This window comes from Haliotis rubra, unplaced genomic scaffold, assembly GCF_003918875.1.
Source record: "Haliotis rubra isolate DU_JTF1 unplaced genomic scaffold, ASM391887v1 Scf60, whole genome shotgun sequence".
NCBI lineage: Eukaryota > Metazoa > Mollusca > Gastropoda > Lepetellida > Haliotidae > Haliotis > Haliotis rubra.
The window spans coordinates 1,397,526-1,469,614 of record NW_025767302.1 but is presented as its reverse complement, the minus strand read 5'-3'; the positions used below and the strand labels follow the sequence as shown (position 1 = coordinate 1,469,614).

The 72,089-nt window shown below is 38.6% G+C and overlaps 1 protein-coding gene and 1 long non-coding RNA gene across 2 annotated transcripts; one reads left to right on the top strand and one right to left on the bottom strand.

Annotated features, from left to right (window-relative positions):
• Positions 1-12,044: 12,044 nt before the first annotated feature.
• Positions 12,045-13,269, bottom strand: LOC124255448 (THAP domain-containing protein 1-like). The gene is made up of 3 exons (XM_046689365.1): positions 13,123-13,269; positions 12,531-12,721; positions 12,045-12,279 (listed from the first exon to the last, which is right to left on the bottom strand). Exons 1-3 carry the CDS (start codon positions 13,267-13,269, stop codon positions 12,045-12,047), a joined length of 573 nt encoding a protein of 190 aa, XP_046545321.1.
• A 20,956-nt stretch (positions 13,270-34,225) lies between these two features.
• LOC124255402 lies at positions 34,226-44,464 on the top strand. Its single transcript, XR_006892680.1, has 3 exons — positions 34,226-34,347; positions 34,521-34,522; positions 44,455-44,464. It is a non-coding gene; the product is annotated as an uncharacterized LOC124255402 (long non-coding RNA).
• Positions 44,465-72,089: the final 27,625 nt, after the last annotated feature.

The window sequence follows — 72,089 nt, the reverse complement described above, 5'->3', positions numbered from 1 at the left end:
ATTGGGGTATCTATTTCCGATACTAATCTAATAGCTAATGGCGCCTGATTGATTGCTTGTTCCCCAGGACACAGATGATAAGGTTACGAAGGTCGTGAAGCAAGGTTGTCTGCACCCTGCTGTTAGCAATTGTTTTAACACAATCAGCAGTTAGTGCTACTATCGATAATTGACTGTAACGACTCAGTGTTAGCATTTTAAATTGCTTTTAACAAGTAAGCATACGTTTGAAAATTGGATTTGATAAAACATTTTTATAACAAACGTTATCAAAAAGTTGAGAGACACCCGTGAAGAGCCACCTCCTCGTGCTGGGTAAAGCTAAGCGCTCTTCAACCCTCCGTTGTGGACCCGGGGTATATTTGGTCCACCAGCCCGTTTCCTGTGGGCTGCGCCCCTGTGTCGGTGGGCTGCGCCCCTGTGTCGGTGGAGGACGGGAGTCTGGTGGTTGAGGGCACTGGTTCCAGGTACAGCGTTCCTTTGCCCAACACACCACTTCGCCCCTTACTTCACCCCGGTTCTATCAATCGGCTGGTCATGCTAAGCCCTGTACATTAGAAATTATTTAAAAATTTTGTCAGTTGTCTTGGTTTCATGAAAATATATTTGAATCTTGATTGTACAACTCCAATTTTGTAATTTGCCTAGAGTCCTATGTCCAGAAGGCGGTGGCTCATGGGCCAATCTGGTGGAATAATTACTTGTTGATTATTCTGATATCATCCGGGTATCCTTGGTGCTGCAGGCTGAAAACCCGCCTGTTTTTAGCATTGTCCTAGTGATACTCCGTGGGGGTGGGGAGCCCGGATGACGAATCAATACAACTCACCATGTAATACCAAACCCCAAACAAAAAAAGCGAAACGTCCACTCGACAATGATGACGACGAATAGCGACCCTCTAAATCCGTTGATTACTGGCCTCGTTTTCTGATTCTTGAGACTCTTGATCAGACTCCCTTAAAGCTGGATCCGTTTGCGATATCAAAGGGTGTCCACGGAATAGCAGGAGAAATCAAAGGCGTGAAACGCTTGCGTTCAGGATCTCTATTGCTCGAATGTAATAGAAAACAGCAAGCAACCAACCTGCTGTCCACCGAAATGTTTGTTGGAGTTCTCTGCACATAGAGCTCTGAACACCACTAAAGGTATTGTAAGAGATCGAGATCGTCTATTTGCAGATATGACTGAAATTGACATTGTATCAGAAATGAAGGATCAAGGAGTGATATATGAAAAAGATTTCAACACGGAAAAATAATGAGACTGTTCCAACTAACACCTATCTTTTTTCGTTTTCTGCACCGAATCCGCCAAAATCAATCAGGGCAGGTTACTGCAATTTTAACGTTGATTTGTACATCCCCAAACCTTTGCGGTGTTTTAAATGCCAAAAGTATGGAAATGGTGTGGACACTTGCAAATTGTCTGTTACATGTGCTCACTGTGCTGTGAATACACATGTGACAGAAGATTGTGGCAGTAGTTAAAAAAATGTGCAAACTGCCGCGGTAATAATTCAGCCTTTTCTAAGGATTGTCCCATTTGGAAGAAACAGATGGAGATCAACAGGATTAAATTCACAAATAATATCAGTTTTGCTGAAGCCGAAAAGTTGACACAGTCAACTGATACTACTGAAACCTATGCAGCCATTGCCAGGAAACCATCAGAAACAACCCCAAAAGAAAACACTTCACCAGTAATTACTTTGTCTCATGCCAGTCAAACAGACTTGATATGGTTAAACGCGGACACTCCTGAACTCATTTCCCCTGAACAATCAACACGGACAGCAAAATCACTTTCTGATCAGCAGAACCTCTCTCAGCAACAATTTCCTATTTCATTCACTCGATCTCAACCTGAGAAAAATTAAAAACAAACAGGAAAAACAAAAGTCAAACCAAGATCAGAAACTTCAAGAACAAATCCAACCCCTAAAGGGTCAGACAAGATCAAACTATCTAGTAAGTTTGAGTCATTGGAAGATATGGATGTGTCTGATAACATCCATCCTCGGGCACATAGCTCGTCGCCCTCCAAGAAAGTGCGGGGTAGATCCCCAATCAACCCACCAAAATGATAAAATAGTACAGTGGAATTGTAGAGGATTAAGGACTAATTTTTGATGAGTTACATCTATTAGTTCAAGATCTGGCACCATCATCAGTCTGTCTGCAGGAAACCCACCTGAAACAGACAGATATTGTTAATCTACGTCAGTACGTTGCATATCATTCCTTCTCACCTCCGGGTGATAGAACCACTGGTGGACCATCAAGCTCTGGTTCATCAAGCAGAATGTTATTCACATCCCTGTCCCACTTACAACTAATCTTCAAGCCGTTGCAGTGAGACTTACACTTCATGTTGCCTTTACATTATGCTCACTGTATATTCCGCCTTCTTCAACACTTCACCTGACTGATCTTCAAGCTCTCTATGATCAACTTCCGAAACCCTGCTTTATAATGGGTGATCTTAATGGCCATAATCCACTCTGGGGTGGTACAAATACTAACACTAAAGGTAAAATACTGGAAGATTTTATCTCAAATAATGACATGTGCATATTCAATGATGATTCAAGCACGTATCTGCATCCTACAACAGGCAACTACTCTTCCCTGGATTTGTCTCTTGCAGACTCAAAATCAGAAACTTATCCAACTGATTCTCCATCTTATACAAGAAGGAATTTTTCGAAGGCAGACTGGCCCTTATTTCAAACGTTATGCACATCTAAACTAAGACACGAATGCTTCAGTGATATTGCTGATCCTATTCAGGTATTTTCTGGCGTTTTAAATGTAATGTCCAAGGTATGGAACATGGTTCAAAGAATTAAAGGCAAAGGTTCAAAATCTGCTGTTCACCATCTTAAAGATGTTGATAATTTAATTACTGACAAATCTCAAATTGCAGATACAATTGGCGAAACTCTTGCCAAAAATTCTTCATGGGCAAATTATGTCCCTGAGTTTCAGAGATATCAGAAACAACAGGAAAAGATTACAGGTTAATTTTGAATCAAATAATGGTGAAGACTATAATGAACTGTTTTCATTACATGAGCTATATACAGCTCTTAAGCAAGCTCATGACACTGCAGCGGGTGATGACAACATTCATTATCAGCTACTGATACACTTGCCTGAGCCTTGTCTGGTCACACTTTAAGATATATTTAACAAAATATGGACGTCCGGAAATTGTCCTCCCCTGTGGCGTAATGCCATTGTAGTCCCAATTCCAAAACCTGGCAAGTATCATACAGATCCGTCGAATTACAGACCAATATCTCTAACTAGCTGTGTCTGTAAAACCATGGAACGTGTGGTGAATAATAGATTAAGTTGGTATCTTGAAACCAATAACCTTATAACAAATATTCAATGTGGTTTCAGGAAAAATCGTAGTACCATTGATCATTTGGTACGCTTAGAATCCTTTGTTAAGAATGCTATAGTAAATAAACAACTTGCTGTATCAAATTTCTTTGATCTTGAGAAAGCTTATGATACGACCTGGAAGCATGGCATTTTGAAGGATTTACATGATTTTGGTTTGAGAGGCCGTTTGCCCCTTTATATATACCAGTTTTTAAAAGACAGGCAATTTCAAGTCCGAGTGGGTTCAACCCTGTCTGGTCATTACAATCAGGATCAGGGTGTCCCTCAAGGCAGAATTTTGTCTGTCACTTTATTTAGCATCAAGATCAACAGTTTATCCAAGGTTTGAAATGATTCAATCGATGGATCACTTTCTGTGGATGATTTTAATATTTCTTGTCGTGGTAAAAATATGCATACTATTGAACGGCAATTGCAGTTGTGTTTAAATGAAATAAATAAATAAATGGTGTCTTGAAAACGGCTTTAAATTTTCAATGTCTAAAACTAATTGTCTACACTTTTGTAGAAAATATAAGCCGCATAAAGATCCAGAATTATCTTTAAATGGCACTCCGATCAAAGTTGTCAATAAGGCCAAGTTCGTGGGTCTAATTTTCGACTCTCATTTAACTGTTTTGCCGCATATTATATCCCTTAAAGCTAAATGCCTGAAGGCCCTTGATTTGTTGAAAGGTGTTTCCAGCTCAAAGTGGGGAGGGGATCAAGCTACCCTCCTCCACCTATATCGATCATTGGTCCGTTCCAAACTTGATTATGGCTCCATCGTATATGGTGGAGCCTGCAAAAGCAACATAAAACTACTTGATTCTGTCCACCACCAAGGCCTGAGACTTTGTCTTGGGTCTCTTAGTACCTCTCCTATTGATAGTCTCTATGTTGAGGCTGATTAGCCATCCCTTAACCAACGTCGTATCATATTATCTTTACAGTATATAACAAAACTCTATTCTAACGAGTCTAATCCTGCATTTAACTGCGTTTTCAATCCTCTTTATGGTGATTTATACAACAAAAAGCCTTCTCTTGTTCCGACTCTTGGGCTAAGAATTAAACTATTGATTTCTGCTGCCGGCATTGAGCTGGAAAATATATCTCCTTCCCGTTCGCTTTCTTCTCCTCCTTGGCAACTGGTGAGGCCCGAAGTTGACCTAACTCTGACAAAGATTAAGAAATCAGAAACTAATGAATTACAATATAAACAAGAAAATAATCAATTAAAAAATAAATATAATACATACAAATCCTTATTTACAGATGGGTCCAAGTATGGTGGCGCGGTGGCATGTGCCACTGTCACTGGATCCAGAACAATTTCTTCTCGACTACCAAATAACAGCTCTATTTTCACAGCAGAAGCAAACGCCATATTAACAGCTCCTAAATATATTAATAAACACCGTAAATATAAAAAATACACAATCTTTTCCAATTCTCTTTCTTGCCTTCAGCAAATCTTTCTTGCAAACATCCACTTGTAATAGAAGTTATTGAATTATATAATGATCTTGCTACTGGCCAATGCGACATCGTCTTTTGTTGGTTACCCAGCCATATGCATGTTGGTATTTCTGGGAACACAATGGCCGATCTTGCTGCCAAGGCGGCACTCAACAAATTTGTGATACCACTTCTTATCCCATACTCCGATTACAAAGCTAACATTAGAACCTACATCCGTGATCTGATGCAGAAGAAGTGGGACACCCAAGTAGGTATAAATAAATAACATGAAATAAAACTCTATATCGGTTACACTTTCTTGGGTTGTCTGTCTAGATCATACGACGATGTCGTACTGGCCACACAAGATACACTCATGCATACCTATTGAAAGGTGAGGATCCTCTGTTTTGTATCCCTTGTGATGAGAGAACCACGGTCAAGCATGTCCTGCTTGACTGTGTTGAATTCTCCATCATAAGGGATAAATATTTCAATGTGAAAACAGTTAAGGATCTTTTTACCACTCTTAGTTTTCATATAATTATTGTGTTTTTAAAAGAAATTGATTTAATTGATGAACTTTGATTAAGAGTTTGTGTAAATAGATGTCTTTTATGATTGCTAGTTTAGATTGGTAACTTAGATCGTTAGTGGCTGTACCCTCGAAGGGGTTGAAGTATTGTAAAATTATTGTCCTCCTGAGAGGGTGCGTAAGTCCCAAAACCTTCAAAGTTAAATATAGACTTATCAGATTTTTAAAACGTAGTAATTTTGTTATTTTAATCCAACTAGGGTCCATGCAGGTAGCAAAAGCACTGTAAGTCCCCATGGTCCCTAGTGTGGTGATATACCTTCAGTTGGTGGCGATCACTAGCTCATTTTTACATTGTATTGTCTAAAATAGTTTCCTACTTTTAAAAATAATACTAGCTAGTTTTAACTCTTTTTTGTGATACTGTAGTTATTTTACAGTCCGTTCTTATTTGCTAAAAATGTCTCCATCATTAAACATGTTCGTACACAGCCTTAGTCCCGTCTACAATAGAATAAAGACCAAGTGTGAAACGTCATCCTTCCACATTTCGAACATTACTCTCAATTCATGTAGAGGAATTTGACATTGACTTTATATCTCCTGTTGACCTTCATGCAATATGTTATACGCGACACTTTATTTATCTTGACGAAAAGGGTCCTCACAAATATGCTCGTTTTGAATGAATTCTTCCCAATTATATCGAATATTGAGGAATTTGGTACAGATAAAACATAGTTTTGAAGGCGACAATCGCTTGCGATTCCTTGCGACACCTCGTGTCATCACTGGTTTTCACTGATCCGTTGAGATAACCTTCGCCGGTGTTTGTCTTCTACGCCCCATGGAATCTGTTTGGAAAGATATTCAAGACTGAGTATCTTCAGGTGGATTCGTTTTAAATCTGATTTGCAAGAAAATTGAAAGCTGTATTTGAAGTCACTTCACACTTCATCGTTATAAGTATTCAGTTCGAAAATGATTGTGCCGTCACCATCTTATTGATTCCTGGACAGGAAAGGAAATATACAGGAGTTGTGAAAGTAAATTCTTATACAGCATTATATGACCCAGGGATATAACTGTGGAACCTAAGAAAACGAAATGTATTGAAATGTTGCAGAGTCAGCATTGTAGCTGGCTTAAAGGCTGATATTATTATATGTCAATCTGTTAGCTTCATCTCCAGGCAGCCATCTATTGCAATGCCAGCCAATCTCAAGATGGTATCTCAGGGCATGAACAAGACCAGTAATGTCATCTGTATCATAAGCAACAATAAGAGAATTTACTTCACCCTGCAACTCTCGACGGTGCCGGAAGAGGAAGGAAGCTAGCTGTGATCATGTGTAATTTACCTTATTGGTCTGAGGGAAGCTTTCTCTTGAACAACCGCTGTAGGGCAAGGATTGCTATCCTGAATGACCTTTTAGTTGGACCATGATGCTCTTTATATCTTTATCAGGAAGAATTAACAAATTGGGCCGGATTCATACTGATAAATCGATTCAGTAATGAGGCCTGATACAAAATAGGAATCCAGTAAATACACGTTATCGACTTTTTTCATTCCTGTTTCAGATTTATTTACTCAAACGTAAAATGGTATTATCTCGTGAAATGAAAGTTGTTTTCGAAATAGACAGCCATCAGAGCAGAAAACATAGATGGAATAACCATTGTCGTCATGTTGTGCAGGACACTATCAATCAATGAGTGTGTGAGTGAGTTAAAAGTTAACATCACCATGGCAATATTTCTGCCATATAGTGACGAGAAACGTTCATAAAAGAATGCATGATAAATACAAGTTGTTACAAATCCAGTCATCAAGCCACTGTAAAATAACTACAGTGTCACAAATGGTGTTTAAAACTAGCATGTAAATATGAAAGACAATATAATATAAAAACGACCTGTTGGTCGCCAGCAACTGAAGGTAGATCACCATACTAGTGACTTCCAGTCCGTTGAATACCTGCAAGGACCCTAGCTGGATTTACATCGTCCCTTCAGATGTTAGCGAGTATTACACATTTAGCGAACACATATTCTAAAACTATCAATCCCTAGGCATGTTAAAAGAAATCCAATTCACGCTTAACAAAAAATGCATAAACTATTGCATTCATTTGGCGAATCGAACGCTGACATTCAGAGCCACCTTTGTTTGTTTGACAGAGCAATATTCCAGACGAAATGACAACATATTAGTGTTTGATAATGGGCAATCAGGACGACGTCGAGATGAAATGCACTACCCACAATCTTGCCTCATCTCCTCAGTCTCTAAAATGCATTATCAGCAAAGCACTATCGTTTTGATTTTCTGGTATTTTCTGATTTTAAGCAAATCTATGACTAAGTAAACAGTATCCAGCCTGTGCCTCGTTGGAGGTATGGTCTCTTTCATCAATAAATACACATTCCATCATCCAGTGTTAAACATGCTATTCTGATATTGAATACCTTAGAATCATTGTACAGGAATATCTTTGTTTCAAGCTGGATTCAAATAAAATGACACTTAATATATCTGACTAATAAAATTGCAGTAAATTCTGTGCAACGTGTAAGTACGTAATAGAGAGACTGAATATTTCTTGAAGTAGATCGAAGCCTCAACAGTTGGCGATGGAATATAGGATGGTTTTCTTGATGTCATTGTGACATCCCGTCTCATCTCACATAGTAACTAAATTATTACCGTTGGTACAAAATCGATGACTGTCATGATATGTCTGTCTGGTGCTTCGAAATCGAACTCTCGTATTGTTATTTGATCTGGAGATGCCCCATGTTTGACCAGGGGGGCTCGCAGTAGGATTAAGTAATGTATCGATCTATCTCACGCTGCTATTATACTTAGTTTACAGAAGGATCTGTATAGATGACAGGCGTTTAAACAAATGTAGGAGATGGCAGCACGTTTAAATACATCGACGTTAACTAGAAACGTCTCGCGCAGTGGAGCTGTAAAATTTTGGGATAAGTTCAGGCGTCATATGATCAAGCCAGATCGAAGTAAAGTTTTCATCAGAAGCCAAAGACGCTCTAAGCCTGCGTCATAAAGAAAGTATTTTCGAAACAGTGTTTATCGAACGAAGGCAATATGCTACATCTGGTGTATGTTTCTCATTTATTGAAAAGCAGTAAAACTGCTCATTAGTTCCAGCGGAATTATGGCGCCAAATGTCAGATGTTATAATTGAGTGTGATCAAGAAAAGTTATTTCATTACTCTTTTCCTAGAGCCATGCGCCGTGATAAATATTCATTAAATTCATCGGAAAAGAAAACTTTCAACATTTCATGAAAGTTCTTTTCGATTTTGCTGAAAACAGACGAACAGATTACTAATCTGGCTAGAAATAAACTGATCGACACTCTTTCTTAAACAATGAAATACCTGATCCCTAAAGGAAGAAACGCTCACTCTATCATTTACGGAAGTTTAAAAATATTTTGAGGGCTGCTTCGGTACTTAACCTCTTTTCTAAACGATGGGATATTAAACATCAAACCTTGGCTGAGAAGTTTGTTTGATTCTTTTTGTTGGGTTGCTGTTTAACGCCGTATGATGGCAGTCTGCAAATAATTACATCTAAGTGACCAAACTGTCAAGTGATTCATTAATGCGGATCCAGGCAACTGGGATACAATTACCTGCGTCAACCAGTTCAGCGGGCCCGACCACCCGATACCGTCTGTCGTCTACAACATGCATGGGTCCCTGAAGACCAATTCTAACCCAGATCCTCACAGGTTTAGCTTAAACGGATTTCGTCGGCAAAGTACATCAATATTTGCACCTAAACCTGTGGGGTGTTGAGATAGGTACTTGGATAATGCGTTTACTTGTCACACTAGTCCTTTAACTCTACTCTTGGGTACACTGTGTGAAGCCCATTTCTGATTTCCCCCTGCTATGATATTCCTGGAATATTGCTAAAAGCGACATAAAATCATAATAAATCACTGAGGGGTTATAATGAGAGAGGGCGTTCGGATCTCTGCTTCAATATGTACAATACAAATGCAGATTCTCGTGTTCTTCTAAAATGTCTAACGCCATTTTGAGCTATGGGCAAACATCTTCCTTTAATATGAAGAATTGAGAAATAGCTTTTAACGCCATGTACAAGCATCCTTTGTTGTATTCCGAGGACCAGGAGGGTACAGCAACGACCACCTTATATTATACTTCTAGGGTGTAGAACCCTCGACCATCGACTGTACCATGATATCAAGAATCGTTTTACGCCGCTAGTAATAGGCGTGGTTTTCACTAAACTACCATCGCCCAGTGACAGCTGAGTTAAGCTAAGAAGCATGTAGGAACATGATGTTGAATCAACCTTTGTTGGACTTGCGTTGTGTACTTTTATTTTATAGGTGTTTTAAACACTTGTTCTCTACTCAAAACTCAGTGACCAGTTCGTGAATCGGGCATAAAGCCTATTGGGAAATAACAGAGACAAAATGAACAATAACAATAGTTTATTACAAAAATACAAACAAAAACGTAACAGCTTATAAATGGCACATTTCTCTCACTCACATAGCTGATCAACAATCCATCTACATGAAAACCAGTACATTTCTTCTGAAAAAAACCCACCCAAACCAACCCTGTTTTAACTGAACATTATCCAAAGTCTATAGCCTAATTCCTATTCCGTTTCCTACTGCTACTTCTCCCCCAACCCGGCCTAACACTGTAAACAGGGAGGGAATGATCCTGAAACATCCTGTCATAAAACTTTTGTTACAGTAGCATTTTTTCAACAGAATCAATAATGACATCTTTGACAATCTAACGATTTAAATGTAACTTTGTTACCACAACATAATATTATCTGTAATACAGACAGACAGACAGTATTTATTCAGTAAAGAGGCCCTCGCCCATAATACAATCAGACTGACATTGTGTTTAGTGGGTGCGCAATACAACTTTGCAGCTCTATGTCCTGGAGTTCAGTTTCTGTACATGGTATAAGTATAGGCCAACACTGTATATGACAGCATCATTTTTGCTTTGCAAAAGATTTACGACAGAGTAATGAGTAAGTGGTTCTTTAGTGAACTTTGTTATATATTTCTTTCTAGGTATATCATAGGTATTACAAATATATAGTACATGATATTCATTTTCTATATAATGCTGACCTCTGGTTTTACAAAAAGGACATAGCCCTTCGTTATATTCAATTCCATTATACCTGCCACATTCAACAGCCGTATTAAATTACTGCATCTAAACCTTGATATAGCAATTCTTATATGCACAGGGATATCACAACATAAATATTTTATAATATTTAACAAAGTTTTGAACTCCTTGTAAAATATACATTTAGGAGATTCACTAATTGATGAGAACCAAGACTGTTTTAAGTTATCACCTAGCCTTAGCTTGAATAGATACACAGAATATTCCACATTTCCAATCTCTTGGCTTAGCCAAGCATAACCAAATCCATATTGAAACAGGATGTGTCTAACTTTGGTTACCCAGGTATTATAGCCTAAGCTATCTGGTGATCTGAACATGTAATACAAATTTGTATTTTGAAGTTTTCAGAAATTTATTTCATTTGAGTTTTTACTATGATCATAGTTTCATAATAGGTCCTGAATCTATTATAAACTCTGATGAAAACTAACAAACACTGTAAATAAATACTGTGTTATACCATTAGTGTCAATATGATGTATATATTATGTTCTCATAAAAATGCAATACAAATTTCATGCTAATCAACATTAAACCTCAATCAGTTTTCTTTCATTTCTTTTTTATCAAAGGCCCTTGAAAACTTGATGTAATGCATGCTACAGTCCACAACTGATTAATGCTGCCCAGTTCAGCAAGAGAGACTGTAGAATCAAACAGGTGATTCTCTTTAACCCTTCTGATCAGTCTTTCTACATGAATCCTAAGGGATGCAATGGACTGTGTCTCCCATACTTCAATAGGCGTGAACTGTCCAGAGGAATACAGAAATGGAGGAATGTTCAGACCAACACCTTTCTCACTCAGTATACTGGCAATAGTAAAACCCTTATCAGTCATAACACTGTCCCCAGGTTCCAGCAAATCTAGAATGCCAGACAGTTCAGTTATTTCAACATCTGACATGACACCTGTGTACAGATTGGATACAAAGGTAATAGCATCATTTGGGTCAATGCCAATCAGACCTTTCAGAGTGCAAGAGCTCTTGTAATGGGAGTAAAACATGGAATTTAACACCAAAGCTGAGGGAATTTGGATCCTGAGCTCACTACAATCTAAAATGACTCTTGTAGATGGGTTAGTTATCTGAAATTCAGGAGACATGTGTCTGTCTACTGTCACTCTGGAGGCCAGATAGGAACTGATCCAAGAACAAAATAGAGAAAATTTGCCCAGGTGATAATTTTTCGACTAACAGTCGAAATATGGCAGTTAAAACGAACAGCAAGATCCTGTTCTGGTAAACCAAGCCTAAGGCGTACAAAAACATGAACATTTCATCAATAAGGGCCATATTTCTTGGTCTACCTGCAAGAGAAATGGCATTTGAGCATGTATAATACATACTGCCCATATTGGAGGCACTTGGTTTTACAAAGTCAAAAAACTGTTTGAACAATTTATAGCTACGAAAACGTGTAGTACTGGATCATATCATCATTTCCAGCAAATCTTTCCAGTCCAAATCTCTCAAGGCTGAGCTGTTCTTTCAACAAATCTTTCTCCTCCTCAAGCTCTTGAATTCTTTTTAGAAGCTCCTGTGAATCAAACAGACTGATATCTGTCTGAGTCTGAGCTGACAACTGGTGCTCACCTTCTGCATGAGGGTCACAATCTGACATGGAGTTTGCATTTTCAGGACTGCAAAAATAAAGAATTTACTTTCAGTGGAAATCAAATGTTTGTATACTTCAACATTTATTCATTTCTAAATATTGTGATGAGGTATGAGGGTCATCAGTGAATATGAATCCTTCATCTGAAATTTATTTAGATGGAAATACTTTAAATTAATTGATACCACAAAAAAGAAAGACATATTTAGTTAAAGAGCATTTGAACTGAAGTAGTGCTTACACATCTACCAATTTGTTTCTAACTCTTCAACTGACCTTTCCCATGAAATTACTTGTTTTGGCATCAGTGGATGACGGATGGCTGGTGCTTTTCTGGACTTCATATTTTCCAAGTTCCAAGGAAATATGGATGGCACAGATCCTTGCTTGAGGTTCTTCCCTACCGGTGTGTACTTGTAGTCCTCAGGCCGGAAATGCTTCGAGCAAACAACACTCTTCCTGGTGATCTAAATACAAGTGAAATTAAAATAAGTCTACTGTCATCTACTGTCATTATAGATTTTGAGCACCAAGATTTAAAAAATATCTCTTTTTTTCGAATTGTTACAATAAATAGTGTATATAAGTGATTCTATAATAATTCTTCCTGGGTCCATCTGCCATTGTTTCAAATAGGACCACGAAAGGCTAATGTATGCAATTGTCCTGGTAATTTAGTAACACGAAAGTATAGTTGAAAACAAATTTGACATGCAAAATGCTATCATGTAGTTGTTTGAGACAAAATATCTTTTTGTCTTATAATCTGTTTGACAACTGCAGCTCCGATAATATATTCGTTGCTGTTTGGACGACTCAAATTCTCGAGATTTAATTTCGAAAATCCTGAATGAAAATTTTAACCTACCGTAAAGAAGGGTCCTTCGTCCCGACGAATGGCAATTATCCATCTCCTTCGCACATCTTCAGCCTTCGGAAATGTGTGAAACGAAAGTGAATTGTTGTATCTCGCATCAGATGTACAATGAGGTACAGAGCAGTGATCAGCTGCCATATTTGCGGGTATAACCTCGTTTTGGAATCGGTCAAAGGTCACATGCATAAATATTAAGAATCCGCTATAAACCTAAATACCTAAATGTCGATACCTTTCCAGAAATATTTGAAATGTTGTACAGGGATTCGTTCTAAGCGAGATTATTGTTGTGCTTTTCCATAAATACAGCAGTCTTTATTTCACCCATCTAAATTAGTCTATTCTATGTGCATTCCGTATTCTACGTGTGCTTGCCACATCTGAAATAGGAGTTCCTGTGTTACCGAGTGCATTACGTTCCATTTCAATTTTGTCTTTTTTGACGATTAATTCAGTTCTTTTTATCCGTTTCAATATTCTGTAGATTAACTTCTCCATCACTTCCATTATTAATTAATCCCCCCCCCCCTCCACTGCTAGTTTCGAAAGTTGAGTTTACAATGTTTTCTTTTTTCAAAACTGTCACTGATTGTATCCTCCAGGTCATTAACGATTAATTCCCCAAACTTGAAACTTTCTACATCACCATTTTTTTAAACTAAGCTGGATAAAATATTGTTTTTTCCAAACTGCTGATATAGAAACTTTCGTGAAATAGTGAATGACGCACGGAGACTTCAATATTTAACTTCTCTGCCTTGTTAATGGCGTTTTAGAAACTCTCAAAGATATGAAAGGGGAGATGAACAGAAATTTTGAAACACTCTCTTCGAAAATTGACAACATGGCCACCGAGTTGCACGTGCAGCTTGACTCGCTGAAAATAGAGAGTTGAAAGACAGACTCATAGCTCTGGAAGATAAATTCGAGGATTTAGAATCAAGAAATAGACGTAATAATCTAATATTTCATGGCCTGTAGGGGTCACAAGGTGAGACTTGGTCCGAGTCTGAAGATAAAGTCCGTTCATTCATGGTTGAAACTTTAAACATGTGTAATGACGAGGTAAACAGTATAATTATTGAGAGAGCTCATCGTTTGAATCCCGAAACAAGCAGTCTCCAATCATTGTCAAGTTTATGCTTTCAAAGGATAAAAGTAAGGTATTTATGAAATCTCGAAAACATTATCTAAAGCAACTGATCATCGTGTCTCAGAGGATTTCATGCGCAAGGTGCGTGAAGATCGGCGATCCCTTTCTCCTTGGTTCATTCGTGCTCGATGAGACTCGATAAACTTATTGTGGATGGTGCAACGTTTATCTATGATCGCGTAAAACAGGACATTGTTCAAATCGCTGGTAAACCCTCTGATTTTGCTCAAGCAGCAACCCCGCTACAAAGAACCCCAGTGTCAACAAACTCACGTCGATCCTTGTTTACTACTCAAACCGGAAAAACACACCCCTCAAGGGAGACCACTCCAAGCTCTGAAGACTGAAGTGGGGCCAAGGCTCGACTGTGAGTGATGAACATGATACATTTTCTATACTCTCGTGGAATATTGAAGGTTTAAATAAATATTGTGACGGAATCCTACTCTTTAAACGCCTCTGTGGAACATTTGACATTATTGGCTTCCTGGAATCGTTTGCACGTCATGTAGACGATTTCAAAGACCTCCTACCAGATTATCACGTTATAAACAGTGTATGGCAGAAAGTCCATCGCTTTGGACGATATAGTGGTGGAGTTACGGTGTTAATTAAGCAAAATCTGGTGAACTTTGGCTACATTCACAGATTGTATAGCGCTTTTGAGAACTGTGTTGTGTTGTTGTTCCAAACTTCACTTCTTAATTGGGAAAATGACACTGTTATTGTATTTGCTTATCATTTTTCCTGAAAATTCACGGATATACAAACAAACTGACAATGATGATATGTCGATACTTGAGGACTATTTAAATGTCACCTTTACAGAACATCCATGTAAATATATATTGTTATGTGGAGACTTAAATGCTCGTATCAAGGATTTTTTGGACTACATTCCAGATGATACTTTGGATTTTATGTATGATTCCTTCGATTACCCTAGTGACCCGTTTGATATACCTAGGTCATCTAAGGACACACATGCCCACGATAATTATGGTACCAAGTTAGTTGAACTATGCCGGGCACTTGGTATTTATACATTAAATGGTAGACTTTTGAATGACACAGCAGGTGAATTTACTTGCATTACTCACAACGGCTGCAGTGTAGTGGATTATATGATAGCATCATCATCTCTTTTTCCAAATATTACAGATTTTGGAGTGGGCACTCACGACATCTCATGTCACTTTCCAATTAGTTGTTCTTTGGATGTCAGTTATGATAACGTTCTACAAACAAGTCTCACCAACTAACCCACATGGAAGCACTAGGCAAATAAAGAAGTGGGTAAAATACTTGTTAGAAAAAGGATACAAATAACATTTTTCTAACAAGTCTCACAAAAATGTTTGCACAATTCCCATGACACGTTATCTAATTTGATAAATGAAAACATGGAAACCTCACTATCATTTCTCATAGACATGATTCAAAATGCTGCTGATCACACAAAGGCAACATATGGTGGTACACCTGCACTAAAGATGAATACACAACCCCCATGGTGGGACCATGAACTCGAAGTTTCTCAGCTCTTAGAGCCCACAGAGACAAGAACACTGACATCAGTATTTACAAGAAATGCAAAAATTTATTCAAAAGTACTTTTGCTAAGAAGAAAGAACACTATTTGTGTAAGCAAAAAGAAGAATTAGTATCTGCAAGAAATGATCCCAAACTGTTTTGGAAAATAATTAAAGGTCACATGCAACGTAAAACACAACTTTGCAGATTCTGATACCTTTCGGTATGGACTTACCAAAACAAATCATCAAAAATGCAAATTCAACTTATAAAGTTGAAAAATAACGAAATGAAAAAGAACCCGCGCGAAATCGTAGTTCAAACGATTCACTAATTTCCCCCAGCGCTTGGGGGAATTCAAGTGGTTTCAACAGCTGGGCTGCGCTCATAGCACGTGCGCAGTGAAATAGGATCGCGCAGCTTGGAAGCGGGTTGTCTGGTGAATACTCGGTGAAGGTTTTGGTGTGAGCTATTTTTCTAATGTTTTGTTGATATTTCACAGGCGCGAGCTTTTTATATGTTATGACTTTAGATTAACTGTTTATATAATTTCATTTGTCTATTTCACCACACGTTCTTCTTACCGAGTCACTTTCTCAGTTCGATACTTAAAAGCAATATCATTATTTAGCGTTGACAGAATTTCTAACTGTGATATAGATATGTCGTTGTCACAGACAAAACTCAATGTCTGTTTTATTGACACCTATGTGTCTGCCTGCCTGTCTGCTAATGACCATATTCAATACACAACTGCGATCACTGACCACATGCAATTTTAACTTAACACCAATCAGGCTATACACCATAAACAAAATGCATTGATTTATGGCCCGAGTTCGGTCTCTGTCACATTATGTTATTACACAGACAGGCCGATGTGATACTTGTACACACATGACATGTTATGATGTCTGTTGATTGCAAAATGTTATACACAAAAAAATGAGCATGTATTTACAAAACCCAAATGAACCAGCCGTTACACTTGAGTGCACACCCACCCGCTCTGACTGGGTTCGGTATCCCGGCTGCTTCGTTTCTTGGGAAGTAAACGCAAGCACACAATATTGCACTTTTGATTTGCGATTGTACGCTTATAATTTTGTTTATATGTTCTTTCACAACCAGCAATGTATATTATATGTCATGAATAAGTGATACTTGTGTTTTAATTATGTTTGAATTTTTGGCTGCATGTGACCTTTAAGCAAAATAGAAAAGCATTTATCCCTGAAACCATAACATATAGGCAATACTATAGTTTCCCTTGTCTCTCTTTGTGGACCTCCAATTTAGATAAAGAATTGTGTTTGGAAACTGAAGAAAGTGTTCTAATCATCCTACCTAAATTTGTATATCTTGCGGGCATTTTACACACACGCAGGAACACACAGACACACACACAGATACACATACACATGCATCATATAAACATACATAACACACACACACACACACTTGAAAACTGTTTCTATACTGCTAACATAAATTATCAAAGTAAGCAAGGATCGCCATACACCATATAACTGATTTGACACTTTCAGTGATTTGGTCGATTACTTAGATATCCAAGCCAGACGTATAAAAGACGATCGTGAGTGAGCGTCTTCATGTATCGAGTTATTAAATTTTTTATCGGTCATCTCATTCACCCCAATGTGATAATTTTAACACCAGGTGGGCATCATTCAGTGCGAGGTTGGCTCCTTGTAATTTGTACACCAAAGCAATTTGTGGTTTCTGTTGGGTGGCTCAAAGTGCTGTATTCTTTGATGCTAAAGTGTTAAGTAACACGATACTGATTTAACACGGCCTGATGGTAGTGGTTGAGAAGTGTAAGAGCGACGTAGAACAGAAACATGGTCTGTTTGCGCCCACACATTAAATGAGGCTGAACAATAAAATATATACATAGACATACTGCACCAAAGGATTATATAGTTACCATGCATAAAAATGTATTTATCGTATTCAGATATTTTGCTGAGAAAAGGGATCCTCTGCTCAGTGAAATGGATTTCAACATTAAGCAACTAATTATTGTTTTTGGATCTCTAAAACGCACCCTACATGAAATGCACGTGCAGCATGAAATTGTGTATCACGCCAGGCTGAAGCCTATGACTGTAAGCTTTAAAGCCATAACAACGGTTCTCCACATGCATTGCTCTAAGTCACTTTTAGACGACAAAAGAATGCCAAGACTGACAGAAGCTCAAAGGCACAACGCCATCGGCCGTTTACAAGATGGGGCATCGCAGCATGATGTGGCAAGGCACCTCTGCGTGTCCAGACAGACCATCTCAAACCAATGGGCCCGATGCAACAATACTGAGAGTATTAATGACAGACCCAGGTCAGGTCGACCTAGAGTTACAACCGCAGCCAAGAATCGCTACATCCGATTCAGACATCTTCGTTCACGCACCACGACCGCAACATCCACAACACCTCGAGTCCATGGACTGCGCCGAATCTCCGACCAGACAGTGCGCAATCGTCTAAGGGAAGCCGGACGTTTTGCCGGAAGACCCGTTCGACGTAACGTCTTGACACAACGTCATCGGGCTGAAAGTCTACAATGGTGCAGACAACGATTGCGATGGCCGCGGGCAAGATGGAGGACAATGTTGTTCTCAGATGAGTCTTGGTTTCTTCTCTGACGTGCTGATGGACGTTCACGTGTATACAGACGTCGGAACGAACGTTATGCCGATAACGGTGTACAGAAGTTCGATAGATGTGGTGGTGGAAGTGTCATGGTGTGGGCAGTTATCCATCATAATGGCCGGACAGCTCTTGTACACGTGGCAGGTGCATTGAATGGAGTTCGCTATAGAGATGGGATTTTGCAACGTCACGTCGTTCACTTCATCAACGTCAACGGTGGATCTTTCCAGCATGATACTGGTCGACCTCACGTTGTACGTGTTTGCCAGGACTTCCTCCAGCAAAACAACGTTCAGGTGTTACCATGGCCTTCTCGATCACCCGATTTGTCTCCCATTGAACATCTATGGGATACTCTTGATCGACGCTTGCTCTAACGTAAGCCTCTACCTCAGACTTTACAAGAAATGCACGCAGCACTTCAGAAGAGTATAAAAAATTCCCCAAAACAGCATTCGGCATCTCCTTTCTTCTATGGACCGCCACTGCCAAGCTGTTCATCGTGGTCACACCAGATACTGACATTTTATTCTGACCAAGTGGCTTTAATAGCCCTCTCTGGTTTTACCACACTTTCTGGATAATCATGAAATTTGTAAAGTGATGATTGCACTGAGCAATAATGTCATGTTTGAATCAGTTATATGCACTCAGTAAATAAACTCCCAAACAACATGTCATGTTTCTTTTCTTGAATTAATGTTTCAAACATACGACATATGTGTAGATTGTGTCGTGCTTGTCTGATGGAGTCACGTACCGTTGTACAGTGCACTTGATCTCATGATATTTAGTGTTCACAATTGTGTCTATTTTCAAAGTTTCGTAAACAATTTCATTTCTGGACCCGTACTCCAGACTCAGTAGCCCTAATTGCTGCCAATGAATTTGAAAATAATTACTGCTTCATGATTAAATGTATGTATCCACCCATCTCAGTGCTTGTAGAATTGTTCTTCTGAAAATGATATGTAATCATGAAGCCTGAACAATTAGGAGATGATATAAGCAGGCATCCAGAAAGCTTTAGCAGTACGGATCATTGAAGAATCCTTGGAAGGTTCAGTATAAATGTGTGTAAAGTCTGCATAACGTTCTCGTATAAAATCTTCAGAAATTACTCTCACCACATTTGGATTTTTATCCTTCTTAACAATAGAACTCAGTTCGTACCGTAATCCTCGTATAAGGAGAAGCCAAAGAGCAGTTTTAGAAGATGTAGATGCATCCACTGGATTCAAATGAACGACTTATGTTGTGATGCCAATTTCTGAATGTTTAAACCAAAAGTGGTCTTTTCAGGAGACGAGTCACACATGATATTCTCTACACTGTCATTAAATATATCCGAGACAACTGACCAATATGTCCCATTGTGTAACCCGTGAATTTCCAATCTGAGAGTCCCTTCGACCACGGTTTCGTAACATAGATGTCATGATGAAAGAGTTTTGTGCGCAGTTGACGCGTCAACGTCTGTCAATAACGTTATTTGTCTGTCTTTCTCGTGATTAATAGGTCTTGCCACAATGCAGTGCCTTGTTACAAATTCCAACATGTCAATAACACGTGACTCGTCGTATGTCAACTGAGTTTTAAATAATAGCAGAACAGCTTTCACATTGGTTGTTATCACTGAAATGTACAGCAACACACTGGCACGTTTCACAGTACACTTTTGCATTTCACCCCGACCATGTTCACGTACACATCACCAATACGTTGTGAATGGGGTAATTATTTTTTTAGATCCGTATAAAATCAGACATCATGGCTGCTCAAAAATATCACCTTAAAATGGAATATCTCCCACTCTTTTAAAATAGTATTATTAGAAGTACAATAAAAAAGATTTTGTTGTGAAAATGAGTATGTACAGTGAATAATAACAGGTGATTACCTTTAATCAATTATCTGTCTGGACTGACCGAATATGTTTTTTCGCCGTTTTTAGCAATATTCCAGAAATATCACGGCGGGGACACCAGAAATGGGCTTCACAAATTGTACCCATATTGGAAATCGAACCCGGGACTTCGGCGTTACGAGCGAACGCTTTAACTACTAGGCTACCCCACCGCCCCTAGGAACCAAAGGAAACCTTTTATGGATTGAGGTTGTATTTGATGACGCTCATCAACTGAAAAAGACACGGGTCTCGCGTGAGAAAATCCTAGGATGTGCGGAGCTGCTGAACGTCAACAAATACAGCTTCATAACATATATTGACAAGGGCATAAATCATAACAAACAATCCATTTAAACACATGTAGGGTAGACTGATCGTGACATGCCTTTTGTTGTTCCTGACCCGAGGGCTATTTGTTGAATTAAAACATCAGATAGCTTCCTTATGAAATGATGGATCGTGATGATATTGTTCATTATTTAGAGCCATTATCATTTGGACGGCGTTTTCAGACCTATATATTTTTTTCAAATTATCTAGCATATTTAGAATGTATCGTTATTACTTTGAACTACAGGGGAGGTCGGGTAGTCTAGTGGTTAAAGCGTTCGCTCATCACGCCGAAGACCCGAGTTCGATTCCCCGCGTGGGTACAATTTGTGAAGCCCATTTCTGTTGTCCCCGCAGTGATATTGCTGGAATATTGCTGAAAGCAGCGTAAAACTAAATTCATTCACTCACTTACTTTGAACTACATATCCACATAGCAATACCTACTAATTATACGTTTCCATCATTTCGGTAAGGGATGGTATGTTCAATAACATCAGTTTATTGCCAACGAACACATCACATTGTCAAAATCGAGGTACTACGGACAGTGTCAATATTGATAATATATTGCAATGACATGAATAGTTGTCTGTTAAGGACCTGAATCAGCTGAGCATATTGCCTTTGACAGAAATTTGAAAAATAGACACCCACACCCCATTATACTGACTGACTGACTGACTGAGTTTGGGTTTACGCCGCTTTTAGCAATATTCCAGCAACATCACGGCGGGGGACACCAGAAATGGGCTTCACACATTGTACCCATGTGGGGATTCGACTCCCCATTATACAGCATCGTACACGTTATCGGTACTGCAGACATCAACGTCACAAAGCATCGTATATCTTGTCAGTAAAGCAGACAGTTGCACGTTACAAAGCGTCGTATATCTTGACAGTAAACACTTGCATACAACACAACATCATATATCCAGTCAGTAAGCTCAGTTGCGCATTACATAGCATCATACGCCTTGTCAGTAAAGCAGACAGTTGCATGTTGCAAAGCATCGTATATCTTGTCAGTAAAGCAGACACTTGCATACTTCACAACATCATATATCTTGTCTTTCAGTGGCATTTAGAAGTTGTACATTGATGTCCAAGATATTTTTATGGATTAAACGTCTTTATAATTTCCCTCACGACGTTTCGAGACCATTCCAGGTCCCTTCATCAGGTGAACTGCAAGTGACATCACAGTACACAAGGGTGAGTACAGTATAAGTGAAGTTAAAGTGTTAATTACATAATGATGATAAATTCATGCTAGATAATAGAGTTGAAAGTTGAATTGTCGATTCAAAACGACTGCTAATTACACAAAAGTTACTTGATAGCAGGCTTTCCAAAATGAATAGTAGGCTTTTTTTCTATTTATCTAAAGTTCATCAAAAGTTAATCAAGAGGTCCCACGCACTTGGCAATGAATCGTGATCAAGGTGTCCACCTGCCAAGTGCGTGGGACCTCTTGATTAACTTTTGATGAACTTTAGATAAATAGAAAAAAAAGCCTACTATTCATTTTGGAAAGCCTGCTATCAAGTAACTTTTGTGTAATTAGCAGTCGTTGGACATCATATATCTTGTCAGTAAAGCAGACATCAGCATCACATTACAAAGCATCATATATATTGTCAGTAAAGCAGACATCAGCTGCACATTACACAGCATCATAAATCTTGCCAGTAAAGCAGACAGCTGCATACTACAAAGCATCATATATCTTATCCTACTGTTTGCATCGTGGTCAATTCTTCGATATGCAGACAAATATGTTGACCCTTTGGAAGACACTCCTTTATGTCCTATCCTAAATCTGGATTAAATTACAGAAAATACCATGTTATTTTCGAGATGTCAGTTTATACGATTGGCGATTAGGTGACTGGAGGACAAGTTGTCACATTTTACGTTCAGAAGTTGCAAGATACTTCCTAGACAAGAATTGGGTATTTGTTTCCTAACTTCTTACATTACTCGTGGGAAGGTAACATATCCCGAGGGAAAGTAATGTTATATTTGCCACTGATCAGCCTCCCATGTAAAATAAGGCATTGCTGCTTGGGTATCTGGTTCAAGATTTTTCTTGTATACTCTCGCAATGCCAAACTGTATCTAGGAAATGCCCCAGACAAATAGACTCTAATAGATTCGCTTTTGGGGAGTTTTGATTATATCATTATAGCTAGGGGAAAAGGTATAGGCCCCGATTATGGCTGCCACTTATGATCAAATATATGATAGAGCATTATATTACTGTATTGCTGCCAACTTTGCCATCTCGTGTTGCAAAAATATGTTGAACCCTGTATGGTTTCAATTAAAATAGCCAAAATGATCTATTAAAATGTTGATTTATAACATGTGTTCACCCATTATTGTTTCCACATCTAGATTATCTCAACGGTAGCAGTTGCATTAGCAATATCAGCTCATCATTATGATGGTCACTAAGGTATTGCTCATTTGAAATAAGCTTTTAAATCACTTTCTCACTGCACATTAAATAAACTTCAAATTTCTCAGATATATTTCACACCAGGTAGGTAGCTACTGCTGCATCTGTTCGGGATTGTTTGCTTATGTAAAGACGGAGTAATAACCACTGCCCAAAGCGTCGTCCTGAAATTCATGATCCAACTGTGTTTGACTGCAAATGTGGATGATGGAAATCTAAGATCAAGGGGAAAACTCCATGGGAAATGTGCCCAGTGTTGAGCTAAAATAATTCAGCTCTACAACTGTGAATAGTAAGTATTATGCAGAGATTTCGGTTTAGAAGAGGGTATCACCAATGTCGGATGGTCATTCGAGATGGCCGACAGGAAATTGTCGGGCTTGGTTGATAGACAGATGGACATATATATTCAGTCTCATGACCATCTGGCCAACTGTTACAAAAACAGATAACGTAGCATGTAATGTGGAAATTACATATTCTTGAATCTGATTACAAACACGTTATATATGTTAAGTAGCCACTGAGAAGATAACGTACATTTTGTGCAATGATAACATTTATCATTAACATTTCCCTGATGTATGTGCAATATTTAAAAAAAATGAAAGGCACAGTTGGTCTGAAATTGAAAACAACTTGCTACTTTTATATAAAACATGGAATCCATTTTCTATTTTAATACTCAATACATTGTCATTAAGTCTCAATTGCAAAACGAGATTCTGCTGCAGACGCCATTGCTAGGCACATTATCAGTCGGCAATCACTTTAAACAGTAGTGAGTTAAAGAGTAGTGAGTTATTCTCAACCAAGACATCATTTGTTCCATGTAGTGGGCATACAAGAACACATGTGCACTTACCGAGGAACAGTCTGATGAGGATGCATGATTGGGAGCTGACGTTTTGCCCATCGTAGAATAAGCACATGGAATTGACATGTCAAATTTTCAAAGGACTGCAGATTCAGTGTCGACAATCCTCCCACGGATAAAGCCTTCTTGTACTTAGGGCTTCCTTTGTATTGCGCACTATGGTTACTACTACAATTCTACAAATGGAACCATGCACAGCAGTGCACGTCTCAACTGAGTGGTATTCATTTACTTAGAACACGTGGCTTTACTTTTGCGGTTCAAAGAAACAATGCTGACATTTAGAACACATAAATGGAATCTCGTGAAGCCTGACAACTGGCGTCGCCTGTCCTACTTGCCCACGTATTCAGGTAACGTGGCTTCCTGACTTGGTTGATGAATTCATCGTATCCGACTGTCAGCAATGCGAACATTTATAGCACACAAATGGAATAGGGATGTAAAGTCTCTAGAATGTGGCATGTGAATCTGGGGTGAGACAAATGTAAGAAGTAATGATTCCGTTTCAAACTAACGTGTTACCGGTTGAGCAAGACTGGGAAGACAATATCTAGTGTTTACATCATCACAAACAGCAAGAATATCTCATAAGAAGGGTTTTCTCGTGCGGGTGGATGGTTATCTTTTTTCTCATTACCTCCTAAAAGTAGCTGGTGATTAACGTTAAGTGTCAGGTCACCTTGACCTAGGATGGCACTTTTTGTCACTTGGGTCAAGGCCGATGAACTGAAGTTGACGAGCCAGAAGAATTATGGCTGCTTCAGCATGCGGTCTGGACCTTTCATGTTGTGTTGAATTTGCCTTTCACATAACATATCACTTCTGATTGATTTTGAACGCCAGATTAAAGCAATGTCATTACGTTCATATTAATGTGTTTGATCTGACCAGGCTAGCTATTCTCGAAACGTTCGTAATGCTACGTACTTCTTAAGCCCATTCTTAACACATTGGCTACGACCAAAGTTAAGAATTCTTAGGGCTACGAACGTTTCGAGAATAAGGGCCCAGGACCTGTCCAGGACGATAGACGCATGAATGTTAATGAACAGGGGCTATTTTCAAGATCTTGCAAATATTTAAAACAGTGTTGAATACATTCTAGAGTTTAAATCAGAACAAATGTGTCTCTGTCTCAAAAACGCAAATCCTTGTGTTTTTGTTCGTTTGTACTGACCCCTGTATGACAACGATTTTGTGTAAATATGACGTTTGGGTATTCAATTTCTGTCAGTCACTTGGAGTGGATTAACTTCTACATCGGTTTAGGATACATGCTGTTGATTTTATGTCGTGTTTTGAAGCTGCATGCTTTTTTCGGTTTTCCCTGTTGCAAATTACGCTTTAGAACAGTAATCTGTGAAATGTGTTTCTAATCCGTGTCAAGAAATTCACGGCAGTCAGTTTTACAGCATTAACTGATCCAGCTGAGAAGACATGATCGTTATCAAACAAAGACTGGTCATCACGATGTGTGGTGTGCATGAGAGATTTAACACGAGAATAAGATGCTTGCTCGAGAATGCAGGAAACAATACCACAGAGTGAATTTGTGTTCGGGTCGATTTGAACAGCAATCGAACCCATATCACAGTCTAGGGAACACCAAATATTGGCTTCTCACAATGAGCCCATGTGAGGTGTCAATCGAGGCCTTCGCTGTGACAAGCCAACGGTTTACCCTCATCAGGCTGGAAACTTCGGCTGTCACCGCCAAAGCATGCAATGTCTTTCCAGGCATGTTATGGAGACATTCGGAGCATTAGACCAAATATGACACGTCGGTTGTCAACATGATGCACAATTCTAACCCCCTACCAAATGCATAGCTTTTTCGAACGTTTTTTTTCACTGGCTCTTACGTTTTATTAAAGATGTTGCGAGTGGAGGTGCTACCGTTGGTGAAAGACATGTCTAACGCCTCAGTTATTCACAGCCTCTACTTCACTAATTCTTCCTTATGCCCTTTGGAATCTGCTCGGGAGACATTCCAGACTGATAATGTTCTGCGTTGACAATTTGAATTTAGTGACTACTTAAGCAATACTACAACCAGGGTGTAAAGGAACAAGTAATAATGAGCCAATGCCCATTATCATTAACACGACTGACATGCCAATTATAATTTATTGACCATCAATCATTTAAAGGTTAAAGTTGTAGAGTTAAATGTGCTGAAACTTATTGAATATTTTATACATGGTTTGATGTTTTTTTAAAATATCTGACATTATAAAATATATTGCTTAATTCCATTTGCAAGCTCCACTTTATGATCAATACACTACCAGGTTCTTTATGTGTTTTTATTATCACACTCAATATCACAACACGACGTAGAGAGCGTATGAACCCCGTTCTGAAGTCACTGCACTGGCTGTATGTTCATAAAAGCAGTAAGACTTTTCCACAGCCACAAGAAAACAGAGACGATTGTATCATGAGCATTTGTGAAGCGGTAATGGCGAGGAGTGAATTCAGTTCAAAATACTGTCTCTCGTGTATCAGAGTGAACAAGATATGGTCACATCCGTATAATTAACTTAACTTATATCTTTTGGCTCTGGGTCCCGTTTTTGTTAATTGTTTTATGGAACTGTTTGCCATCGTCAACCCTATTTAGTTGAATGATGAGGGTGGGTTATTCGCAGTGGATGCTGAGATCAAGGAGCAAGCTAAGGAGTTATCCATAGCCACTTCCTGCACAAATATGCCTCTGACCTGTTAACACGTTTATCCTTTGGGTGAGTGAGTGAGTTAAGATTTTAAGTCACATCGGCAATATTTCAGCCATATCGTGACTATTATAATGTCATAATAAATCATTATAAAAACCTGTCAGCGAAGGACACTAAACATAACTAGAATATCACAGATATAATTGTAAAACTAGTATGAAAATCTAAAATATCTTAACTATGAAAGACAATACAATATAAAAAAGTTGCTATTAATCACCATACTAGGGACCCGTTTATCCTTTGAATACACACACTGCCTTCAGAAAGTGATAAAATGTTAAGTACAGATTCTAGCATCTTTGGGGGTCGAGTTACTCCCAGGATGCGAACTCACACTCTCACTGAAGAGGCACCTATCCGTACCTTACTGAGAAAATGCAATCCCAAATATAACATTTGATCACTTTCTTTATGGCATTGGGTATATTTATGTGGGAGTCAAGCAAATTTACACTTGTTAGAGGGGTGCACAAAATAAGTGATCTGGACCACATTTGTGGTAACCTCGGTGATAGGGTGTGTCGCTGACTTTGTGTACATGTTATAAGGTACCTCACTCTGAGAGTGTGGGATGGAGTCCCGGATATAAGAATCCGTACTTTAATGAGAAAGTGTAGTCCGAAATATAACGTATGTTCAACCTGGGAATATTGGGAGGTTTTTTTCAAATGACCCGGTGTGGGTTTTTCAGTCATCCGGCCATGATGGATGTTTTCAAATTATATATTCCATTTCTTGTATCTTCGCTGTGATATTGCTGGAAACTTGCTAATAGCAGTGTGCAACCGCGCTCACAGAATAATATTGTATTAATTCAGGTTCAATTATTATTTCTCAAGGAAAACTTTGTTTTTAGTTTTAATACAAACGTAACACCATGAACTAACTTGATATTGAACTATTAATTTCAGCTGATTGTATATGAACTGCAAATTAATGTGTTCCTATTTAGAAAATTCCGTCTAATCTCATGCCAAAATACGTTAACTCTTGTGTGCGTCATACTATGCTTAATCTTTTATACAAATGATTGGACTTCCTCGGCGGTTTACAGAGGATGTAGTCCATGACGCAACTGGAAGCAGCTCCGGCTACCACAACTGCTAAATAAGAACATGTAGGTCAACGTCACGTGGACATGACTGAAGACTGCTATTTGACTATACTAAGTATCAATATCACAAGTACCCACCGTTATTAATTTAAGTTTAGTGATTCTGGAAAAACGAATCAACAAAAAATACTCCAGAAGTAAAACTAGAAAAGGTTCAAAATATCAGATCAGATGAGACAGAGCATATGGAACTATAACTTCTTCTGTTTGATGGCATGATGCATCCAATTCCCACGTGGTGTGTACACGTGTGCTGATAGTTATGCCGCCCACGAGGTTGTCTGGTCCAGTCTCGGTTATTAACCGACCGCCGTCTTATAGCTACAATATTTGCGTAGTATATTTGTTTTAGAACAGGCTATTTACCCAAAGCTATATCCAATACGTTATTCAGTATTCACTGAGTACCATCAAACAATCATTATTCATTTGAACTACAAACAAATTGTAACGTTTGGGTATTTGCCGACAATCCAAACCATTCATCTTGTTCACCAGTGCATGTAAACTAATTCATTTTGGGCATATTCGGACCGACCTTTTCATGACAAATATCATCAACTAATGCTATCGTTAACTAGCAACGTCGTAATGAATACGTGGGTATGATGAAATACATAATCCCTAAGACATGTTGCAACATGCCACAAGACAATATGGGAAGTAATAATTGGGCAGGGAATAAAATAATGATGCTTTCAAATGGATGCTCCCAACATGTAATTATGGCTGGACAATGGGGAACGGAATATATAGGAGAAAACACGAGAACGCTTCTGTCAAACAGATATTGTTGCAACCTGCTATTGTCACAAGACAATGTGGTAAGAAATAAATTGGCAGGAAATATAAGATGCGTTGAAATGGATGCTCCCTTATTAGCCACCATGCAACACTACCCACTCTTCAGATTCCATAGCGATATAAATATCAAACGAAAGCTGAAGATTGTATTAAAGTTGCAACTTTTAGCTAATGTACTGTAACATCTACTAAGAATGATGCTTTTGAAACTGCGATTGGGATATGTATGGGTCGCATAAGACCATTGATCTGAGCAAACATGTTTAATATTTTCGCACAACCTTGTTTGTTTTCAAAACTTATGGAGAGAAAGCAACACAAATTGACCCAGAAAAGTTGAAGGTAACAGTTGCAACTTTCAAAAGGGTTGACTTGATTCAGATATTGGAAACCGAATTTAAACATCGAAGATTAAATCTTGAAACGAATTAAGGAAATACAATAGATATGCGTCGAGCAATTGAATAGAAACATTTGTAGAGAATGAAATACATCGCCTCCAGATTTAAGTGCTTGTATGTCAAACATTGCGAAATAACTACTTTCAGAAGACGACCAAAGAGCATATTTGTTTAGACAATATCATAAATTCATGAAATTTGAGCCTTAACTATTTTCATAGCTAGACTGGATAAAATGTTTTACATCACTATATACGTATTTGTTAATATTTGATGTACAATTTCATATGATATTGCACACATTGTTGGTGCTTTTAAAAATTAAATACAAACTAAAACAGCCATTGTGAACTATGGGCCGACTGGACTACAGTTACCTGGTACCTGCAATAAACTGTGATACATGTGTAAAAGAGTAAGACATGGTGTATTGCATCGTTACATTCATGTGTGTTGAAACAGGCAAACATCTTTCTGATCCTCAAGTTGATTCTACGTTTTTGACTATGTGATGTGCATGTGTTCATGAATCAATATTCATTAGCGATGATACTACCTATGTGCTAAAAGGGGAGCGCATCCTGCCCCATCAGTGGCACTCGTTGCAAACACATGCAAAGACAAATCAATAGTTACACGTGGATAATTATCAAACTGCATCATTGTACAAAGAGTGTCAATGTCGCATATTGCTTTATATTTTTTTGCTGTGTTGTTTAACACCTCACTCAGGAATATTTGCAAACTTCATGACGTAAATAATCGAGTGTGGACCAGACACTCCAGTGATGGACACCATGAGCACCGACCTACACAGCTTAAATACGACAGCAACCATGATCTATGACAGCGATCATGATAACCCGATCCAATATTCGTCTCTTACAATAATGGTTGCTGAAGGCCAGTTCTAACCCCTTGTATATCCCTGGGGCCTATTGTTTAGTAACTACTTATACATAATAATAACAGTTAACCTACAATCGTAACATTATTGGAGAAAGACAAACTGTCAGAATTGATCATAGAATATAAACTACAATATTTGTGTTCAGTTAACCTAAATCACAAAAATCTTATATTCGATAAATGTTCAAATTAAATTCGAATTACTCCCCCCCAAAAAGATGTATAGCCTTCAGTATTAAGCGACCCATGATCAGGGTTAGAAATTGGCCTTCAGCAAATCCATGTTTGTTGTACGAGGTAACTGACGGGATCAGGTGGTCAAGCTCACTGACAGGTTGACACATGTCATCGTATCCAGGTTGCATTGGTCGATGCTCATCCTGCTGGTCACTGAATTTTCTGGTCCGGATTCAATTATTTACAGACCGCCGCCATATACGAGGAACGTCCCAAAGGTAGACGGCCTCACCTAAATTATACAAATGCAGCTGTTTTTATGTTTCCTTTTTCTACATATTATCTGTCAACCTCAAGCAAATTGCTTTTGTCATGTTCCATCCTCACGATCTCATTTTGTTTGACTACTTATCTTGGTTGAGCGGTGGGGTAGCCCAGTGGTTAAAGCGTTCGCTCGTCACGGGTTCGATTCCCCACATGGGTACAACTTGTGAAGCCCATTTCTGGTGTCCCCCGCCGTGATATTGCTGGAATATTGCTAAAAACGGCGTAAAACCATACTCAGCCAGCCAGCCTTATCTTGGTACCACCCCAAAATCGCAAAATCTGCAATGTATGCATCACAAACTTCAGGAAACAAAATATGCAAGAAACATTTTGTGTGTTTGAGATAGGCAGAAGTCTTCTAGAATCAAACGTAGATTAAAGTGCATAAAAATGCAATTTGAAACTACAATCGCTTGTTAAAGTGACTCCCCTTTATATAGTTAAGCCGACTACGTATAGGACGCCCCTCGTAGCTGTAATATTGCTGAGTGCGAATAAAGTATCCAAAAGACTAAACCGGTATTAAGTTCTTACTTCGGTTGTAGGGGCCCATTTACATTTAGGAATGGAATGATTTTTACATAGGGAACAAAAAAAAGAATTTCTATTTAACTTTCTATTTTTGCCAAAGCTGATGCTTAGCCCGTACGTCTAACTCCCCCGTGTGTGTTTTATTAGTAACCAGGGCGGCAGAATGTGCCTCTGATTAATTCCCGAAGTAATTGGTGCGCAGAACATCAAAGGTGTTTCTCGCCTCGTGTATTGATTGGTTCTACTTCACTCGTAATTAAGGAATGCCAGATCCTAAATTTATCTTATTGCGGGTCGATTAATGCTGAAATAGTCTGTATCTAACATGTAGTGAAATAATCGTTTTGATCCGTGATTGGAACTTCCTTATGCTGCCACTACCTTTTATCATACTGTTTACGGTATCTGAATATCATCATGTACTTCCACCATTTTTTATTATGTTTAAATGCCTGGTGTCATTAGTCCATTTGAGATATATGTCTTTGCACTATTGTTGTGTGAACCATAGATACATAATTAAACATGCATGATCAGCTACTTGGAAGAGGATTTTAGTTGGACGGATATTATTGATACAAACTTCCGGAACATAATGGATGAGATGGAAGCAAAGCCTTGCTGATCAGTTCCGCCAGAACAAATGGACAAAAGTTTACAGAGCATGCAAAATATCAACACTGTTTGTCTGGTTCGTTCAATATCACAAGTTGCATAACAAATGCGGCACATTAGGCCACGTGTGATCTTGTTTCATCGGTTAAGTGTAACCGATTACCCCCGTTAAAAATTCAGCCATTAGGTGGCATTAGACCTGATTAAACTGGGACATTACGGAATGCTACCCATTACTAGTCCGACCTCGGTGATATGTGGAACTTACGGCAATAAATTTATTTGAAATAGAAGGCAACCCAACATCATTTCTGTGATACAAGATTGCTTGTAGCAACACGTTTTTAATGTGTTCTGAAACATTGTTTGAGGCAATTTCTTCAGGAAGAACAGGCCCTTTCACGACATAACTGGTGCCACCAGTGATTTTCAGTGAGCCATTCCTTTATGTTTGTCACAGTTTTGCCTTTGCCAATAGAGGCTGCAGTTTCGGCAGATAATCGAGTCTGATTCTCTGGCGCTGACGTTTCGAGTATGAGCTACATTATTGGTGTTTCCAATAACCAAAACATGGAATGGATATAAAACCCATTAGTAACCCACTGACTGTTTCACTTTCAAGCGTTCAAACCTATCCGTATGTCACACCGTGTCCACGTCTAACCTTAAGTTCGGTAACCATCTGAGAGAAATGCTAGTTTTGATCTAAAATGAGTGACCAGTTTTATGATGAAAATGATGAAAACAACCTTCTGTTACCGTCTTCTTGTATGGTGCAGTATAAATCTACCTATGATGAGTATGTGTCAAGGTTTCAACTGTTCATGTTCAATTGTCCAGGAATCAGCTTCTGATGTCCAATTGTCTAGGGCTCAGCTTTCAATGTTCAATTGTCCAGGGATCAGCGTTCTTAGTCCAATTGTCCAGGTGTCCTTTTTTCAGGTCCAGTTGTCCAGGTTTCAACGTTTCAACGTGGTCAACATTCCAGCACCTCTTGTCCAGGAGTCATTTGTTCCAGACCTCTGGTCCTGGGGTCAGTTTTCCGCGTGGTAGCTGTGATAACATCGTGTATTGTGTATTCATTATAACATATGGAATGGCTAGACATATACTGGAACATACGCCATTTCCAGAACAGACGTACACGTACTTTCATGTTCTACTTCTAATTGATAAATTACGAGTGGGTTATGGAAGTACCTTTAAGGTTTGACGCAACTTCACCACTTGGAGTTGGAAAAAACTCCTCCTGTTAAGAATGCTCACAAAATGTACTTTATTGCACAGGTAGGTTATAATTTCTTTTAGGAGAAGCGCTAACTTCCTAACTCTCACCGGTTCCATAGAAAGTGTAACTTTGACAATTTTTTTGCAACACCTAAGTGAGGGATGCAAACGATATACCTCACAACAATCCATCTGAGATATAACTTCATCATGATGACTATTACGCCATTACACCATGATGTCATAAACTGTACAAAATCTGTGCATTATTTCACAGTCAGCAACTAGATAATGTCGGTGAAGTGAACTAACGAATGATGCATGTTGTCTTAATGTTGTTTATATGGTTTTGTAAATACAGTGAGCTTGAGCCCCAGAGTGTCGGCGGTTTAGATTAATTTCAAAACTATTCAACAGGAGAGGGTTCCAAGTTCCAAAGCTGATATAAATTGAAACCCTAAATTAATATCGGCGAACAGCTTTTGTTAGGTGCATTGCAAAAAGTTGGCATGTTAAAAAGCTAAAGTCAAATGAATAATAAATACCGAATCGATGAAGTAGTTTTGGGGTTATTAATATTTGCTGTGAGAGCGTTGAAGTAGATTGTCTCATTTACGAAACAGAATAAACAAGCAATATACCTATAGCTGTCGGAAGTAATAGAATACATTTAAACACAGAAGACACTCTGTCCAATTATATGTTCCGGAGAAAGAGCACAACTGACTTTGACATTTATATAAGCAGCTGTCGTGGAAGGTTGGATAGACTTTACAAACATGATATCCTGAGACATTCACATTGTTTGCTGGCAAGATAAATTTATTGACGTATCATCCTTCGTAAATTACACATTCATACGCAACATATCTTTCTATTATCAAAATAATAAAATTTGAACACCAGACAATAACAAGTGGCGATTATCAGACCACGTTATGTGAATCAAGTCACAACTGAAAATCAGTGAAAATGGTAAGCATGCCCTGCCCTATCTGTAGTGCCCACCACCCGTAGAATTTGCATTCGTTACAGTGTTTTACCGTGCTAAAATGTCGCACATAATATATATAAAGGTGAAGTTTTATGGTAGCGTTCACGATTATTTAATTTACATGGACACGATCATGCATGTATGTGTGTCTGTCTTAGACAGGTTGTACGCCTGTTATATGGTACGAGCCCACTGCTTTGCCATATCGTAGTTTAACATGAATACCCTGGAGCATATTGAACTGACTTCGAGCCGGCCTTGTCGTAATACCAAACTCAGACTAAGAATAAGTGAGTGAGTTGGGTTTTACGCAGCTTATAGCAATATTCCAGGATCATCACAGCGGGAGACACCAGAAATTGCCTTCACACACTGTACCCATGAGGGGAATCGAACCTGGTCCTTCGGTGTGACAAACGGACGCTGTAACCGTTTGTTACACTGCCGACCCTGTAACAAAAATGAGATTTTTAACATAATTTGGTGTTCTGGTACTTCCGCTCTCTGGCACACGTTCCTTAGAGTACGAAAATAGTTGTGAAGGATTGTTGCAATAGCTGAACACGGCCTACTTCACATCACTAGCCCAAGTTGTCACAGAGAGACGTTGATGATTAACACAGTGCTGGTAATTTAAGGTAAATTATACATAGTTAACATGTGATTTACTCTCCAGAAAAAAGCGTTCATGTTTATTCACCGTTTTATCCTGGTAGGCACCTATATGGCATCTGTACGAATAGAGAGTTTGATTTGGGGAAATTTTGGGAGTGTCTATATGTACTGTCTTTATACAAGGCCTTCATGTAATGATAAAATCACAAAACGTAAAATAAGGCATTTTATATGAGCGGAACGATAGCTCTTTCAGTCTATTATGGAACAAACTTATTTTGTCAGATCAGAAATGCCAGATCGTAAGAAAAAAGGTGTAAACATATAAATGAGTTAGTGTTGTTCATATTCATATAAATCAATCGTACTCTAATCACTTTCTGATTTCTAAAACTACACCGAAATAGAGGTTTAACATGCAGACAAACATATGGTCAACTACAAAAAGAGGGCACCCGTGAAGATACGGTTTAGAATTATTCTTCAGCAACCCATGCTTATCGTAAGACTCTTCTTACGGGTGCTCAGGCTCGTTGGCCTGTTTGATGAATGTTATCGTATCATATTTACCTACTTTCATGCTCGTGATGTGAGGTATATCATCTCGTCCAGACTGAATTATTTAGAGATCACCGTCATATGGTTGAATAACTGATGAAAATATTAGGAACAAAACCCTTTCCATGTCCAAAAGAAATCTCCAGTAAAATTGTATCGTGAGAACCTTTATTTGAATTACTAGTGAAATAGAGAGAAAATGAGCTCCACAGGTGACACCGCCATAAACAAACGCAAAGGCTAGTAAAATTTTTCTGAACTTTGAAATCTTGGTAAACATTGAACGCTACATTGCATCTAAATGTTATATTTATGCATATTTATGCGTGTCTGAGAACGATGAAGATGCTTTAAACTAGTTCTTAGCTCTTCGCTGATATATATTGCTTGATTTTCACATGTCTGTAAAGTTTGAATCCAACAGATGTATTCAGAGAGATTTACATGAAATTATTTGAGTGAGTGAGTTAATATTTATCGGCGCATCGGCAATATTTCAGCCATATCGTGACGAGAACAATTTATAATTATATTAAAGATCAATAAAGGTAGAAATTAAAAACTAAAGAACAGTAAAACTACTAGTTTATCACAGATATCCATTTAAAACTAATAACTAAATCTAAAATGTTTCACCTATAAATGACAATACAATATAAAAACAGGCTATAGATTGCCAACGACTGAAGGTAGATCACCATACTAGGGACCATGGGGACTAAAAGTACATTTGCTTCCTGCATGGACTGAAATTATTTGAAAAACAAGTACATATGTCAGCAAAGAGCATTACAGCTGAAAGGAATCGTATATTTAATGGTTAAAGCCAAATTCAATGTCATGCAAAATGAATGGAAAATTATGCTCTAGATAAAAGCACACTAGTCACACTTCAAGTTAAAAATGAAAAAAAAGCACCACGTCTTTCCAAACATACAAAATGACGAATTCGTGGAAATAGAAAACATCGAATTGTGACATGTAGGTATAGCTTTGTAGAATACAGGCAGGAAGAATCACAAATATATCCATTTACAACAACCACAGAGGGAATAGATTATTTACAGCTGAATAAGAACCTCCAGGTTTCACGGTGTGAAAACGGTATTCATGACAGTGCGAGCCCTCCCGGAAATGAATACGACAAATTCACGCTTTAGAAATGACATTTTCGTTATGGTTACGAGTTTGTGTGTGTAAGTTTGTGTTTATCAAGTCCAGTGATTGATATTAAGAGCAACAAAGGAGTAAGATGACACGCAACTATGTAATAGAGACTATCCAGTCAACCCGTTTCATTTAAGTTCCCTCTCAGGTACAGCAAAGTTTGATTGGGACCTGTTCTCACTGGAATTGTTTTGTACGTGCAACTGCATGTTCAGGAATGTCAGATCGTCAGACACTGCAGTGCTAAGGCTTATAAGCCAAATCAGTTTAAAAAAATAGAAACCAATATCGATTTAATACTCATCTGTCATACATTTGCCTCAGTAGATATATTTTAGGAAAAGAAACGGGACGACATGGCTAAAACGATGGAGAACTTGATGTCTTTAAGGGACCCTAGGAGAATTGTCTGACATTGACATGACCTGGTGGACGAACATGCAGGTTTTTTTTCTGAAATTTGAAAAATAATGGCATAGTCTTTACATGGAGTTACGCACTGTAGCCGTTCCAAATGACACTTACACTTATCATAAGGTTACAGAAGTACCTGAACTAGCGTTACACAACCTGTTGTCGGAGTTTCTTGGTGAGTTGAGCCGCTGAATTTCTTTTGGCGGTTAGATGCCTTACTCTCACAGTGAAAGTTCGAATCGCGGATGGACTCGAAATACTATTTTCATGAAACATACATGCACAAAGGGAAAACTACCGCTTACTTCAAACTGTTCAAAAACTTAATTTCATTTACAAAAGTCGTTACAATTTTAAAATATTTGGAAATAGACATAGACAAGAATATTTTGTAATAATGTTTTGAAAGGCTCGCTGCGATATCAGTTCATGTATTACGCAAACGTTGAATTTAAAAAAGAGACGGAAAAACGTAATCTAAACTAAACTAACTATGATTAGAAACGATTAGATACGATTCTGATTCTTTATTCATTTAATAAATAGAGGATTACTCTTCCTTTGTTTATTATTTCTCAGCAATATTCCAGCTATATCACGGCGGTCTGTAAATAGTCGATTCTAGACAATCTTGTGACTGATATCATGAACATCGATTTACACATTTGGGATACTGTGTCATGCATGAACCAGGTCAGCGAGCCAGGTCTTACAGCAAGCGCGGAACTCCGTGTGTGTATTACTCAGTCGAAGCATCTACTGAGAAACCATACCACACTTATAGATTAACCTTCCGTCTACTCCGTCATTTAACTGTGTATTGGCTTGTTATCTCATAAGAAAGTATCATCTTACTACAGCTCCAACAGACTTGTAATACATATATGGCTCTATAAATCCAATGCATACATTGTTGACACCTACAAACAACTGTACTGAATTTGTGTCCCAAGTAACAGTCTGTCATTGCCCTGTCACTCATCTTGCACTTTGATCTTGAGGTCTATACCCTGATACACATTTTCATTTCAGTGACATTTTTTATAACACCGTATAGGCTTTGATTGTTTGGAAATTAATTATCATAGATCAAGGAAGTTAAATTGAATAAGCAATCTGATCGACTAAAGCTAAAACCGTTCTTCGTCGATATTACGAAATGTCATATGATTTGTAAGAGTAATAAAACGATAATTCACTTTTGTAAACCGAGAAGGGAAAAAACATAAAAAATACACATCTTTCAGCTCCACACGTCGACCTTTATTACTATAAAAGGAAAATATGTCAATATGTACAGCGGTTGCATATGCCTCAGCAAACCATTTTCAGTTCATGTTCAAGTAGTTCAGGAAAGTCAAACATAATACGATTAGATGGTAACCTCCCAAAACCCCTACATCCCATAACCCCTACAGCTTATAACAACACCCTGTAATCTCTCCTTTGGGTCAGTTCATTATGCCAATCAGGTAAATGCCGTGTCTTGTTTAGTAGTATAGGGAATGATAGTCCAGGACCAGGTCCCTATAAGTCCAATTTTTACTGATATATTGTCCCTACGGGAGTAAAAATATGGTTTGAATGATGGTGGTCTTGTGTCTTTTCACTTTTATGTAATACGTGAACTTTCAGGTCAAACTAAAAGTATATTTTAGAAACAACAAGAATAAAATGTCAGGAGAGCCGAGCAATTCTTTTCAGACAATACCCTCAATGCACCTAACTTGACAATTCAACATTAACAAATAGATAGGCATCATCGCCAGTGATCATCCTCAATAGTCATTAAGTCTCAAATGCAAAACTAGATTTTTCTGCAGACGCAATTTTAGACACCCGATCGCCATTGCAAGGACCATTATGAGTCGGCAATGACTTCAAACAGGAATGTCATAAATGACTGAAGAAAAAATGCCTGATCGAGCAATTTATTTTGACAGTTGTGATTTATTCTGAACCAAGACATCCTTTGTTCTATGTAGAGGGCACACACAAGAACACATGCGCACTAACCGAGGAACAGTCTGATGAGGATGCATGATTAGGAGCTGAAGTTTTGCCCTTCGTAGAATAAGCACATGGCATTGACATGTCAAATTTCAAAGGACTGCAGCCTCAGTGTCGACATTCCTCACACGGACAAAGCCTTCTTGTACTTAGGGCATCCTTCCGCACTATGGTCACTACTACAAATTCTACATATGGAACCATGGGCAGCAGTGGACGTCTCAGATGAGTGATATTCATTTACTTAGAACATGTAGCTGACTTACTTTTGAGCTTCAAAGAAACAATGCTGACAATTAGAGCACCTAAATGGAATCTTGTGAAGCCTGACAACATTCGTCGCCTGTCCTACTTGCCCACGTTTTCAGGTAACGTGGCTTCCTGGCTTAGGTGATGAATTCATGGTATCCCACTGTCAGCAATGCGAACGTTTATAGCACATAAATGGAATAGGGATGTAAAGCATGACACTCTCTAAAATGTGGCATGTGAATGTGGGGTGAGACAAATGGAAGAAGTAATGATTCCGTTTCAAACTACCGTGCTACCGGTGGAGCAAGGCATGTTCTCCTTCTCGCAAACACATGACGTCATCGCTGATTATCAGTAATCTGTTCATGTACTTTTCACAACTGCGTTGCCTTTCACGCACGGTGAGTCTGTTTCGGCAGGTAATCCAGACTGATTATTATCTCTTATTTCTGTTTTACATCCGACAGTGCACTAACTGACTTGCTTCTAGGCAAAGGCTGGAATTTGTTTTGTGATATTAGAACAATTTCCTGAAAAACGTGCCACCATCGGAATTCGAACCCACAACGAAGCCTCGCGAAGGAAGTCGCCTGTCATACTTGCCCACGTTTTCAGGTAACATAGCTTGCTGACGTTGTTGACGCACTTCATCGTATCCCATTTTTGCTGGTCGATGCTCATGATATCAAGCACTGGGCTGTATGGGCTCCATACGGGTGGACTATTGCGGCGTGGGACAACAAGCAACTTATACCACCACAATGTTTACAAGAATTTAACAAAGACTGTAGGCTGGCGGGATCGAGTGTCCCATTGGACTTCCTTAAATGAAATCAGTTGAGCAAAGTAACTTTAACCGTTCGAAAGACACACGGCTGGCCTCAAAATCATCACTAGTACTTATGCTATTCTGGGGCCAGACTGGGAAGACAATATCTAGTGTTTACATCACCACAAAGAGCAACACTATCTCATAAGAAGGGTTTTCTCGCGTGGGTGGACGGCTAGTAATTTTTTCATTAACTCCTAAAAGTAGCTGGAGATTAACGTTAAGTGTCAGGTCACGATGACCTAGGATGTCACTTTTTGTCTTGGGTCAAGGCCGATGAACTGAAGTTGACGAGCCAGAAGAATAATGGCTGCTTCAGCATGCGGCTTGTACTCAGGACCTTTCATGTTGTGTTAAATTTGCCTTTCACATAGCATATCACTTCTGATTGATTTTAAGCACAAGCCTAAGATTAAAGCAGTGTCATTACGTTCATACTAACGTGTTTGATCTGACCAGTACGATAGACGCATGAATGTAAATGAACAGGGGCTATTTTCAAGATCTAGCAAAGAATATAAACAGAGTTTAATACAAAACAAATGTGTCTCTGTCTCAAAAACGTAAAGCCTTGTGTTTTCGTTCGTTTTATACTGACCCCTGTATGACAACGATTTTGTGTAAATATGACGTTTGCGTATTCAATTTCTATCAGTCACATGGCGTGGATTAAATTCTACCTCGGTTTTGGATAAACGGTGTAGATTTTATGTCGTAATTTGAAGCTGCATGCTATTTTTCGGGTTTCTTTGCTTCCTAGACACCGAGACAACAAAGCTCCTAATGCAAACATTTGTAATCTCAAAGCTGGACTATTGCAACTCACTCTCTTGCAACTCGGCATCTTCAACACTTTCTAAATTGCAGAAAATTCAAAACGCAGCAGCTCGTGTGGTCTCTCGAACCCATCGCCATGACCATATATCGCCAGTTCTGAAATCCCTTCACTGGCTTCCAGTAAAGTACAGGATCTACTTCAAGATTCTGCTACTGACTCATAACTGCCTCTACGATGACCAGTCCTGTGACTACCTTCGCCAGCTTGTACATCTGCATGTACCCACCAGAGCTCTTAGATCAAAAGATACGTTAAGACTAACACAGCCAAGCACTAAAACATCAATGGGTGATAGAGCCTTTTCTGTAGCAGCACCAGCTCTGTGGAACAATCTTCCAGTCACCCTCAGACGAACTGAGTCACATTCACAATTCAAGAACTTGCTCAAAACCTACTTCTTCAAGATGGCTTCTGAATAGAACTCTTTTCACACTTATTGTGTTTTTAACGATGTTATGCAGCGCCGTTGAGCATCTATGATGGAAACTAGGCGCTATACAAGCCAATTATTATTATTATTATTTGCTGCAAATTACGACCCACAAAAGTAATCTGTGAAATGTGATTCTAATCCGTGTCCAGAAATTCACGGCAGTCAGTTTTACAGCATTAACTGATCCAGCTGAGAAGACATGATCGTTATCACACAAAGGCTGGTCATCACAATGTGAATAAGATGCTTGTTCGAGAATTCAGGTAACAAAACCAGAGAGTGAATTTGGGTTCGGGTTCGGGTGAAGCTATTACTTCTTTTGTTTGATGGCATGATACTTCCAATTCCAACGTGGTGTGTACACGTGTACTGATAGTTATGAAAGGGTTATGTCGCCCACACGGTTGTCTGGTCCAGTCTCGGTTATTTACCGACCGCCGTCTCTTAGCTACTATTTGCGTATTTGTTTTAGAACAGGCTATTTTCACAATGCTATATCCAATAGGTTATTTACTGAGCACCATCAAACAATCATTATTAAACTGAACTATTTACACAAATTGTAACGTTTGGGTATTTGCCTACAATCCAAACTATTCATCTTGTTCACAACTAATTCATTTTGGGCATATTCGGACCGAACTATTCATGACAAAATTCATCAACAAATGCTATCATCAACCGACAACGTCGTAATGAATACGTGGGCAGGAAGTATAAGAGTGATGAAATAAATAAACCCTAAGACCTGTTCAGGGGCGGATACAGCTTTTTGAGAAAGGTGGGGTGCACACTTCATTTTCACCCCAGTTTCAATGGTCATTTAACAAACTTTCAGCACAAAACGGGGGGTGCGCACACCTGCAAACCCACCCACCACCCCTCTCTGGATGCGCCTATCCTGTTGCAACAGGCTGTTGCCACAAGACAATATGGGAAGTAATAATTGAGCAGGGAGTAAAATAATGGTTTCAAATGGATGCTCTCTAGAAATATATTGGCAGGAAATATAAGAATGATGCTTTCAAATGGATGCTCCCATATTGGCCACCATGCAACACTACAGATTCCATATGCATTATATCAAACGTAAGCTGAAGATTGTATTAATGTTTCAACGTTTAGTTTATGTACTGTAACACCAAATAACAATGACGCCGTCGGAATTGCGATTTGGATATGTGTCGATCACGCAAGAGCGTTGATCTGAGCAAACACGTTTAATATTTTCACACAACGTTGTTTGCTTTCAAAACTTGGAATCAGGTATGGAGACAAAACAACTCAAGTTGACCCTGAAAAGTAACAGTCGCAACATTCAAAGGGATTGACTTGATTCAGATTATGGAAACCGAATTTACACATCAAAGATTAAATCTTGAAACGAATACAGGAAATACAACAGATACGCCTGGAACAACTGAATACAATTTTTTAGAGTATGAACGACATCGCCTCTAGATATTGAAGTGCTTGTATGTCAAACATTGCGAAATGACTACTTTCAGAAGACGACCAAAGAGCATATTTGTTTAGACAATATCATAAGTTTAGCCTTAACTGTTTTCATTTATAGAAGACTGGATAAAAATCAGTTGTTTGTTAAAACAAAGCAAAATTCTTTCTGATCCTGAAGTTTCTTCTACGTTTTCGACTATGTGATGTGCATGTGTTCATGAATCAATATTCATCTGCGATGATACTACCTATGTGCTAAAAGGGGAGCGCATCCTGCCCCATCAGTGGCACTCGTTGCAAACACATGCAAAGACAAATCAATAGTTACACGTGGATAATTATCAAACTGCATCATTGTACAAAGAGTGTCAATGTCACATATTACTTTGTATTTTCTTTGATGTGTTGTTTAACGCCTCACTCAGCAATATTTGCAAACTTCATGACGTAAATAATCGAGTGTGGACCAGACATTCCAGTGATGGACACCATGAGCACCGACCTACACAGCTTAAATACGTCAGCAACCATGATCTATGACAGCGCTCATGATAACCCGATCCGACATTCGTCTCTTACAATAATGGTTGCTGAAGGCCAGTTCTAACCCCTTGTATATCCCTGGGGCCTATTGTTTAGTAACTACTTATTCATAATAATAACAGTTAACCTACAATCGTAACATTATTGTAGAAAGACAAACTGTCAGAATTGATCATAGAATATAAACTACAATATTTGTGTTCAGTTAACCTAAATCACAAAAATCTTATATTCGATAAATGTTCAAATTAAATTCGAATTAGATGTAGATTAGATTAGATTAGAAGATGTATAGCCTTCGGTATTAAGCGACCCATGATCAGGGTTAGAAATTGGCCTTCAGCAAACCCATGTTTGTCGTACGAGGTAACTGACGGGATCAGGTGGTCAGGCTCACTGACTGGTTGACACATGTCATCGTATCCCGGTTGCGTTGATCGATGCTCATCCTGTTGATCACTGGATTTTCTGGTCCGGATTCAATTATTTTCAGACCGCTGTCATATAGCTGTAATATTGCTGAGTGCGAAATAAAGTACCCAAAAGACTAAACCGGTATTAAGCTCTTACTTCGGTTGTAGGGGCCCATTTACATTGAGGAATGGAATTATTTTTGCTTAGGGAACAAAAAGAATTTCTATTTAACTTTCTATTTTTGCCAAAGCTGATGCTTAGCCCGTACATCTAACTCCCCCGTGTGTGTTTTAATAGTTATCAGAGCGGCAGAATGTGCCTCTGATTAATTCTCGAAGTAATTGGTGCGCCAGGATTGCCAGATCTTAATTTATCTTATTGCGGGTCGATTAATGCTGAAAGAGTCCGTATCTAACGTGTAGTGGAATAATCGTTTTGATCCGTGATTGGAACTTCCTTATGCTGCCACTTCCGTTTATCATACCGTTTACGGTATCTGAATATCATCATGTACTTCCACCATTTTTATTATGTTTAAATGCGTGTTGTCATTAATCCATTTGAGATATATGTCTTTGCACTGTTGTTGTGTGAACCATAGATACATAATTAAACATGCTTGATCAGCTACTTGGAAGAGGATTTTAGTTGGAGAGATATTATTGATACAAAACGTCCGGAACATAATGGTTCACATGGAAGCAAAGGCATACTGATCAGTGCCGCCAGAACAAATGGACAAAGTTTACATAGCATGCAAAATATCAACACTGTTTGTCTGGTTCGTTCAATATCACAAGTAGCATAACAAATGCGGCACATTAGGCCACGTGTGATCCTGTTTCATCGCTTAAGTGTAACCGATTACCCCCGTTAAAAATTCAGCCATTAGGTGACATTAGTCCTGATTAAACTGGGACATTACGGAATGCTACCCATTACTAGTCCGACCTCGGTGATATGTGGGACGTTACAGCAATAAATCATAATAAATTTATTTGAAATAGAAGGCAACCCAACATCATTTCTGTGATACAACATTACTTGTAGTAACACGATTTTAATGTGTTCTGAAACAGTATTGGATGTAGTTTCTGCAGGAAGAACAGGACCTTTCACGACACAACTGGTGCCATCAGTGAGTTTCAGTGAGCCATCCTTTATGTTCGACACAGTTGTGTCTTTGCCAATCGAGGATTCAGTTTCGGCAGATAATCGAGTCTGATTCTCTGGCGCTGAGGTTTCGAGTATGAGCTACATTATTGGTGTTTCCAATAACCAAAACATGGAATGGATATAAAACCCATTAGTAACCCACTGACTGTTTCACTTTCAAGCGTTCAAACGTATCTGCATGTCACACCGTGTCCACGTTTAACCTTCGATAACCATCTGAGAGAAATGCTAGTTTTGATCTAAAATGAGTGACAAGTTGTATGATGAAAATGAGAACACCAATTTTTTGAAAATTATATCAACATATCAGATCCAGTTGTCCAGGAGTCATTTTGTTCAAGACCACTTGTCCTGGGGTCAGGTTTCCGCGTGGTGGCTGTGATAACATCGTGTATTGTGTATTCATGATAACATATGGAATGGCTAGAGATATATCTTTTACCTTCTTCTTGTATAGTGAAGTATAGATCTACCAATGATGAGTATTTGTCCAGGTTTCAACTGTTCATGTTCAATTATCCAGGAATCAGCTTCTGATGTCCAATTGTCCAGGTATCAGCTTTCTTAGTCCAATTCTCCAGTTGTCCTTTTTTAGGTCCAGTTGTCCAGGTTTCAACTTTTCATGTCCAATTGTCCAGGGGTCGACTGCCCAGGTCCAACTTTTATGGGGGTCAACATTCCAGGTCCAGTTGTCCAGGAGTCATTTGTTCAAGACCACTTGTCCTGGGGTCAGGTTTCCGCGTGGTGGCTGTGATAACATCGTGTATTGTGTATTCATGATAACATATGGAATGGCTAGAGATATACTGGAACATACGCCATTTTCAGAACAGACGCACACGTACTTTCATGTTCTACTTCTAATTGATCAATTACGAGTGGGTTATGGAAGTACCTTGCAGGTTTGACGCAACCTCACCTCTTGGAGTTGGAAAAACTCCTCCTGTTAAGAATGCTCACAAAATGGTCTTTATTGCACAGCTAGGTTATAAATTCTTTTAGGAGAAGTGCTAACTTCCTAACTCTCATCGGTTCCACATAAAGTGTAACTTTGACATTTAAACATCTAAGCGAGGGATGCAAACGATATACCTCACAACAATCCATCTGAGATATAGCCTCAGTATGATCACGATCACGCCATCACACCATGTCATAAATGGTACAAAATCTGTGCATCATTTCACAGTCAGCAACTAGATAATGTCGGTGAAGTGAACTAACGAATGATGCATGTTGTCTTAATGTTGTTTATATGGTTTTGTAAAATACAGTGAACTTGAGGCCCAGAGTGTCGGCGGTATAGATTTCAAAACTATTCAACAGGAGAGGGTTCCAAATTCCAAAGCTGATATAAATTGAAACCCTAAATAAATATCGGCGAATTGCGTTTGTCAGGTGCACTGCAAAAGGTTGGCATGTTAAAGAGCTAAAGTCAAATGAAAATAAAATAGCGATGAAGTAGTTTTGGGGTTATTAATATTTGCTGTGAGAGCGTTGAAGTAGATTGTCTCATTTACGAAACAGAATAAACAAACAATATACATATAGCTGTCGGAAGTAATAGAATTAACATTTAAACGCAGAAGACACTCTGTCCAATTATATGTTCCGGAGAAAGAGCACAACTGACTTTGACATTTATATAAGCAGCTGTCCTGGAAGCTTTATAGCCCTTACAAACATGATATCCTGAGACATTCACATTGTTTGCTGACAAAATAAATTTATTGACGTATCATCCTTCGTAAATTACACACATATACACAACATATCTTTCTATTATCAAAATGATAAAACATGAACACCAGATAATAACAAGTGGTGATTATCCGACAACGTTATTTATGCGTGTCTGGGAACGATGGAGAAGACAGATCGTTTTTCATTTTTTACAATTTTTTAAAGAAATGTTATACCCCAATGTGTTGTGATATGTGAAATTATTGATATGGCTTTGATGAACGCCCCTAATATATACCACCCAAAATCATCTCAATTTATTTATGTAAGTTTACTATCTCCAACACTATTACAACTGATATTATTACGATTTGCAAAATCTGCCTACTCAGTATGTATATCAAGAAGCTAAAAAAACTAGTTCAACATTTAATTGATCCCTATTTTCTTTAAATGAATGATTAAAACCCTCGTAACAACAGCACAATACTTATTCCCTTCTCATTTGTATACTCTGTGCATCTTAATCTCACACTGTATACTCCACCCTGTAATCTCTCCTTTGGGTCAGTAATTATGCCAGACAGGTAAATGCCGCGTGTTGTTTAAATAATTGTAGGGGTACTATGCTGTAGGGGTTATGGGATATAGGGGTTTTGGGAGAAAACCTTTAAACTTAGCTGACATATATTGCTTGATTTTCTGTAAAGTTTGAATACAACAGATGTATTCAGAGAGATTTACATGAAATTATTTGAAAAACAAGTAGATATGTCAGCATAGAGCATTACATCTGAAAAGAATCATACATTTAATGGTTAAATGCCATTGACGACAAATACAATGTCATGCAAAATGAATGGAAAATTAAGCTCTAGACAAAAGCACACTAGTCATACTTTCCAAACATACAATAATGATGAAATCGTGAAAATATAGAAAACATCGAAATGTGACATGCAGGTATAACTTTATAGAATACAGGCAGGAAGAATGACAAATACATCCATTTACAACCACAGAGGGAACAGATTATTCACAGCTGAATAAGAACCTTTCACGGTGTGAAAACGGTATTCATGACAGTGGGAGCCGTGCCAGAAATGAATGCGACAAATTCACGCTTTTGAAATGACATTTTCGTTATGGTTACGAGTTTGTGTGTGTAAGCTTGTGTTTATCAAATCCAGTGATTAATATTAAGAGCAACAAAGGAGTAAGGTGACACGGAATCATGTAATCGAGACTATCCAGTCAACTCGTTTCATTTAAGTTCCCTCTCAAGAACAGCAAAGTTTGATTGGGACCTGTTCTTACTTGAATTGTTTTGTATGTGCAACTGCATGTGAAACATACATGTACAGAGGGAAACTTTACCGCTTATAATGAATGTCAATATATTTAAAATGCCAACTTCAAATTGTTCAAAAACTTAATCGAAAAGTATAATTTCATTTACAAAAGTCGTTACAGTTTAAGCATATTTGGAAATAGACATAGACAAGAATATTTTGTAATAATGTTTTGAAAGGCTCGCTGCGATATCAGTTCATGTATTGCACAAACGTTGAATTTAAAAGAGACGGAAAAACGTAATCTAAACTAAAACAACTATTATTAGGAACGATTAGATACGATTGTGATTCTTAATATATTAAATAGTGGATTACTCTTCCTTTGTTTAGTATTTCTCGGCAATATTCCAGCTGTATGACAGCGGTCTAAATAATCGAATCTGGACTAGACAATCTTGTGATTGATATCATGAACATCGATTTACACATTTTTTGGATACAATGTCATGCATGAACCAGGTCAGCGAGCCAGGTCTTATGGCAATCATGGGTAGCTGAAGACCAATACTAACCCGGAACTTCACGTGTGTACTACTCATCACTGAAGTCGAAGCATCTACTGAGACACCATACCACACTTACAGATAAACCTTCCGTCTACTCCCTCATTTAACTGTGTATTGACTTAGCATCTTACAAAAACGTTGTATGTTACTTCAGCTTCAGCCGACTTGTAATATATTTATGGCTCTATAACTCCAATGCATACATTGTTGACACCCATGCAACTGTACTGAATTTGTTTCCCAAGGGAGAATCTGCCATTGGCCTGTCACTCATGTTGCTCTTTGGTGCCGAGGACAATACCCTGATACACATTCCCATTTCAATTACGTATTATTATTACACGGTATTGGTTTTGAATGTTTGGAAATTAATTATCATAGATCAAGGAAGTTTAAAGGGTTAAATTTAAAAAGTAATCTGATCGAATTATGCTAAAAACTGTTCTGCGTCGACGTAATAAAATGTCATGTGATTTGTAGAGTAATAAAACGATAATTCGTGCTTGTAAACCGACAAGGGAACATAAAACTTTCAAAAATATCATCTATCAGCTCCACACGTCGAAATTTATTACTATAAAAGTATAGTATCTGATTCCGTACAGCCTTAACGAACCATTGTCAGTTCAGGTTCAAGAAAGTAAAAAATAATACGATTAGGTACAATCACAGAAACGCATCTATGTACACCTAACCGACACCAAATCCACCATTGTTGACAAAACAGACATTTCCTTACGTGTACAAGTAAGGTGAAATTTTTAAGATAAAAATCAAATGATGAAATGAGTCTTTACTATTATTTATTGCTTTAGATTGATAAAAGACAAGTGTGACATAATGTGGAATGAGAAACGTTACTTTAGTATTGGCACAAAACATTCCAGTAAAGTAAAGTAACAGAAAAGAAAACTACATTGGTGCAATATACACTGTATTCGTACTGTCTTTGGCGTCACGTTGGTGTTACTAAATATCGAAAGTGAGTATGAGTGACATGGGTCTAACGTTGTTGTTTGACAATATTCACCTAATAATACGTCAATTTTAGACATCTCTTCTCCATTGCTAGGCACATTATCAATCGACAATCACTTCAAACAGGAATGTCATAAATAACTGAGGAGAAATACCTGACCGAGCAATATATTTAAAGATATCATAGGATGTAATATAGAAATTACGTTTTCTGGAATCTGATTACAAACACATTATATATATTAAGTAGCCACTGCGAAGATAACATGTACATTTTGTGCGTTGATAACATTTATCATTAACATTAATACTCAATACACTGTCATTAAGTCTCAAATGCAAACGAGAGTTTGCTGCAGACGCCATTCTAGACATCCCATCACCACTGTTAGGCATATTAACAGTCCGCAATCACTTCAAACAGGAATGTCATATGTGACCGAGGAGAAATACCTCATCGAGCGATATATTTTGACAGTGTTGAATTATTCTGAACCAAGACGTCCTTTGTTCCATGTAGTGGGCATGCACAAGAACACATGTGCTCTAACCGAGGAACAGCCGGGGAATGTACTGATGAGGAGGCATGATTAGGAGCTGAAGGTTTGCCCTTCGTAGTATAAGCACATGGAATTGACATGTCAAATTTCAAAGGACTGCAGCCTCAGTGTCGACAATCCTCCCACGGACAAAGCCTTCTTGTACTCAGGGCATCCTGTGTATTGCGCACCATGGTCACTATTACAATTTCTACACATGGAATCATGTACAGCAGTGCACGTCTCAACTGAGTGGTATTCATTTACTTAGAACACGTAGCTGACTTACTTTTGAGGTTCAAAGAAACAATGCTGACTCTTAAAGCACCTAAATGGAATCTTGTGAAGCCAGACAACTGACGTTGCCTGTCATACCTGCCCACGTTTTTAGGTAAATGTTGCATGTGAATCAGGGGTGCGACAAATGTAACGAGTAATGATTCCGTTCCAAACTACCGTCATACGGGTGGAGCAAGGCATGCTCTTCTCGCAAACATATGGCGTCATCGCTGATTATCAGTGATCTGGTCATGTACGTTTCACAACTGTGTTGCCTTTCACGCCCAGTGAATCTTTTTCGGCAGATATTCCAATGCTGCTTCAGCATGCGGCTTGTACTCAGGACCTTTCATGTTGCGTTAAAGTTGCCTTTCACATAGCATATCACTTCTGATTGATTTTGAGCACAAGATTATAGCAGTGTGATTACGTTCATATTAACGTGTTTGATCTGACCAGGAGGATAGACGCATGAACATAAATGAACAGGGGCTATTTTCAAGATCTAGCAAAGAATTTAAACAGAGTTTAATACAAACCAAACGGTCTCTGTCCCAAAAATCGTAAAGCCTTGTGTTTTCGTTCGTTTGTACTGACCCCTGCGAGTGGCGGTGCTACCGTTGGCTAAGGACATGTCTAACGCCTCAGTTATTCACAACCTCTACTTCACTAATTCTGCACTATCACCTTTGGAATTTGTTCTGTTCTCTGCTGCAAATTACGACTGACAACAGTAATCTGTGAAATGTGTTTCTAATCTGTGTCCAGAAATTCACGGCAGTCAGTTTTACAGCATTAACTGATCCAGCTAAGAAGACATGATCGTCTTCTGTGGATATCACAGACTGGTCATCACAATGTGGATAAGATGCTTGTTCGAGAATGCTGAGGAAACAAAGCCATAGAGTGAGTTTGGGTTCGGGTCGATTTGAACACCACTCGAACCATAACACGGTCTAGGGAACCCCAGATATTGGCTTCTCACAATGAACCCATGTGAGACGTCAGTCGGGGTCTTCGCTGTGACAAGCCAACGGTTTACCACCCTAACCAGGCGAGTAGCAAGCGGCTGTCATCGCCAAAGTGTACCAATGTCTTTCCAGGCATGTTATGGAGACATTCGGAGCATTAGACAAAATTTGACACGTCGTTTGTCAACATGATGCACAATTCTAACCCTATACCAATGCATAGCTTTTACGAACCTCCATTTCACTGGCACTTACGTTCCATTGAAAATGTTGCGATTGACGCTGCTACCGTTGGCGAACGACATGTCTAACGCCTCAGTTATTCACAGCCTCTGCTTCACTAATTCTGCACTATGCCCTTCAGAATCTGCTCGGGAGACATTTGAGACTGATAATGCTCTGTGTTGACGATTTGAATTTAGTGACTACTTAAGCAAAGCTACAATCAGTGTGTAATGGCACAAGTAGTAATGACGCAATGTCCATTATCATTAACACTACTGACATGCAAATAATATTAATATATTTGGATTTTTAACGCCCAGCAGTCACGTTCAATATAGATTTCTTCCTCCTGTGAATTATGTGGCTATGCTGGTTTACATGGTAGACTTCTGGTGTTCAGTGGACAAGTTATGTTTAATTCCGGCACTGTTATGTTTCTCAGGGCCATGTTGGTGTTACGAGGATATAAAGCTAAAAGTTTTCAAATTTATTGGATGTTTCATACATGGTTTGATTTTTGTAAAAAATATGTGATATTATGAAATATATTGGTTAGTTACATTTGCAGGCCGCACTTTATGATCAATACACTACCAGCTTCTTTATGTGTTTTTTTAATATCACACTCAATATCACAACACGACGTAGAGAGCATGTATAAGCCCGTTCTGACGTCACTGTACTGGCTGTGTGTTAATAAAAGCAATAACACTTTTTCATAACGAGATGAAAACAGAGACGGATGTTTCATGAGTTTTTGTCAAACAGTAATGGCGAGGAGCGAATTCAGTTCAACTACTGGCTCTTGTGTATCAGAGTGAACAAGATGTGGTCACCTTCGTATAAATAACTTAAAACTTATATATTTTGGCTCCGAGTCCCTCCATAATTGTTTTATGGAACTGTTTGCCATCGTCAACGTGACATGGACACTCTCAATAGCTTGTCCATGGCTTGTTACAGCGGTATAAAAATCTATACCGAATTATCATATATAATACATATATCACATTTCACCACTTTCTTAATTGGTATATTCCGTGGGAGTCATGCAAATTTACACTTGTTAGAGGGTTGCATAGAATAAGTGATCAGGACCGCTAGATGTCAGACTGTAACTTTTGTGGTAACCTTGGTGATTGGGTGTGTTGGATCGCTGAGTTTGTGTACATGTTATTAGTTACCCGACTCTGAGAGTGTGGGATGGAGTCCCGGATATAAGAATCTGTACTTTAATGAGAAAGTGTAGTCCGAAATATAACGTATGTTTAACCTAACAAGTAACGTGCATGCGCAGTAGAGGTCAAAGTTGGCTGATATAAAAATGTTGCAGTTTCATAGTCTTTCGTTGCCGTTTTTAGTAGCGAGGTAATATGTTTATGTTGCTATTTCCACGATTAATTTGGACTTTGAGAACTCCGTATTTCTATACAGTGGGAAGGTTTTCTTTGGTAGGCCTGATAATGGATGTTTTCAAATTATATATGCTTTCATGAAGTCCTTCAAGTGTCTGTTGAGGTCTGTTGAGCTATTACGTTCTACCGTGCAACACTACCCACTCTTCAAATCTCATATCAAACGAAAGCCAAAGACATTCAATGATTATATTTCCATTTAGGTATCATGGAAATTGTATTAATTTTTCAACTTTTAGCTAATGCACTGTTGGAACTGCGATTCGGATATGTATGAATTGCGCAAGCCCGTTGACCTGAGCAAATATGTCCAATATTTTCGTACAATGTTGTTTGCTTTCACAACTTGGAATCAGACATGGAGGGAAAACAGCACAAGTTGATCCTGAAAAGTATTGTTGAATGAAACAGTTGCAAATTTCAAAAGGATTGCCTTGATTCAGATGTTGGAAACCGAAAACAGTCTGTAAATAATCCAGTGCAGACCAGACACTACAGTGATTGACCTACACAACTTAAACAGCGATCGTACCAACCCGATCCAATATTCGTCTCTGACAATAAGCATTGGTTGCTGAAGGCCGCTTCTAACCCCTTGTATATTCCCGGGACATATTGTTTAATAACTGCTTAAACATAATAATAGCAGTTAAAACCTACAATCGTAACATTATTGGAAAAGTCAAACTGTCAGAATTGATCATAGAATATAAAATACAATATTTCTGTTCAGTTAACGTAAATCACAAAAATCATATATTCGATAAATGTTCAAATTAAATTCGAATTAACCTAACAACAAAGAACTTATATAGCATTAGGTATTAAGTGACCCCTGATCAGGGTTAGAAATGCAAACTCATGCTTGTCGCAAGAGGCAACTAACGGAATCGGGTGGTCAGGCTCGTTGACTTGGTTGACATGTGTCATCCTATTCCAATTGCGTAGATCGATGCTCATGATCTTTAACATTGGATTGTCTGGTCCAGACTCGATTATTTACAGACCGCCGCCATATAGATGGAATATTGCTGAGTGCGGCGTAAAACGAACTCACTCACTCACTCATGGACCGAAAAGCCATTGACCAACAGGATCGATGCTCATCCTGTTGGTCACTGGCTTTTCTGGTCCATACTCGATTATTTACCGACCGCCATATAGCTGAAATATTGCTCAGTTAAGAAAAGAACCCGTATTAAGCACTTTTTTCCATTTGCATTCTAATTAGGCAGAAAAGATCGTTCTATTATATTTTCTATTTTTGCCAAAGCTGATGCTTAGCCCGTACGTCTAACTCCCCCGTGTGTGTTTCAATAGTAACAGGGGCGGCAGAATGTGCCTCTGATTAATTCCCGAAGTAATTGGTGCGCAGAACATCAAAGGTGTTTCTCGCCTCGTGTATTGATTGATTCTACTTTACTCGTAATTAAGGAATGCCAGATCCTAAATTTATCTTATTGCGGGTCGATTAATGCTGAAATAGCCCGTATCTAACATGTAGTGAAATAATCGTTTTGATCCGTGATTTGAACTTCCTTATGATGCCACTACCTTTTAACGTACTGTTTACGGTATCTGAATATCATCGTGTACTTCAACCATTTTTTTAATTATGTTTAAATGCGTGGTGTCATTAGTCCATTTGAGATATATGTCTTTGCAACCATAGAATACATAATTAAACATGCTTGATCAGCTCCTTGCAATTGGAAGAGGATTTTAGTTGTACAGATATTATTGATACAAACTTCCGGAACATAATGGATGAGATGGAAGCAAAGCCTTGCTGATCAGTTCCGCCAGGACAAATGGACAAACGTTTACAGAGCATGCAAAATATCAACACTGTTTGTCTGGTTCGTTCAATAACAAGTAGCACTGCAAATTCAGCACTTTAGGCCGAATTTGGTCCGGTTTCATCGGTATGGTTTATCCGATTACCCCCATTTACAATTCAGTTATTAGGTGAGATTAGACCTGACATTACTTAACGGCATGCTGCCCATTACCGGTCCGACCTCAGGGATATGCGAAGAACGTATGCGCATGTATCATAATATTTGAAATAGAAGGCAACCAAACTTTTTTGTTAATGTGTTCCTGAAACAGGCCTTCTTCACGACAGTACTGGAGTCATCAGAGCTTTTAGGAGATCCATTCGTTTTATGTTCGTCACAATTTTGCCTTGGCCAATAGAGGATTCAGTTTCGGCAGAAAATCAAGTCTGATTCTCTGGCGCTGACGAGAGACATGTACATGGAACACAACCAATACCCAGACCAGACGTGTTTTTTTCTATCCTATCAATTATGAATGGGTCATGCCTTTGAAGGTTTGAAGCACACCTCTTGGAGTTGGAAAAGCTCTCCTATTAAGAATACTTACAAATGTTATTTATTGCACAGAAAGTGCATTGGGTGTAAGCTATAAATTCTTATAACCTCCTAACTCTCACCGGTTCCTTAGAACGTGTAACGTAAATATCTATTTTGCAACACTTAAGCGGGGGATCCCAGAGCATATACCTCACAGCAATCAGCAATGAATTCTAGCTTCATTATGATCACTATTACGCCATGACACCAGATAGTACAATATCTGTGCATCATTTCACCGTCAGCAACTACATACTATCGGTGAAGTGAACTAACTAATCATACATGTTGTCTTAATGGTATTATTATGATTGAGTAAAATACAGTGAACTTGAGGCCCAGATTGTCGGCGATGTAAATTTCAAAACTATTCAACAGGAGAGGGGTCCAAATTTCAAGGCTGATGTAAATTGAAACCCTGTGTAAATATCAGAGAACTGCTTTTCTAGTGCACTTCAGAAAGCTGGCATTATAAACAGCTAATAAAGTGAAATATATGTAAACCTACCGATGAAGTAGTTTCGCGGTTATTAATATTTGCTGGGAGAGTTTTGAAGTAAACTGTCACAATTACAAAACAGAATAAACAAGCAATATGTTATATGTTCCTGAGAAAGAGCACAAATGACTTTGACATTTACACAAGCAGCTGTCGTAGAAGCTTGGATAGACTTTACAAACATAATATCCTGAGACATTAACATTGTTTTCTGCTAAGATTAATTTATTGATGTAAATAACACATATATTAGCAACATTGTTTTCTTTCTATTATCAAATTAATAAAACTTGAACACCCAAAAATAACAAGTGACAAAAATCCAAAAGGATTCCACGGGCGTAAATCTCACTGAAAATGGTAAGCGCGCCTTACCCTACAGGAAGAGCCAATCGTATAATTTGCATTAACAGAAGCCGTGGTGTTGAACAATGCTTACTTACATAAAACAAAAAATCGTTACGGTGTTTTAGGTAATAAAAATGTCGCACATAATATATTAGTAACGGTGATTTGAAGTTTTATGGTAGCGTTCGCGATTATTACTTGGACACGATCATGCATGTGTGTGTGGCTGTTCTGGTCAGGTTGTACGCCAGATATATGGTAGAGCCCACTGCGATGCCATATCGCAGTTTAAGATGAATACCCTGAAGCACGTTGAACTGACTTCGAGTCGGCCTGTCCATGAAGTAATACCGACAATACTTAGTGTAACAACAAGTGAGTAAGTGAGTGAGTTTGGTTTTAGGCCGCTTATTGCAATATTCCAGGAACATCACAGAGTGAGACACAAGAAATTCACACACTGCGCCCATGAGGGGAATCGAACCGGGACCTCGGGCCAGTTTGTTACCCTAACGCTCCTGTAACAAAAATGAAATTTGTAATGTCATTTGTTATGATGGTACATCCGCTCTCCTGCGCACGTTCTTTATAGTACGAAACCAGGCTAGCTATTCTCGAAACGTTCGTAGCCTTACGAACTTCTAAAGCCCATTTTTAACACATTGGCTACCATCAAAGTTAAGAATTCTTAGGGTTACGAACGTTTCGAGAATAAGGGCCCAGTTGTGAAGGACTGTTGCAATAGCTGAACACGACCTATTTCACATCACTAGCCCAAATTGTCACAGAGAGAGGTTGATGATTAACACAGCACTGGTAATTTAAGGGGAATTATGCGTTGAGAGCAATGATTTACTATTCAGCAGAAACGTTCATGTTTATTCATCGTTTTTTCCTGGTAAGCACCTATATGTCAGCTGTAAGAATAGAGTGTTTGGAGTGTCTATATTTACTGTCTTTATACTAGACATTGCTGTAATGTTTTACACAGACAAAATTACAATAGTATTACGTAAAATACAGCATTTTATATTAAATGAGCGGAACGATAACTCTTTCGTTCTATTATGGAATGAACTTATTTTGTCAGAACAGTAATGCTAGATCATAAGAGAAAAGGTGAAAACATATTGTAATGGTCAAAATGTTGATTTCCATTTATTTCAGTTATAATGGCTCAATTGGTTATGGCCGTACACAATTTAGTTAATAATATTTCTACTACTTTACCTTTTCATATTGCACCAGTATTCTACAATATTAATTAGTTGTAATGGTTGAAAGGTTTATTTCTATTTCATAGTTTTGACAAATCATTAAGAGGAATTTGTTTGTAAATACATTTTCTTAACTTGTACCATACATAATAAGATCAGTTTTCATAATTTAAGTTTTATGGCTACTTTGGAATTGACTTGTGGAAATTGGCTAATAAAATGAAGAAACAAGAATTTCATGTTGTTATCAACACATATAAATCAGTAAGCGTTGTTCATATTCATATCAATATACACGTGAATCGTACTGTAATGACTTTCTGATTTCCAATACTACACAGAATTGGAGGTTTAACATGCAAACAACCATATGGTCAACTACAAAAAGAGAGCACCGGTTTAGAATTATTCTTCAGCGACCCATGCTTATCGTAAGATTCTTCTTACGGGCGGTCAGGCTCGCTGACCTGTTCATGACTGTCATCGTGTCATACTTACCTACTTTCATGTTCGTGATGTAGATCAGTGTATTACCTGGTCCAGACTGTTTTTGAATCAATATGAAATAGTGAAGAGGTGAGCCATACAGGTGGCGCCCGGGGCGGTGGGGTAGCCTAGTGGTTAAAGCGTCGGCTCGTCATGCCGAAGACCCGGGCTCGATTCCCCACATGGGTACAATGTGTGAAGCCTATTTCTGGTGTTCCCCGTCGTGATAATGATGGAATATTGCTAAAAGCGGCGTAAAACTAAACACACTCACTCTCAGGTGACACCCGCCATAAACAAATGCACAGACTAGTCAACTTTTGCTGAAAACAATACACGGGAACGTGTGGTACAAGTCAAAATAGGGAATTGCATCAGACATATTTTGTGTCACTGATGCGTCAAATTTTGAAATGTCCTCCACATGTCTAAAATAAAACCTTTCGAAAGCTTTACTGAGGCCTTGGCTTTTATAACCATGATCAAACAATTTCGGAACAACAGTTTTATTGTGCTTTGAAATCTTGAATGCATCTCAAAGACTTAGTTATGAAATGTATTTATTGCCCAATATATAGGGGACGTTGATTATTTCCTTGTTGAAGTCATTGGATGCATATTTATGCGTGCCTTGTAGCGATGAAGATTGAAATTGTTTAGTTCTTAGCTCTTTACTGATTTTGTCTGTTTATTTTTGAACACAACAAATGTATTCAGAATGATATACATGTATTTGAAATTATTTAAAAACAACTAGATGTGTCAGCATACAGCATTACAGCAGAAAGAAATAATACATTTAATGGTTAAAAGCCACTGACGACAGTGTCGTGCAAAATGTACAGAAAAAATATGCTCTAAACCACACTAGTTATACTTCAAGTAAAAATGAAATAGAAAACCCATAACGAGTCGTTTGACCAAGCATACAAAATGACGAATTCGTTTAAATAACAAACAAAAAACCCAACGAATTGTGACATGCAGGTATATTTTAGAATAAAGGCAGGAAAAATAATAAATACATCAATTCACAAGCACAGAAGGAATAGGTTATACACAGCTGATATAAGTACCTCCAGGTTTCACTGTGTAAAAACGGTATTGATGACAGTGCCAGCCGTGCCGGAAATGAATGCGACAAATTCACGCTTTTGAAATGATAACCGAACAAAAAACAACACATGGCTTTTCGACATGATTTCCAGTTTGTGTTTATTTGTTGGTTGTAAGTCCAGTGATTTGTACTGTTTTTGATAATCTACGTCAATGATACACTGCCAAGAAAAATTACGAATTTCTACTGTGACAAAATTTAATATATGTCTTCTAACCAAACATCTGTTGTTAGAAATTTAGCCTGTTTTATTTGTCATGCCTCGCAGCCTAGACAGGTTATAGTAAAGTGAACTACCTTATGCCTCTTGTACATCTCTGTAACACATACACATGTATTTAGCCATTGAGGAAGGCAGATATCTTAATGTACCAAGGAATGAAAGAATTTGTAAAGTCTGTAACTGTGGCTATATTGAGACAGAAAATCATTTTTATTGATCTGTACAGTTTTTGATAATCCACGTCAATGGCAAAAAATACTACGAATATCCTTATGTGACAGAATTTAATAGGCTCATGTCTTCTAACCAAACATCTGTTGATAGAAACTTAGCCTGTTATATTTACTATGCCCCGCAACCGAGACACACTATAGTAAAGTGAACTCACTACCTCATACCTCATGTACATTCTCTGGAATACATATACATATATAATGGACCAATCAATGTTGTACCAGGGGCCGTTGGCCCACATCTGTACTGAAATAAAGAATCAAGATTGATATTAAGAGCAAAAAAGGAGTAAGGTGATACGCATTCATGTAATCGAGACTATCCAGTCAACCCGTTTCATTTAAGTTCCCTCTCAGGAACAGCAACGTTTGATTGGGACCTGTTCTTACTGAAATTGTTTTGTAGGTGCAACTGCATGTTCAGATATCGTCAGACACTGCGGGGCTAAGGCTTATAAGCCAAATCAGTTTAAAAAATAGAAACCAATATCGATGTAATACTCATCTGTCATACATTTTCCTCAGTAGATATATTTTAGGAAAAGAAACGGGACTACATGGCTTAATCGATGGAGAGCTTGATGTCTTTAAGGGACGCTAGGAGAATTGTCTGACATTGACATGACCTGCTGGATGAACATGCAGTTTTTTCTGAAATTTGAAAAATAAAGTTCTGCAAAGGTGATTAAACAACTTTCACTTTGTAAACGGCATAGTCTATACATGGAGTTAGGCACTGGAGCCGTTCCAAATGACACTTACATGCATCACGACGCTACAGAAGTACGCGATTTAGCTTAATACAACCTGTTGTCAGAGTTTCTTGGTGAGTTGAGCCGCTGATTTTCTTTTGGCGGTTAGGTGCCTTACTCTGACAGTGAAAGTTCGAATCGCGGATGGACTCGAAATACTATTTTCATGAAAGATATACTTTCTTTTACAAAAGTCGTGACAGTTTAAGCATCTTTGTAAATAGACGTAGACGAGAATATTTTGAAATAATGTTGTCAAAGGACTTGACATTCTAGTGATTGATATCATGAACATCGATTTACACATGTGGGATACTATGAAATCCATCAACCGTTCGTCGATTCTTACACAAACATGGGTTGCTGAAGACCAATACTAACCCGGAACATCACTGGTGTATTACTCATCACTGAAGTCAAATTAACGTTCCATCTACTCCCTCATTTAACTTTGTACTGACTAATTATCTCATAAGAAAGTATCATGTTACTACAGCTCTAACAGACTTGTAACACCTTAATGAATCTATAAATCTAATGCATACATTGTACGCCTACAAACATCTATGCAACTGTACTGATGGAATCTGTTTTCAAGGCATCAGTCTGTCATTGGTCTGTCACTCATCTTGGTCTTGTGGACAATGCCCATATACACATTATCATTTCAATTACATAGACTATGGTTATTTTTTATGACACCGTTTAGGGCTTGATTGTTTGAAAATTGTATGCCATAGACAAAGGGTTAAATTTTAAAAGCAATCTGATCGAATAATGCTAAAAACTGCATCGACTTTACGAAATGTCATGTGATTTGTAAGAGTAATAAAATGATAATTCGTATTTGTAAACCGAGAAGGGAACATAAGATTTTCAAAAATACTCATCTATCAGTTCCACTCGTCGAACATTAATACTATAAAGAAACGTAACCGAATCTGCACAGCGGTTGCATATGCCCTTACGAACCATTGTCTGTTCAGGTTCAAGAAAGCCAAACATAATACGATTAGGTGCAATCACAGAAAACACAGGATCTATGGAAACCTAACCAGCTCCACCACTGCTGACAGAACAGACGGAGTTGTTTACGTGTATATGTAAGGTGAAACGTTTGAGATAAAAGACAAGTCTGGCGTAAAGCTGAATAAGAAACGTTACCCCAGTATTGGCACCATGCATTGCAATAAAGTACTTTCAGAAGACAGGAAAGAAAACTACGCTGGTCCAATATACACTCTATTCATGTTTGGCGTCACGTTGGCGTCACTGAAAATTGAAAGTGAGTGTGAGTGATATGAGCTTAACGTCGTTTGTAACAATATTCAGCTGTTAATGCGGCGCGAGAGACCAGATATGGGCGTCACACAATATCAATGTGCCCACAAGGTGAATCAAGCCCGGGTCTCTGGCGTGAGGAAAGACTGTTGTGGCCACAATAACACCACCGAGAAGTAGAAGTATTACTAACGTATACAGTATTATTTCACAATTTCGTTATTGTCTTGTTAAGTGTAGGGGTCGTTCAGCCGCTTGTTTATAGTTCGTCCCGCTTTGTTCGATAACAAACATCAAACCAATGCGTGATAACAATTAATGTGAGAACGAATGAAGATGGCTTCTTGATCAAGATAAAGACTTATAAACAGTGTTCCTCTGATTTCACTTCTTGATTTCAGTAAAGATACAACTTCACCACCTAGTTTGAATGGCATTTAGAAGCTGGTATGATGGAGAGGAATAGATGATATGGATTGACAACTTCTTTATTAACAACAGATGAGGCGTTTAGGTTTAGATAGTAATACCGTTATCTAGCAAGTGATACACAAGACTTTCACACGGAGAATAGATACATGAAGGGTATTTGAGTTTCTACAATTGGAGAGTTTGATGTACAGTCTGATGACATTACTTATGGTTGTTGTGAATGTAGATAATGGCTATGAAGCCAATGGACAAAGGGTATGGGTTGAGTTGTTTGATGTTGACTGCCTCTAATCTTGTAGTCTGACCAGTTGGATTCAAGAGTGTTGATGTTGTTCCAAAGGATGGTATGATTCGGTTTGGCTTGAGTGTGAGTCAATTTTCTTCACACAAGCCTGATGTTCCCTATTGTTTAAGTTAAGGGGAACAACATCAATGTCCTTGAAGCGAACCAATAAGAAGTTCTCTGGAGGAAAGTATTATATTCCACACACTGCATATATGCACAGTACAGCCTCTTTCAATGACCCACTCTGGCCACCACTTTAACTTCCAACACTACATAATAATTAACAAATTCAAACTTCTAATTTGAAATTCTGTCCAACAATCTTGGTGCACTTCAAATAGCTGTGGCATTCCTTGCTTTCATCATGAGTCTTGCCATGCATCATCAGGGGATCATGAGGTAAATAATTGGCATATATCCACGATTGCGAAAGGAACGAGCATGGTGGGCTCTGTTGTCAGCCAGGGTCCTTCTTGTTAGGCAGTCAAGACTCTGATTTTCTTGCCTTTTCCAAACAACTACACCAAATGTATAGGAAAGGACTGGCACAGCAAAAATACTCATGGCTTTGATATTAAGCTCTGAACTCCAGATTTTCTTTACGCGATATCTATGCCCAGTCCGAAGTCTATCTTGAATTCCGGAATTCTAGAGCTTGTCACGTTTCAAATGAAGAGTATGTCATACCAATATCATTAGAAAAGGACTTGTCAAGGGGAACAGGTTCTTTTAAATTGGGATCTCCTTTGGCAAAGACGTAGATGTCACCCATGTAAAGGATATGAGTAAGCGGCGATGGGAATCTGTGCAGTGGAGGTCCGGGACTTTAAACTTCTTTTTAATGTAAGAGTAAGCTCGAAGGATTTAAAAGCACCACAAGGACTAAACAAACCCCCTGGAATATTCCCTTTCTGGTTGGAATAGGCTCACAAATCGGCGTCTGCCCTTGTAAGCATATATCAAGTTGAGTTGACTAGCTCATTAAACGCATTAAATGAAGAGACCTTAGAACCCAGTCATGAAGGACAGAGTCGTATGTTTCCGTGTAGTCAATCCAGCACATGGACAGGTTAAAATGGCGTGTGTTGGCATCTTCCAAAATCACTTCCTCGCTCCCTTCTGCTCTCTACAAATATTGTCGTAAGAAGAAGAAGAACAGTACCATGTTTTGGCTTCGTCATGACTGTTCTTGGGGAGGAGTTTTGTGCGACCTTTGCAACTTAAACTGTATCCACGATAGAACTGAAACAGTAAAGTAATAGTGTTTGGACACACGTTAACCGTTTCCAAACTGCTTTAGAATACCATCAGGCCGCCCTAGGACATTTTAATGGCACTCCTCGGGCAATCTGGTGTTTTTGTTTGTTGTTTAACGCCGCAATCAGCTACCTAACACAAAGACGGCACCATTAATTTCTTATGCATTGCATGATCGTAATCACTGATCCGTGGTACCTTAAGGTGGTGCCAGGTACCCACCACCAAAGTTTCAAGAACAATACGAGGCCGTTTATCAGGATCACCATCCACTGTTGATTATCACAATAAATTTACAATACAATGTCTGAGCGTGATACTCTGTAAAAATCATATGTGTATTCAAGCTGTATATGATTGTATAATGCATGTAACTCCAATGTATAAAGGCCAGAGGCCTGAAATACAATAAACATGTTTAACTTGAGTTGACTGTGAAATAGCTAGTCATTACTTTTGAAGATTGCATTTGTTCTTTTAATTTTTCTTCTTTCTTTCTGTCCTAACCCCTAATTTTGCCTTCAGGGAATCAACAATTAGGAGAAATACTTTTTCCTTCGTTGTCTTGTATTTTCATTTTTTCCAAACTGACCGTTTCTTTCTTGACATTGGATTCCCTGATGATGATCCCTGACAGCTCACTGCAGGAAATGTAATTTTTAGTTTTAGTTTTGCTCAAAGTCGTTTTTTCTTTGATGTTTTATTCTTATCATTAGATACGTTTTGTTTGTTTGGAAATGGCGTAAGGTTCTCCAGAGTCGAGCCGCAGCATACACACAGCATTGAAATAAGTTCTTCTGATAAATTAATTTCATGTTTCTGAAAAGAGCTGTTCAATTGGTCTCCCATTTGTTTGACAGATAAATATTATATATTTCATCATAAACAGAGTGAAACAAAATATAAACCGGATACTCAGAGAGATCGTCAAATGAAGATGAAGAATCGAGTTAAGAAACCTCGGGGACAGTTTGTTCTAAGTCAGGTGGCCTTTTCGTTGAAAAGAAGAATATTGACGCGGATGTCCTCTTCAAGCTTCGGGTCTGCTGCTACTAGACCATTCTGTTCATGCAAAGCTTCCTGATTGGCCCCAGTTGTGGGCTCAACTGGTCCCGGCCACAAGTGGATTTTAAGGCACATGAGTAAGTCTTTGGGAGATTTTTCTCCGTAAGGGAAGCATACACTGGCATGGCATATTCCCAATGCAGCATAAGCGATTTGCCATTATTCCATGGCATTTCAGGCCATCCTGTCGCTTTTGCTCACTCAAGTAGTCGAAGCAGAACTCGAAACAACACAAAACGCACACGTATTGAGTAGGCTTAACATGCTATGGCTATAATCGGTACATTATGCAAATAATAATAATAATAATACCTATCATTATCATCCTGGGATGTTCAATGAATATTCATTTTGTTCATGAAAGGTTAAACACAGCACTTAATGACATGCACATGTTCTCTGTGATACAACGCCAGTTGACCCTGTTCTTTATACAAGGCAATATCTCTCACTTATACTGAAGAACGATATACGCATCAATGTAAGCAAGGAATGTCACACAAAGTAAAGACTACAGTTCTGTGTAGATTCGTGACCATGTTGGCTTATTTTTCATAGGTGTCCCGTAGGAGCAACCTGAATCATTTGGTTATGAACTGGATTTCTATATTTAGGTAGTCATAAAAATGTTCGAATTCACTGGCAAACAAGGATAAGTTGGACCGGCGCAGAGAACGCGTTTACAGGAAGTAGGCGGTGCACGGCAATGAGCAAACCCATTTGGTTTGTGAAAGGTAGAACAGATGAAATTGATTCATCGCGTAGTTGCACACGCCTTGCTCATAAGACTTCGGTGTAGCAAGTCGCACTACGCTTGATCGCGGACAACCTGGGGCCCCTTCGCTAACAATGGCAAGCGCCAGTGGGCGGCACTCATACATGCTAATACGGGTCAATTGTCAGGTCGGTGCTCAACATATCCTTGTTTGCCAGTAGATAACACGTTCACAGATATGGTTAAGGGCCTTTTGATCTTATAAAACAGTTGTTTTTATGTTTGCTTTTCCTCAGAGTATTGAAGTCAGAGCGCAACGGGATCACAAGAAGTTGGCTTCCTCACGTTATATCCTTTTGGGGAATCGAACCCGGTGGTTCGGCGCTACGCAACGCTTAAATTACCACCGCCCATTATACACAATGTCATGATCAGCGTGCAAGCCTTTTGTTCCACTACAATGATGAAATTTGACTGCAAAACAATCGTTCGTAAACTGATACCATAGCAAATAATAGATGACGTCACACATTGTTGTTGGCGACACACATATGACTCCATGGGAAAACAATGGATTGCCATTCTTCTTATCGGGAACTGGCATTTTTCTACATTTTGGTTTTTCTGTAAAATACACTATCCCACGCTTAGAATTGCTGAACGTTTCCTCGACAATTTGTGTTGAAATAAACTTGCCAAGAAGCCGGATTTTAAGAAAATAATTCACTTGGGGCTGAAAATCTGTAATTCTCATCAGCTCGAAATATATTCTCCTAAAACAGGACATGTCATACCGTAATCATCCAGATAAGACCCCATCTGAAGTTCAAACTGTTCATGTAGATCGTGATCGTGTACCTGTGGGTACGTGTGTGAACTCGTTTTGGACAAAAATACATATTAAGGACGTGGTGGCATAGCTATAATCTTTAACAACCTTGATTTTCTAGAGATCGTTGCCATTCCTTTGACTTTTTCTACAAATGTCATTTCGACCAACTGCTTTTTTGTATCACCCACCACCTTGGGCGTATTTACCTTATAACTTCAAGTTTCTTCTTCAAATTACTTTCACCTCATGTCCTGGCCATACCTTCGTAGACTGGGGTGGTGGAAATAGTTTCAAGGTTGCACTGAAGCTTGACCTTGATCATCAAATCCATTTGCTTTGTGAGTTGTTGTGGTTAGTATTCCAGCTATGTCAGCCAGTAAATAGTCTGACCTTAACAACCTACGACCCACGCTTGTAGGATAAAATATACATTGCAAAACCAGGTCCATAATCAGAAGACAAAGGAGTGACCCGATTTTTTCTTTCTACAGTTAACTACGGTTATAACGAACTCAGTTCGCCACATCCGTCAGCTATGTCATCATTAGCATGTTAGTAAGCCTAAGAGACCCGTGAAGATCCGGGTTAGAATAGGTCTCAAGTATCGTAGCTTGTAAGAGGCGACTTACTGGCTTGGGTGGTCAGGCTTGTTGACTTGGTTAACACGTGTCATCCTATTCCAATTGCGTAGATAGATGCTCATGATCTTGAATATTGGATTGTCTGGTCAGGACTCGATTTTTTACAGATCGCCGCCATATAGCTGGAATATTTAACGACAAACAAACAAACAAACAAAAAGCACTAAAACGTTCATCACGTTTTTTACCAAAGAATAAAGAGCAGTCTATAAAGTTATCGATCATGACCGTTTGTTCCAACATATTTTCCACTAGTAATACAATGCTGGATGTTTGTGCTCATCCCGGTCTCCGTATAGTTTACGCCTAAAGTCAGGACGTCCTGAACCGTACAGTGAACACATTGTGTTTGAAAGTAAGTCTTTCTTGGGACAGTTTGAATATAAATAGCCTTAAGCAATTGAGGTTTGCAAACAACATGAACAACATGACACATCAAAGTAAAAAGTTGATCTGCGATAACAATTGTGAAATGCGTATAGTGGATTCCTCCATCGTTGCCTCCTTGAACTAGTAATCTTTTTGTTCTTTTGTTGATTAATGCCTCCATCCATCTTAAAGCCTTCAACAAGACCACCTTTGATGAAATAGCTGTGAAGGACACAGTGGGCTCTGCAAGTTTGAAATGTTGAAAACAATGTCCGATTTGACTTTCTTTTTCAAGTTTCGAAATGCCTAGACGTATCTGCAATATAGTTCAACATTTCAGCCTTATATCAGCCAATGTTCAACATTAAAACATTGTCATGAAGCTGCAAGTGACCATGACTCATTTAACCACCAACTACCAACGACGTTTCCGTTTATGCGGTATCGTGCAGACTTTGAAACCGTTTTTACGTGTTACAGCCACCCATGTAATAACGACAGTGATATGTGTTTGAAAATCTAGAAGAAATGTCATAATGAAAATGCAAATGCAAAGACTAGAATTGGAACATTGCTCACCTTTTCGCGTGCACATCGTGTCAGTTTTATTTGATAGTGGTTCTCAAACATGATAGAGTCGAAATCGTTCAAACGAGGTTTCGTGTTGATGTGGAAATACATATTTATGTCACACTTACATTCTGCAAGTCTTTCCAAGACACATCTTGAAAAATGTAGAATCCAGGAACCGTTGATAACTGGTGGTGTTGTTTCTGCAACAAACAATACAAACACAATGGCGAAGTGGTTTTATTGTAATCATACGTGTATAAGATGACACAACGAAGTCATGAAGGGACCTTAAAAGTTAAAGGCGAATATAATCTCATTTAAAAGCAGTGTATGAGGTATGAATGTTATGATAGGTATCCACAGTACCACGTCAGCTCTCTACTCGCTTAAATGAGACATTGTGACCATATTGGGAACGGATTGTCTACAATGTGACGATCGCCTGAGTGATATTTGCATGTTTGAAACAGGTAGAACTTAGCGAGAAGGAGCTCAGAACGTTCGATGTGTCTTACTCTAACTTGTAGACATTTCAAAAAGATACGAGGAAACATGCGAATTTAGGGGTGGATCTGTAATGATATTGGGTCAATGTGACTGCAGAACGGCATTGTCCGCGGAAGGGTCATTGCTTGCTTCCACTTCAAAAGCTTTCTCGCACGATTGTGGTCATTCAGGAATATGACAATAGTGTCCAGTTTCCATGTATCGCAGTTGACGGACTCCAGCAGGAAAACATCTACCATCAGGAAAAGGCCAATCACGGGTCCTGACCTTTACCATATATGGCAAGTGTGGCGCATCATCGTAACACGTGTACATCGACGTCACAGCCCACTCGCCCAACCGAACTAGGGCCGTGGTATCAAGAGTAGCAGGCCATACTCTGAACTTTTGAGCATGGTTTAGGACCATACAAATAAATGTTTGACCAATTCAAACATCCCATACTTGAATAGTTTTACCGTTCACCCTACCCTATTTTATGGGTCGTTTATGCCCATATAATACACTGCCAACATGTCCTGCTGATTGTCATGCTGATGCAGCCTTTTTCTGTTTTTATCCGACTAATACTATCACTTGATGCCTCAATGTATTTCTATAAACATCTGTTATTTTAATATCCCCTTCTTTCCGGAAGATATTCATATGTTATTTTGCGATATTTGCTGTTCCATATGTCAGCAGTAGGTGCTTCGAAACTTGTTGGCAACACTCACGCTGATCTTTGACTGTTTGTATGGTTTGACAGCATGCCTCAGGAGAACAGGCTGCTATTATTTAGCACAATAAAGAAAGAAAATAATTGGTTCCGATGCCTTCTGGACTTCTCTTCACTGCGGTATCCGGACGAAAGATATTCCCGTATACCCTACATTTTTTTACATAACTTATTTGTGTTTTTAAAGTTCCTTCCTTCCTTACGTTCCATAGTTGTACCTGTGGCAATATCCCTGCTGTGTTTCACACAGATATTCAAGCAGCTAAAATGTTCTTATATCATCATGTGAAATGTTGGTTTTTCGTGTTGTTTCCCGCATTTATCGTTACCCGTTATAGAATCTAGCTATTAGATTGGATTGTCAACGTCTGGTGAAAATGCATGCACTTCTTGGCCGGTGTTGCGGCCTCTGTGGATGACAGAAGGTCTTTCTTACTCTTTGATAGCCTACGTGTTACGTCACAACTGACGTTCACACATCGGGATATCGTACTGAAAGTCAGAAGTTGATCACAAGACCAAGCACACGTGAATATTTAATAGAAATAAATCTTTGACCATATAATAACAAATTCGTTACATGTGTCGAAAGCAGGATTTTACGAGCTAAACGTTTGTGTACACTTCTCTGCTTTTGGTTCCGTGGTCGCGAACACCAAGTTCTTGACTCACACTTAACTCACATTTAAAGTCTATTTGCATAGTCTTACAGTGTTACATTAGGTATATTCCCTGAGTGATTTAGTAACGTCGACGTCAACGCTAACGAATAATCAATTCATAACTAATGCCAAAAAGGATCTTTATGCTGTACGTAAAAGGCAACATTTTGATGAAAATGATATGAACAGAGCACTACAAAATATGTGATAGTGCCTGGTATTTGCTAGAGTGGTAAGCATGTCCATTTATACTGTTTCCTAGTGTGATATAACTGGAATATTGCTCACAGGAGCCAAGGACCATATCAACCCACCGTAAGAGGCAAGTAACGGGATCAGGTGGTCAGACTCGCTGACTTGGTTGACACATGTCATCGGTTCCCACTTGTGTAGATCGATGCTCATGATCGAGGCGGTCATTCATTACAGAATAGCTGGAATATTGCTGAGTGTGGCGTACAACTAAACTCACTCACTCATATCAACTCACGTCATGCTCGTAGTTCGTGAAAGATCCAGGATAATGTAACACCCCATATAAACCTTCCCTTGCAAATAGTGAACAAACTGCTGCAACAATGACAATGAAACGCCTTTTATATAATAACATGTGGATAGTAACCGCAATTTTCAATTCAAAGATTGACAAATGGTGGCTACTCAAATATAGCAAAGACTCGTTCTTGGTTGCAAATATTTCCGCCATTTACCCTATATATGTAATATTCATTAATTAAAGAGGTAAATATATTCTAGTGATATTCCTGGTGTGAACAATATTATAACGAAGAAATTAGTACTGACTGAGAAACCTGGCATACTGAGGTTCGAGGAATGAAACGCACCAGGTAGTAATTGTTCCGTTATGCGCAAAATGTCAGCAGTGCCTCCTATCGTTTTAAATAGTGAATTGATCATATGTTTCATCATGCACAAGTTAGATTTTAAAAGTGTCAGATGTTTTAAGAGCTCTAACAGGAAAGAATCAAACACAACAACCCATGTTATGCACAGAATAATCTTTAGTCCAGTGAATATATGCTAATTTGATATAACACTACACAACAAATATTGAAGTAGAAAAACACAATGTCAACGAGAGAAAAAAGCAACAAAATAATTAACCTCTTCTTTTTTGAAATTTCATAAAAGTACATAACATCTGAAATATATGATTCTATGGATATATTTTCACATAGTCAGTGTATTCTGTTTGCCACTTGTTTCCGAAAATTAAGGAGTGAATAAGCAATATCAATGTTACACGTATGTTTCATAAATAGGCATAACACTCACACAAAATCAAAATCATTGGTACAGAGCGTTTCACCTTCAAACAGTTCTAATTGACAGGGGGCGGTAAGGTAGTCTAGTGGTTAAAGCGTTGACTCGTCACGCCGAAGACCCGGGTTCGAATCCCCACATGGGTACAATGAGTGAAGCCCATTTCTGGTGTCCCCCGCCGTGATATTGCTGGAATATTGCTAAAAGCGGCGTAAAACCAAACTCAGTCAGTCAGTCTAATTGACAGGACCAATTGGAAAAATGTCAGCTCTCTTGGTAATGATAAAAGCATCCTTAATTGACTTTATCAATTTCATGGATATCTGAAATTATTTACACTGTACATCAACTTAAACACATCAAGCTGATACACCTGCTTTAGCATGACAGGCTACAGTAAAACATCTCTGACAATATCTTTTTAAAGGATGCAGGACAAAAAGCTGCAATCAAACCATTCGGGCTGAAATGCTGAACCGATTTTCTTTCATAAAAATGTGCGTTTCAAAATAAAGAAAACACAACAATTTTTGTAGCAAAAGAAATCATTATGGTTTTCGTGAATGTTTCTAAACAAAGATGCGGGATAAGGTGGAACAGAAATCACTGATAACATTGTTTACTCCTTGACAGCTGAGCTGTCTTAGTAACAGGTTCAAAGATATATACGTTATGATTCTGTGCTCTATGTTATTTGTATATTTGAACATATGTGAAGTATTTTCCATGTGGTAATGTAATGTTTGCAATGTAAACACATTTGTAATTATTTGGGGATGTACTGTTCAGAATTGACTGTCTCTTGAAGGAGTTTATACTAAGGGAAGGGGAAGTTGGTGAGCAGAGCAAACGAGAAAAGGGAGTGTGCCACACTTTGTGTAAGGTCCATATGGTACACCACTTAGAGTCCCGCGAAGATCCGGTGGATAATTGGTCTTCATCAACCCTTACTTGTAAGAGAAGGATCGGATGGTGAGGATGGCTGCCTTGCTTGATGCATGTCACGTATCTCAGCTGCGTAGACCCCGACTACTGATGTCTATCACTCTTGTCTGATTAACATTCGAATATTTACAGACGGCTGTCATACAACCGGATTATTGCTGAGGTCGGCGTAAAATCCCAAACAAACCAAATGAAACTTTCAAAGACCATTAGACTTCAGGACCATGAACGTGTGATACAAACGTCCAGGTGTTATCTGTTGTAGGAACTGGAAAGGTTTTTGTAGCGCAGTCATAAAGCTGAATGGGTTAACTTCAACGGCTATCAATGCCGGCATGGTGTCAGCTTAAGGGGACGATGCTCCTTCTTTTTGCTGCTGTGAAGAGGTGGGCAGCGGAGTTCAAGTAGGGAAGGGAGAAGATGATTAGGGATCCGGGAGACCTTCAGCTGACACCACTAAAAGCAAATGTTCAGGCTTCTGACTCTTGATAGAACCTCTCCAAACTCTCATCGCCCTTGTGAAATTACGTCCTGCACTACTGGTAGCACCCACTCACTCAATTTGTATGAGAAAGTAAGTGTTTGTTGGCTGACGCCGCATTCGGCAATATTCATGCCGGACGACGGCTGCGTATTAACAACTCAGTTTGGACCATACAATCACCAGACAGTCTAGTTACCATATACCCACCAAG

Excerpts from the sequence above, each read along its gene's own strand:
- LOC124255448 (XM_046689365.1), bottom strand. The coding sequence starts at position 13,269 with ATGGCAGCTGATCACTGCTCTGTACCTCATTGTACATCTGATGCGAGA. Across the intron at positions 12,722-13,122 it reads ACGAAGGACCCTTCTTTACG|ATCACCAGGAAGAGTGTTGT; the intron begins GTAGGTTAAAAT and ends ACTTGTATTTAG. Across the intron at positions 12,280-12,530 it reads CAAGTAATTTCATGGGAAAG|TCCTGAAAATGCAAACTCCA; the intron begins GTCAGTTGAAGA and ends TTATTTTTGCAG.